We start from the raw sequence: 67,570 nt of genomic DNA on the forward strand, positions 1-67,570 counted from the left end.
GTGTGGTGCCCGTCTGTGCCGTTGTGCTTTACTTCATGTACCCGTCGGGGTGCCCAGCTGTGTGTGAGCTGTCCTTCAGCGACAGAGTTCTCCTTTGCTATAAAAATGGGGCCAGTACAGATTTGCTTTAACTGCTTTGAAAGCCTCCCATTAAAGATCCGTCGTACCTTTTCCCCTCTTCATCTTTAAAGTGCAAATCCTGCCCACTCACTCGGGCCGCATGACACTCTGCAGGTCTCCATCGCGCCACGGACAAATGCAGCGCTGGGCTTTGCTCAGATGCTTCCGAGAGACCAGCACCTCTTCACCAAGGAGCAGCTGTTTGAGCGCATGTGCATGGCCTTGGGTGGCCGTGTGTCCGAGAACATCTCCTTTAACAAAGTCACTTCTGGTGAGAAGCCAGCCCGTGCGGGTCCTGGAGTTTGCGAAGTGCTTTCACACCGTCTCCCGCGTGGGGGCGGGAGGGCGAATCTGAGGGAGGAATTTGAATAGTGGGACAGTTTCAGTCAGCGCTCTCAAGCTGTTACTTCACTGGGATGTCCAGAGAGGAAGTCGAGATGTTCCTCAGTGACACCGGGGTTCAGTGTTGACAGCTATGCTGGTGCAGAGCAGGACATGGGCCAGAGGGTGCCAGGGGAGCGAACCCACATGTGCGTCCCAGGTAGTACCTCAGAGTTAGGATACACTTGTCTCCTGGGTCCTTTGCCTGTGCTGGGCAGGGGGGCGGGCAGCGTGCCCTGACTTGGCCCTTCCAGTAAAGAAACCTTTCTTAACCCCCACCCTCCAGGGGCTCAGGACGACCTGAGGAAGGTCACACGCATTGCCTATTCCATGGTGAAGCAGTTTGGGATGGCGCCAAGCATCGGGCCCGTCTCCTTTCCCGAGGCGCAGGAGGGTCTCACAGGCATTGGACGGCGCCCCTTCAGCCAGGGCCTGCAGCAGATGATGGACCACGTGAGTCTGCACAGCTTGCTTGGCATGGGCTGCATCCATACTGTGATGGGGTTAGGGCACGGGTCTCTCTTGGGTGCTGGCGCCGTGCCCTCTGCCACACCGAGCGGAGTGTGCTGTTGTGGTGGTCTTATCGAAGGCGTTCCAATCCTGACACTCACTGAGTGTCTGCTCTTGGGTGAGGACTTGTGTGGCTTCTGGTGAAATTGTCCGTGATGTGAGACTAGGAAGGAAATAGAAGAGACCCCAGTGATACCGTGGTGCCCCGTGGTCGCTGCACCTGCAGGACACGCTGCATGCTCCACGGGAGACCGGGCCAGGGCAGGCGCATGCGTGAGGGGGCCTTGGGCCCAGAGGACAGAGCTGAGGGGCATTCCCAGGGCACGGGGTAGGGGCAGCCAAGCTCTCCCGGCCACGATGAGAGAAAAGCTGCGTTCCTGTCCCTGTGGCTCCTTTGTGAACTCTGGCACCAGGATCCGGCTACACAGGACGTGGTGAGTGTGGTCGGCCACCCTGCGCATGACCCAGCTGCTGTCTTTCATTGGCAGGAAGCGAAGCTGCTGGTGGCAAAGGCCTACAGGCACACGGAGAAGGTGCTGCAGGAAAACCTGGACAAGCTGCAGGCGGTGAGGTTCTGGGCGCCAGGCCTGTCCCTGCAGAGTCATCACTACATGGTCCTCACGGGAGTCCTCCTGGCACACAGAGCCGCAGAGAACGTATCCACTCTGTGCTCCACCCAGCTCAGCTGAAATCTCCCATTTCTCCTACCTCCTCCTCAGCTTCTTACTGTGAACCTATCAAGCCAGTCCCTTGAAGCAGGCAGAAGAACGTAGTACTAAGAATGTCAAGTTCCAGTGGTTATCAGCGTGTGGTCGGCCTCATTTACTCTTTCCCAGCTCTTGAGTTTTTCCTACAATTTTTATTTTTTAAGTAATCTCTATGCCAAACGTGGGGCTTGAACTCTCAACCCCGACATCAAGAGTTGCAGGTTCAGGGGCGCCCGGCTGGCTCCGTCGGTTACACGTCTGACTTGATTTCGGCTCAGGTCATGATCTCATGCATGCTGTGTCCTCAGGGGGTTGCTCCCCGACAAGGAGCACCTGCCTCCCCAGGGGTGTGTGTGAGCAGTGCAGGGACTGAGCCAGAATCGGCTGTTAACAAGGCCCAAGTGCCGCATGTGTGCAGGACTCAGGCTCCCTGTGCAGGAGCCGGATGTCCCGCCTCTGCCCCACTGGTGGGTTACAGGGCTGAGCAACATACCAAACCAGGTCTGTGGACGAAGCGGCCGCACCCGTCAGGGGTGCTCAGGACTGCGTTCCTTGTGTCCGAGACTGAGCCGTCAGGACGGGCTGCTGGTGCAGCGCGCGCACACAGTTCACTCAGCATGTTCTCCACGACCACACCTAGAGAGGCTGAGGCTCCCTTCCCACACCAGCACCCCTCTTCCCACAGTCCAGCCTCCCCTTGCTCCCCCACATGCAGACACACACACCTTATTTGGTAAAGGAAGTTGAAGTTGCCCCCGAAAACAGACTTGGAAGGGAAGCAGAAAAATTAATGAGGCTGGCAGCTGGGAGACCATCTCCAAGGTCGAGACAGGGAGGGATTCTTTACTTGAGCTGGCTGCTTACGCTGCTTCCCTGGGAAAGTGGCCTGCCCGGGGCGTCCCGCTCCCAGACACCCCCTCTCTCCTGGGTGCTCTCCTCTCAAAAGGCCCTTGTGTGTCCTTGTCTGGGGCTCACACACTGCCCTGTTTGTTCCCTCAGCTGGCGAATGCCCTGCTGGAGAAGGAAGTGATACACTACGAGGATATCGAGGCCCTCATCGGTCCGCCACCTCACGGGCCCAAGAAGATGATCGCTCCTCAGAGGTGGAGTGACGCGGAGAGGGAGAAGCAAGACGTGGGGGAGGAGGAGGCACCTCAGCAGCCCCCACTTTGAGGGGAGGAGCCATCTTAGCCCAAGTAGTTAGTCCTCCTTGATTGTGCCTCGGGATGTGGCGTTCCTGCTGGACGCGGGAAGGGAACGCCTTACTCAGACCCACTGAGACTTGTACCTCCTCGCAGCCCTCACTGGTCTCTGAAAGGCTTCTGAGATCTCTTTACTGACTTCCCTCCCTGTGAGTAGTAAACGTCCCTGCAGACGATTTAGCTGTTTGTAGATCATTTTCCCCGTGGGGAAGGTTATCCGTGCTGGGTGCAGGTGCGCGTGTGGATCTCAAGCTCTCAGGGTGGTGACGCTGTCGTTTTGTGGGTGCTGGGTAGATCCAGGGGCAGCGCAGCATGCGGGCCCCGAGGAGCTTGTTCCGTCCTGCCTGGGGCGTGTGCGGGGGCTGTGTCTTCAGTTCCTCTGACTTCGTGGGAGTGCTGACGGCATCTGCGGCGAAAGGCCCCCCTGAGCTGCCTGCTGCCGTCCTCCCTCGCTGGGCCCTGTCCCTGTGCTCACGCACCCACGGGGTCAGCGCCGGGGACAGCACTGGGCTCTAGAGCAGGAAAACACTGCCACCTGCTGCTGTATGGATGCGAGCATGACAGCCTCTCTTCACGGGTCTGGCCTCCGCGTGCTGGTGGGGAGGGGACAGACATCCTGAGACCTGCTGCGGTACTTTCTAGTCAAATTATGTGCGTGGAAAGTCCGTCTTTGCACCACACGACCAGCTGTAACCCGACAAAGGGTCATGTGTTTCGGTTTGTGATTTCAGCCACATGATAACCGGTTGAAGAGCCCCTTTTGTAGGAATCTGGGGTAGAGGCCCTAGGACACCCCCTCACTACAGCAAGTGGGGTGCACTTGGCTCCTTGTCCCCAGGGGTGTGCAGCACGCACTCAGGTGCTTGCACCTGCTGCTCTCATAGCTTCTGCCTTCCCTGCAGTGGCACTTCCTGACAGAATGGGGTGTTCTGCTGCCCGTCCCACAGCCAATGGCAGCATGTGGGCAGGTACAGGTCACACCTGAGGGAGGGCAGCTCCGACAGGGCACTCGTGCATTGACCCTAGTTCCCCAAATTTGTTTCCAAAGATGGGGATGTGTTTAGGAGGGCTCTGGTCTCTGTGCCCAGGCCGGCACCCTCGGTACCCTAACGGTGGATGTGGTCAAGCTCATCCCCCCTGTACTTGACCATTAAAGTGGCCTTTGCCGTGTGCCCGAAGATACTTACGAATTGAATGTAAATGGCATGGAAAGTGGCCCCCTCACCCCAGTGGAGACCAGTGCAGCCTGTCTCCCTAGCACTCACAGGTGTGAGCAGGCTCACAGCCACGCCGGGAGGGAATCTCTGTGCTGACTGGTAGAAGCCAGGTGTTTGCAAACTTTGGTCCTCCAACTGGTCCTAAGTGATGTCACCTCCAGGTCATCAGATATCTGGTACTCAAGAAGAGTGCCAGAAGTTCTACTCCCCCCGCTACATCCTCATGGACTGAGCCTGCCTCTCACCTCCCATAAGGAGCCTTCTCCAACTGCACGTGGGTCCCTGAGCAGCCAGACCACACTGGGCAGCCTGTGTGCTCAACGCTCGAGCTGCAGCCCTGACCCTCTGCCCTCCCCCCAGCACAGCTGGTATAACACGGCCTGGCTGTAGCTTCTGGAACACACTGAGAAAGACACATTTTTGTTTGTTTGTTAGTAATCTCTATACCCCAACGTGGGGCTCAAACTCACAACCTGGAGATCAAAAGTCACATTCTCTTCTGACTGAGCCAGCCAGGCACCCCGAGAAAGACAAACGACCTGGAGATCAAAAGTCACATGCTCTTCCGACTGAGCCAGCCCGGCGCCCCGAGAAAGACAAATGCTTTTTAAGTAAACACGTATATTTAATGCAGTCATCCTCAGAAGACAGGAAAGTACTAAGAGAAATTAACATATGTTCTTAAATTATATAAACTGCCCTCCACTGTAATGTATACTCATCAACAAACGCTTATGATTGTTTTGTTATGCTCATTCAAAGCTTATTTTTTGTTTTGGTATAAATGATACACACATTCGTTTCAGGTGCACGATATAACGATGCAACGTTCATGCGTATTGCAGAATGATCACAATGAGCCTAGTTAACATAGGTCATCATGCAGGTATTTTCTACGGTGAGAACTTCTAAGATCGTACTCTAAGCAACTTTTAAATAAAACATTTATGATTATGATTCTAATGTTCTCCCTGTCGCCTTTCACTGACCTCGAGCGCTCCTGCAGGTTAGGGGACTGAGTTAGCCTGCAGCTGATCTTTGTGTAGGCCACGATTCCGGACGGCTGTGATGCTGGAGGCGTAGGGGTTCTGTGATTAAGCAGCAAACATCATCCTGTCCTTTAGCTGTTGTCGGGCTACGGCTTTTCCTAACTCAACGTATTTATATGCCGTATTTATACGACACAGCATGCTAACTTTTGCATGGTGTTTTGGGATATATCTTTTAGCCCCCCAAAACACGATAACATCACTTTGCTGCTATGATATTCATTTAAGAACTCAAGGTGTATGTCTGAGAGGGCTCCACACACTACTATTGACTGTTTAAGTGGGATTTCTTTGAAGCCAACACCCGCAGCACCAGCGGCAGGACACCAGTCAGGTAGGTACAGGTACTGAATGAGCAGGCTCCGCTGTGAGGAACGGGCTCAGTCTTGCATGGCAATTCTGGGAAACTGTCCCGAGCTCCTCCCACACCTTCAGGGGTGTCCACCCAGGAATCGCTGGCCACCTTGAGTGCAGTTCCCAGGGGCATTAGCGAGCTCTTTCAGTGGCCCTTGCAGGCCAAAGTTGGGGACAAAAGCCTGGAGCAGAGCCGTGGCTGTGGAAATCTGTGCCTAGGACGGGGCCTGTCCCTATAGCTACTGATTTCTAAAATGCTTGAGCCAGCCAAGTCTTTGTATCAGAAGGACTCCTGCTTAACGGTTGATAAAGTTCACTCTTCTTTCCCAACGAGAAAGCCGAGCCTGTCCCCAGCAGGATTTCACATCAGCACCAGTTTCACCTCACTATTCTGCGCACTTTCCAAAGGAAGTGGGTGTGTGGAGTATTCAAGCATGGGATGCTGAAATCTGCATCTGGCATGGTGTGTGTGCTGGAGACCAAGATCTTTGAATTACAACTTCACTTTCTTACCGCTAACTTGATTCTGAGCAGTGTTTCTATTTTCAGACCTCTGTCCCCCGACCAGTGACCGATGGCCACATCTTAACTATGAGCGGCTGGAGCTCAGGTGGCAGATGGAACTGCATGAGTCCGGGAGTCTGTCCAGAAAGAAACTGGGGGTAGGGATAGGAATGTGTTTGAGATTAGTAAGAGCAATGATCCACTGAAAGGGGTCTGAGAAAGAAATGGGAGGTGCAGGCTACCATTTGATAGACTGTATTCAAAGGAATATGGCATGGGCCAAGGCAAGTGTTTATTCAACAAGGGTTTTCTCCAGCATCACTCTGCTGCAGTTGCGCTGCCACAATAGAGTGTGGGGTCAAGCTCCGGTGCCACTCGAAAAAAGTGAAATCAGATGGGGGAGAGTCCCTCTCAAGGTTTCCGTGAGGACTGAATGAGGGACCACCCGCTCTCTTCCGTGCTCCTCTCCTGTACCGCCTTTGCCACAGCGGATCCTAGCACGTCACACGGAAGCAGAGCTGTGTGTGGTTATCTTGTGCTGGGCGCCGTGCTCTGTTCTGTGGCCTGAACACAGCCAGTCGTCCCGCTTCACAGAAGGGAAAGTTAAATAACGTGCCCAGCGCCTCGAAACTAGTACAAACGTGGAACCCAAGCCAACTCCACAGCCACCTTCTTAGTGACTGGTCACTGACCCTCCAGTTTAGCCCATCTGCGCTCATGAAAGTGGCAGCGACCAAAGAGACTTTAAACCTCACCTTCACTTCACGGACACATACCGCTTCCAAGGTTGTGAGAGGCGCTTTCGCTCACTGCGTCGCATTTGCTAACAACTGTTGCTGGCGCGCCGGGGTGGCTCAGTCGTTAAGCGACTGCCTTCGGCTCGGGTCATGGTCCTGGAGTCCCGGGATCGAGCCCCGCATCGGCTCCCTGCTCAGCGGGGAGCCTGCTTCTCCCTCTGACCCTCTTCCCTCTCGTGCTCTCTCTCTCTCATTCTCTCTCAAATAAATAAATAAATCTTAAAAAAAAAAAAAAAAAGGCAGGGCCAGGGTGGGAGCCCTGCACGTAGGCGCAGTGCGTCTGAAGACTGCACGGGCCCCTGGCTTACACGCGCCCCGTGCCCCCGGCCACACCCTGCGGCCCCTCGGGGCATCCCAGCGCGGTCTTTCCAGCACCCAAGCGCGCCTCAGCAAAAGTCCTCTCCAGCAGCCTCTTTACTCGGGGACGCACACAAGTCTGCAGCGGCTCGTTCGGCGTCAGGAAGCTCTGGGAACGTTGTCTTACTAGAAAGAGGCCCGCTGCTTGGGGCGAGAGCGGGAAAGGAGGTTCCCGGGACGTACAGGCGCTGTCCTAGCTCGCCCTGGAAGGGGAGACGCGCGCGCACAGGCCACGGGGTGCGCCCGGCCGCCCGGCCTCGTCTTCTGACGCTCGTCCCCGCAGGCGGCCGTCTGCGGCCGCCCGACGCCGGGAAGGGAGCTGAGCCCTGCAAGGAGAGGCGGGCGCGCCGCGTGAAGACGCGCGGGAGGGACGTACGACAGAAGTGTGCCCCCCAGAAACAGCTCAGCAAGGGTCAGCTCGGAGCAGGAAAGCAGCCCAAGGGGCGCCCGGCGGCTCCGGCGGTGGAGCGCCTGCCTTCGCCTCGGGCCCGTGTCAGGGTCCTGGGATCGAGCCCCGGCCCCGGCCCAGCGGGGAGTCGGCCTCTCCCTCTCCCCGCGCCCGTCCCCGCGCGCGCTCTTCAAATAATAATTGGGTTTTTTTAAAGAGAGAAGTACAAATGTTCGAAAAAGACGGAGGCACAAAGACCGGAACGGGCCGCGACGTTCTAGGGCTGGGGCACGTACCGAGTCCCGTGACGCGCGGACGCGGGGAAGATGGCACTTAAAGCGCCGCTCTCTCCTCCGGCCTGGCCGCCCCTCTTGCAGAGCCGCGGAGCCCCTCGGCGGCCCGCCCCGGGCCCAGCACGGCTCCGCTTCCGGAGCGCCGCGCGCGGGAGACGCCATGTTCGCCCAGGGCCGGGGGGGGGGGGGCCGCGCGCGCGTCACTTCCGCGGCTCCCGGCTCTGATTGGCCGGAGAGCGTCGGCGCTTCTGATTAGCTGGGCCCAGCAGCATCCCAGGGTGCCTGGCGGCGCCGGGCCTCTTCCGCTGGCCGTGCTCCCCGGGAGGAGGTGAGTGTGCCGCGTCCGCGGGCCGTTGGCGGCGGCGGCGGGCCGCATCCGCGGCCATCCGCGGCCATCCGCGGCCATCGGCGTGGGGCTGCTCCGGGCGCGGCTGCAGAGGGGCTCCGGGACCGCGCCGCAGACGGGAGAGGGCCGTGGCCCGGGCCCTGACTCGCTCCCCGCGCCCGCAGGCCCGTCGGCAGCAGCCATGGCGCCCAGCCGGAATGGCATGATCCTGAAGCCCCACTTCCACAAGGACTGGCAGCGGCGCGTGGCCACGTGGTTCAACCAGCCGGCGCGGAAGATCCGCAGGTGAGCCGCGGGGCGCGGGGCGTCCGGGGCGGGGGCGCCCGCGGGGCGCGGGGCGTCCGGGGCGGGGGCGTCCGGGGCGGGGGTGAGCGAGCCGACCGCCCTGTGTGCGCAGACGCAAGGCCCGGCAGGCCAAGGCCCGCCGCCTCGCCCCGCGCCCCGCGTCCGGGCCCGTCCGGCCCCTCGTGCGCTGCCCCACGGTGAGGTACCACACCAGAGTGCGAGCCGGCAGGGGCTTCAGCCTGGAGGAGCTCCGGGTGAGTGGGGGCGCCGGCGCGCGGGGGGCTCGGGGGGCGCGCGGTCCGTGATGACGGTCTCCGGAATCGCTGTACTCCGTGATGAAAGTACGCTCGAACCCTTTTCCATCTGACGGCTGAGCGCCCGGCGGCCGCGCGGCGCCGCGGGGGCCCCGGGGGCTGCATCCGTGTGTGTGTCGGGGCAGGTGGCCGGCATCCACAAGAAGGTGGCCCGGACCATCGGGATCTCGGTGGACCCGAGACGGCGGAACAAGTCCACGGAGTCCCTGCAGGCCAACGTGCAGCGGCTGAAGGAGTACCGCTCCAAGCTCATCCTCTTCCCCAGGAAGCCGTCGGCGCCCAAGAAGGGCGACAGCTCTGTGAGTGCCCCCGCCGCGCGGGGAGGGGGAGGGGGCGGAGGGGGAGGAGGCCGAGGAGGCCGAGGAGGCCGAGGAGGCCGAGGAGGCCCCCGGGGCGGGGGGGAGGAGGCTGCTCGGCTGCGAGCTAGGTTTCTGGAGTTTGAAGCCGAAAGCCTTCTGTCTTCTGACGCGCGCTGGCTTCCTAGGAGTTGGCGTGCTGCTGGCCTCACACGCCGCAGCCTGCATCGGGGTTCACACGTGGTGGGTCCGGCCTGTGCTTCCGCGGTCAGCCGATGGGACAGGGACCCAGGCCCGCCACCTGTGCGCAGCAGTAGGCGGGGACATCTGGCAAGAAGGGGGGCTGTAAGTTTGCAGCCCTTGGGTGTGCGACCTGAGCCCAGGTGACTTCCTTCTTCAAACAGGCGGAAGAACTCAAGGTGGCTACCCAGCTGACGGGGCCAGTCATGCCCATCCGGAATGTAAGTGGGGGTGTCTGGAGGACCAACCCGTGAACGCTTTGGGGTGGGGCTTGGGTTGAAGGGTGGCAGTGAGGTCTCTCTCAAGTTTTATAGGTTTGCAAAAAAGAGCTCTTGACTCAGGGAGGAACTTATCCTGCATTCTTAGCAGATGGGCCCCTTGAGGAGGGAGGGCCTTGTCCTCATCTTTGGGGACTCGCTTGTCACAGACACTTCCCACTATTTGGAAAGTCCAGGTCACTCCCTGGACACGGTGGTGGTCGCACAAACGACTGGGCCCTTGAGGGCCGTCTGGCAGGAGAGGTAGGCCCAGCACTGCACACATCTGAGGTGGTTGCTCCTGTGTGTTTGGGGTGACATTCCAGGTCATGTCGTTCTAGCCTTTCCTTCCTGGCCTCAGTGTGGCCTTGCAGCAGTGGGTGGGCAGACCTAGCCTGCTGCCTCCTCCTGCAAGGTTTCTGCTGACGTTAGATCCTAGGCAAGGGTTTGACGCACCCTGTGCCCCGGTTCAGGTCTACAAGAAGGAGAAAGCCAGAGTCCTCACAGAGGAGGAGAAGAGCTTCAAGGCCTTCGCCAGTCTTCGCATGGCCCGTGCCAATGCCCGGCTGTTCGGCATCCGGGCTAAAAGGGCCAAGGAAGCTGCAGAACAGGACGTTGAAAAGAAAAAATAAAGTGCAGTTAACAACTCAGTGATGCCTGTGGTGTCCGTGTGATCGTGGTCTTCTCGGGTTGGGGGCGAGAACTTGGGGGCCTGCGACCTGGCCGGAGGGACGGTATATTTAGGACTGTTGACTGCACGACTCGAGTACCTCTCTGGTGGAGGTGTTGCAGAGAGTAATTGTTAGACCAGAGTAGTTTGCAATTCCCTGAGCAATTCGGGGTTTGGGGCCAGATCTTCCTGGGCTTGTCTGCACTTGTGCATGCAGGCTCTGGTGTGGATGGCTGGGGTTGGGCTGCCCAGAACCCGTTTTCAGGCTACTGTGCCTGTGTGGCAGCTAGACAGCCAGGGCAGCCTGAGTGTCCATGCCAGAGGAAGGCTGGAGGCTGGACCCCGTGTGGCAGTCAGGCACCCGTGTTCTTTTGAAACCACCGCGTGGTTTCTGCAAGTGAGAGGTTGAGGTGGGTCCGTTTTGGGGGCTGTAAGGTGTGGATGTCCCAGCTCTGCTGGCGTAGATCTTCACTAACCGTGAATGCCAACAGCTATGCCGCTGGTGTCCTGCACCGGTTCCTGTTTGGAACCAAATCCCTAGTAGGTTTTCGTCTATAAACAGATGATTTGGAAGGCTGTTTGCTTTTTTTCACATGTGAAATGCTACTTACGAGGTACTGATTTCCATGCTCCTTTTCTGCATTTGGAAGTTGTGGAGGGACTAGGACCTTAGCTTCGTCCCTCACAATCCCGGGCAGAGGGAATGAGACGGGCTGCCTCTGGATGGCCTGGTGGCCAGGGTTCCCTCTGGTTTGTGCTGAGAAACCTGTAAGGAGCTGGGCTCAAGCTGCCCAGTGGCAGGTGGCCCTTCCCTGGTGCCAGACCCCTGGCTGTGGTCTTCACGGGTTGGGGAGCCCAGGCCTCCAGGTCAGTGCAGGCCAGGGGCCCCTGTGCTCTAGCCTTGGGGGTGAGGGGAAGAAACATTCACGTCCCCTTAGGCGTTGCTTCACTTCCAGTCACATGCCCTGTCCCCCTTCTGGCGTTGTGCCACCAGAGTGAAGGGCCTTCCCAGATGCAAGAAGCGCCTGGAACAGGTCAGGCACCTGCTGGTGAGTATGCTGGAGAAAGGCCTGGGGAGGGGCCCGGGCAGTAGGACCCTGTCCGCTGGGCTGTCAGCACTTCTCACCTTGTCCAGTGGTGGCGGCAGCTCTGTTGGGTCACCTTGACTCGGCCGCTTCCCCGAGTCCCGCTCCCTCCCTCAGCTCAGTGCCATGGGTGTTTGGTAAGCTAGACGTGCCATCTGGTGAAGCCGGGCAGGAAGTAAGCTTCATCCTGTGTACCTGGGGCCCGTGAGCCAACAGGAGGTTCAAGGGGGCTTTGGAAGGCGCCAGGGCCCAACCGCTGGATCCACCCTAGACTCCCTGATCTCAGGCTGTGAGGAATGACACCTCCCTACAGTCCAGAGTGCTCTCGGCTGGGACTGACCCAGGGACCCTTAGGTGAGTCTGGTACGGGGCATGATTGTGGGTGGGGAGCTCAGCTGGTCCGAGCTGTGGTGCCGTCAGGGAAGCAGCGAGCCCCAGCCCGGCCTGTCCTGAGGCTGAGGAAGTCTCCCTGCGAGGTGCTGCTGACCAGCGTCCAAACCCCAAATTATGCTGGTTCCCTGGTGGAGCCCTGGGTCATGACCAAGACCTTGTAACTAGGGAGACAGACTGAGCGTGAACTCACACTTGGTAGGAATGCAGGTGCTGCACGGGGGCTGGAGAACTGTACCCTCTGTGTCTGTGTGTCTGCTCCAAGGCAGCACTCGCCACCGCCAGGGTGAGAGGGTCCTTCGTCCACGGGCCATTACCTGGCCCCGGGGTAGCAGGATTCTGCTACCTGGAGAATTTCCCCTTGAGTGTGGGCAGAACTGTGCCTGGGAGGGGGCTCCTGACCCCACCATGTGTCTGGCGGGGCCAGCCTTGAGGGAGCAGCCGCTGGGGAGCCACAAAGCAACGAGGAAACGGCCTCCATCCTTTCTGGGTGAGGAACTGAATTCCACCAACCAAGGCCTCCCCTGAGATGCCCCTGAGCAGGGGACCCAGCTGTGGTGGGCCTTCACCTGTGTGTGTGGTTAATTCGAAAACCAACGGGCACTGTTTCCTTTAACCCTTTCTGCCCCTGGGTGCAACTCCCGTCAGTGGGCGTGGGCTCCTTACGTGGCCATCGCCCCTCCGAGAAGTGGGTGGGGGTCCGGACGGTCATCTGTGGGTGGTAGGTGCATTTTGGTGTCGGATTCCCAAAGTGGGTGCAGGGGTGTTGCTAGCAATGCCCATGGCAGCCAGCAGGGGTTTGCCGGCTGGAGCCGCCCACAAGGTGGCCCACAGGGCACGTTCACCTCTCTGCCTGTTTACAGATCACGCTTGCTCTGATAGGAGTTGCAAATATTTTCTCTCAATTTATTGTTAATTTTTCTTCTTTCTAATGTGACATGAGGGTTTTTCTGTAATCTTCCCAAGCTGTCTTTCTCCTTTTTTCATTACCTTGAAGTTACTGTACGGTATTTTTCACTCTGGAGAGAAGATAAACAGTGGGTGCCACCTTCCAGGATGAGTTGCATTTTGAATCTATATCCTATAGTTGCTTTGTTAAAATATCTACAATTATATCTTTAAAAGGAAGAATTAAAATGTTTTTAACACTAATTTCCACTTGCTTGAAACTTGTGATTTAGAGGAAAACTTCAGTTGTTTTTGATTACTTAGCCTTTTTCCCACTTGACTCAACTCCGTTTGAGCCAGAGAGTAGAAGAGGGTGCGGGAGCCTGCAGAGGGCTGGGGGCTCTTTACTTCTTTTCTCACGTCTCACGTGTTCGGTTTTTCATTTGTAGGTAGTTGTACCCATCAGGTTTTCTCTTATGGTTTCTGGGTGTTCACTTATTTATTTATTGTTTCTTTTTTTAAGTTACAGAAGAAAAGTATGCTCTTTGTTAAAAAAAAAAGTGCAGAAGAGAGGAAAGCATAAAAAGTGTCCCTTTTCTACCTCCGCCCTCCAAGCCCTTAGAATGACTTGTGCCTCTGCCCACAGTGGTTTATGTAAAGTTACGTTGTTGTAGAAACACCTGGGCCTTGGGGCCCCTGGGCGGGGCTGCTAATGACTCATTTTGGCTCAGGTCGTGATCTCGGGGTCGTGAGACCGAGCCCTGCATCAGGCTTGGGATTCTCTCCCTCTCCTGCCCCTCCCGCTTGTGCTCTTGCTCTCTTTCTAAAATGAGTAAACAGATCTTTAAGGAAGAAACAAAACATCTGGGCCTTTAGTTTTTGGTTTTGTTTTGTTGGGGGGGGGCTTTTGTTTTTATGAAAAATGGGGGGTACTTGGATGGTTCAGTCAGAAGAGTATGTGACTCTTGATATCGGGGTCGTGGGTTCAAGCCCCACGTGGGGGGTGGAGATGACCTAAATAATCAATCAGAAGCACACGGAATCCCACTGTGTGTTGTACTGTATTGTGCCTGCCCACCCAGGTCTCCCTCACTTCTCTCCCATGTCTACAGGGACCCCGTGAAGGGATGGGTGACATTTGGTTTCAACAGGGGGAACACTGGAATGCCGCTGTTCTCGTTTTTAAGATTTTTATTTTATTTGAGAGAGAGGACATGGGCAGTGGGGTGGGTGGGGTGGGGGGAGCAGAAGCAGAGGGAGAAGCAGACCCACCACCGAGCAGGGAGCCTGACGCGGGGCTCCATCCAGGGGTCCTGAGATCACGACCTGAGCTGAAGGCAGACGCTTAGCTGACTGAGCCGCCCAGCGCCTCTGGAATGCTGCTGTTTTAACTTGTATTTTTTGTTTGTGAAGCTGAGCCTCTCTTCTCATATTTGCTGGCAAATTGTCTTTTTTTGTGGTTTGTCACATCCTTTGTCCATTTTTCTATTGTGATGTCTGTCATTTTCTTGAATTGTAGCAGCTCTTTGCATATTAAGAAAATTTGCCTTCTGTCATATGTTGACAGATTTTTTTTCTGGTTTATTCTTTTCCTTTTGAGGCTTGCTTGTATCTTTTTTTTTTTTTTTAAGTAATCTCTAGACCCAGCATGGGGCTCGAACTCATGACCTTGTGATCGAGTCAGATGCTCTACCTACTGAGACTCCCTGAGGGTTGCTTGTGCCCTGAGGGTCTGGGCTGGAGAGAGGATGGGGTGCTGTCGTTTAGGAGACAGTGTGGTGTAGTAGGAAGACCACAGCTCAGCCTCCGTAGTGGACGTGGGTTATTCTCTTTGGCTCCTTCGGCGTCAGAATTCACATTGGGAGTTTGTTTCTGAGTCTTGTGAGAAGCAGAACTCGCCTCTTTTGTAGGAGCTGGAGGCACTGTTCCCTGCCCCACCTCCTCACAGCACCCTGGCCACGTGGCCAGGCTCCCTGTGCCCTGTTCCAGGCTGGGTCTCATCCCTGGTGATGCATGCAGCCTCAACATCCTCACCATGGGCTTGGGAGTCACCCCCACCAGTTTGGGGGGTTTCCCAGTGTTTGGTCCTTTGTGACTCCCTCAGCCAGAATCGGTACTCTCTTGCTTAGCACGAGACCAGACATACCGAGCTTGCTGAACCAGTGTGGCTCTGGGCCTCCCGGGCACTGACCGTCTGGGGGACTCCCCTTCAACAAGCACCGAGTGCCAGCCGAGCACTAGGAACCACGGGAGGGGGCCCCAAAAAGTAAGCAGAGCCCGATGATGGGGCAGACAGATGGGCGGGTGGGCCTGGGGAAGTAGAAAGTGGTATGGAAGCAGTTCTGTAAGGATAACGGATGAGGGGAGAAGAGACATTCATTCAAGTATTTATTTAGCACCTACTGTGTGCCAGGCTGGTCCCAGGGTGCAGGGCAAGCAGGAAACGGCAGAACAAACTATATCCATCTTTGCCTTCCCAGGGTTTTCATTCTGAAGGGTTTCCAGACCCAGGCTCTAGCGGACCTCCTTTCCCCTCACTGTAGTGTCCTGGGCACATGTCTGCCTCACAGGTCACGGGAGGGGACATCAATAATGACAATAAGGGGGCGCCTGGGTGGCCCAGTCGGTGAAGCGTCTGCCTTCGGCTCAGGTCATGATCCCGGGGTCCTGGAATCGAGCCCCACACTGGGCTCCCTGCTGGGGGGGGGGGGCTGGAGCCTGTTTCTCCCTCTGCCCCTGCTCTCTCTCAATATCGAAAAAAAGGGGCAGGCTCAGAGTCCCCTGCCAGCAGGGGCTGGCAGCTCCTCTTTCTCCCCATGGGGTCCTGGGACGGGATAGAGCAGGGGGTGCAGAATACACATTGAGCACCTACTGCGCACTAGGCCCTGGGGGTGCCCTCAGGGTGGAGCTGAATGAGCCCTCACAGGTAAACGGGGACCCGGAACTGGAACACAGCAGATTCGAAGGCCTGGGCATGGGGAACGGCTGACCGGGGCAGCCGTGCAGGCCCGGGGCTGCCCGCGAGGACCAGCTACCTGTGGCCAGGCCACAGGAGGACTGTCTGGTGGCCTGGGGCCTGGAGAAGGGCCATCGGCACAGGAAGAGAGGCCTGGCCTTCCGGAGTCTTCTCCGGCCCCCCCTCCCCGGGAGGGGCTCCGAGTGTGGCCCCCACTTCTGCGTCCACCTTCTCAGGGCTGCGCCTCCAGAACACTGAGGGCCAGGGCTTGCGGCCGGGGAGCCGTGTGGGGCAGGGCGAAGAGGTGTGTGAGACCTGGCTCCCCTGCCCCAGCTGCGGGGCCCCAGCCGGGCACCCTCCTTTTCCCACCTGTTCCCACAGTGGCAGGGGCCAGAGTGCTGGGGGCCGGATGGAAGGCAGCATCGCGGCTGGTCAGCTCCTGCCAGGGAGGGGAAGGGGGGTGCTTTCGGGGGAGCACCAGGCAAAAGTGGGTCAGTGATGAAAGGGACAGGGTACGGCGGCAGTGTCAAAGCTCCGTGCAGGCCGCTGGCACCGAGAATATCATCAAAAGCCCCCGGATGAGTCAGGCGGGAAGAAAAGCACGTCCATCCACTGGAGACGCCAGCCCTGGGGACCCTGCTCCTGCCTGCCGCCCTGACCCACACGCTGCCACCCCCGGGCCCCTGCAGACAGCTGTGTCCTCATGGTCGCCCTGCTCCTGCTCCGGCCCCACGGGCCCCGCCAGCTGGCATCCACGCCCTGGTGCAATGCCGCCGCAGGCCTGTGCGTTGGGCCCAGCGGCTTCTACTCGAAGAGAGCAGAAGTGAGCATCAGGCCGAGGTTAGGGTATAGACCTTAGGTCGCCATGGCTCCTTGTGGGTTTTCTCTCTCCCGACCTCCTCCCTACCCCCCAGATCACCTGCCCTGACGAAGCAGGCTTCTGGAGTCCCCAGGGTCAGCCCTGAGCACCTCTCCCTAACCCAGGAGAGGGACAGCTGGTTGTGGACAGCATCTGGACTGTGGCCCTGGGCAGAGGTCCTGGCCGCTTTGTCTCACTCACGGGGGGCTCTGAGGACTCAGCTGAAGGCAAAGGGGCTCAGGTGGCCAAGTGCTCCGTGCCCTCACAGTTGGCTGTGACTTTTTGGGGGTGGGGGAACAGCAAAGCCCCTGAGACACACTGGGAGGCCAGGGTGGGCCAAGGAACGGTTCAGCACTGTGTTCTGAGGGGAGTCACAGGGTCCAAGTAGAATCCTAGCTCTGTCCCTGCTATGTGACCTCAGGCAAGGCATCACACTCTCTGAGCCAGGGTCTTGTTGATAACACAGATGACATCACCTGCGTGGCAGGGACTCAGGGCAGGAGGGGATGGCAACCAGGGACTGAATGTGGGAAGGCACCAAGGTCAGGGACACAGTTCCCTTGGAGGAGAAGGGGTCTTGTCAGGGCTCCTCATGTCCGACCGTGTTTGTGTTCAGGGATGTCTGCCTGTGCGTCCACGTCGTGTGAGTGTCTGTGTGTGCATGTGTGATCTGTGTGTGCTGTAGGCAGGTTTGTGGGGTGAGGTGAGACCCGCCTCAGTCCCAGCTCTGCGACGCTGTGCTGACAGGTGGCCATGGGTCCGAGGCCCAGCAGGACCGCGGACCTCTGTGTTGTCCCAGCCACGGTGGCCCTTCTGGGTGCAGTGGTCTGATTTCTCAAGTAAGATCAATGCCACATCCTGTAGGAAAACAATCTGATCGAGAAGGTTTCAGATGTTCTGAGATAAAATAGCATTTCTTGGGAGGAAAGAAACGAAGGAAGAGGGTAGGTTTGCAACCAGCTTATAAAAAGAAGCACCCAGCCAGACATGAGCCTCGCTCCCTTTCTGAAAATCCTGTTGGTTCCCGCACTGCACCCCTGCTGCTGCAGTGTCCACACGCCTTCCCCAACAACCGCCTGGCTTGCCACAGGAGGAGCAGGGCCAGGGGGGAGGCGTGCGGCCGGCCGCCTCTCCCCGCCTCTCAGTCCCGCACTCACACGCCGCCCCGGGGGTGACTCCGCTCTCACCCCCACTTTCCAGGTTGGGAGACAGAGGCGCTGAGTGGTTCTGGAGTGTGCTCGAGGCCAGTGCTGTGGGGCGAGGGCCCAGGAGCCCAGGGAGGGACGTGGAATTGGCTGGTAGGAACCACCGCGTCTTGAAACGCTGGTCGTCCAAAGTGAGGATGCTTCCTTGTTGCTCTAAAAATCCACGATTTGGAAGCATCAAAAGAGCCAAATGGGAGTGAGTCAAACAAATTAGGAATGGTTGTTTCGATCAGCTGGTCCCTCCGGTGACCTGGGCTGGCGGGAGCTGGGTTAGCCAGGTGCAGGGGTGAGGCGGTGGGAGCGGGGTGACATCACACTGATGCAGCCGACCAGGGCTTGGCAAACATTTTCTCAAAGGAACAGCTAGTAAGTATTTAGGCTTTGTCACAGCTACCGAGCTCTCCTCTTGTCAGCCACGGACAGTCTGTGAACCTCTGTTCCAGTTAAACTTTATTTATACAACAGGCGGCCGCCGGATTTGGCGCCTGGGGGGCTGAAGCTCCTGGGGCCCTGCTGTGGGCCTATTTGGATTGAGGGAGAATGTCAGTCTGTTCGGGCTACTAGTCACCCAGCAGACATGGATTTCTCACAGTCCAGGAGGCTGGAAGCCTAGGGTCAAGGTGCCTCGTCTGCTTGTGGTCTCCTTGGGTGGAAGGTGCAAGGGCCTGTGGGCACTAAGTCCTCAGAAGGCCTCCCTCCTCACTCCAGAGCATTGGGGGGTTAGGGTTTCAACACAGGGATTTGGGGTAGAGACACAAATATTCAGTCTGTGGCATGGAAGAAGGCCACACACTGTTGTTAATAACAAGAAAGAAACCGGTTACACAACAGAAATAGTTTGCCCAATGAGCTCACTCAGCAAATATGTCCTGAGCATGTGCGGGGTGCCAGCCACAGCCCTGGCCCCAAGGACCCAGCTGTGACAGGGGGCAGGCCAGGCCCTCACACTGGACCGTCTGATGAGCCAGGTGTGGCAAGGACTCAGATGCCGGAGGGAAATTTGAGAAGTAACACAGATTTGCATGGAAAAAAGGCTGGAGGGACACACAACAAAATGTCAGTTGTGTCTAAGCCTGGGTGCTGGAGCTCCCCCCTTCCCTGCCTTCCCAGCCCTCCCTTGTCCCCGGGGCCCTTGGGGGCTGGTGGGTGAGCAGGGATTCCTACCACCTGACTCTGGGGACTTAGGAAGGCCACACTGGCCCAGGCATCACAGACCAGGGTTACAAGCAATCTGGCTTTTTCTTCTGTGGTTTCTTCCTATTAGGGCCGAGGCCCTGGGTCTGGAGCCGAGGCCCTGGGTCACCCTGGGGAGGCAGCCACATCCTGTGAGTCTGTGGCTGGAGACCCAGTGGGTCCATTAAAATCTCTGGACCTCAGACCCTTGGACTCCCAAGCTCTGAATTCTCTTTCCTCTCTCCCCGTAGTGGAAATGTCACCTCTTACTGGCTGAGGTGCTGCGTGTGTGAGGACTGCACCCATGCGGACAGCTGAGTGCCCCCGGGCAGGTTCCTGAACTTTGGGGTGTCCCTTTCCTTATGCGTGAAATGGGGCTGTTGTGAGCATCACGTGGCTTCACACCACTGCGGTCGGCATGGAGCATGCGCAGCGGGTGGACAGGTGCCACAGCCGTCCACGTCTGGCAGATATTTGTGTCGGCTGCAGAGGTCAGGGTTAGTTGAGCCTGGGGGAGCCAGTCCTCAGTGGAAATCCCCCGAGGCCTGGCAGACCAAGGAGCCAGGCAGGGAACCCCCTGAGCCTTGTGGGAGATGCGAGGCCTGCCTGCGTGGGGCTGGGTGGCCCACCTGAGCCCAGCCCCTTGCCGGTATTTTGCAGTCTGATCCCCATGGAGGTTCAGAGAGGCCAAGGAGCCTCTCCCAGGGCGCAGCTGGGGCAGGTATGCTGGAGAAGCTAGATCTGGGAGGCCTGGGGCCTGTTAAGCCCAAGATTCACCACCACGAGCCCACAGGCATGGCTGGTAGGCTAGACACTGACACCCCCCCCCCCAGCTCTGGGAAAGATGCGGGGGCTAGAAGGCCCAGAGGGGCTCCAGGCTGGTCTCCACAGAGTAGCTAGGCCTAACAGCTGGTTTCCACAGCTTCTGAGGAGTGACACGGAGGCTGGATGAGGCAGAGTAAGCGGGCACCGAGTGGCCTCGAATCCCTCTGTGTCTCACTGCCCCTTGCCTCTTTATCCAGGTGCCTGGGAAGCGAGCCCACGTGCTGGAGTCCAACTGCCTCAGCCAAGCTGCCAGGACTTTCCTTGTTTCTGAAAACGGGGCTCAGGGTCTCTGACTTCTGGGTGCGCCGGGGGTGCAATCCCGCCCTCTTACCACCAGGGGTGCTGTCCACGTACAGGGTCTGCGGGCGGAGGCTGCCGCTAAGACCTCTCTCTGCCTGACCCGACCCAGGAGCATACTTGTCCTGACCCCCAGAATCTTCTTCTGCAGCCCTGGAGGCCAAGACTGAACCCTGGTCGGCCCGAGGGCACAGACCCTGGCACACCAGAGATCCAGTCTCTGCTGCCCTGACCCTTGGGCCCCCCTTCCCCTTAAACCCTCTTCTTGTCCCCCTCCCCCTACGGCTCTTGGCCAGGTCTGTGCCCTATTTTTAGGCAAACATTGGCAAAGAGAACGGCCAGGAGGTGGCTTCTGCCTCTGTTAGCACCTCCTCTTCCGCTCGGCTCCCACTGGCAGGTGGTCTAGGGCCTGGGGAGAATCTGGGGTCCCCTGTGGAGCCCGGTCCCATCTGGCTGCCGGGGTTAGGTGTGGCAGGGCCCTCAGGCACTGCCAGGTCGGACTCTGACACCCAGGACAGTCAGGGACTATCCCTGCTCCTGGACTGCAAGTTCATCCCTCCCAGGGTAGGGGTGCCTGGCCCACAATTAGGTGCCCCTGAAATGCTTGTTGGCAGGTGCTGCTTCACCAAATGCCCCCTCCAGATGGGGTCCAAGAGAAGTGGGGAGGAACACGGGGATTTGGTGCTAAACCGGGGGTCCAGTTGCCACCCCCCAACTCGCCAAAGGGCCTGGCAGCTCTAGATGCCCACTCCAAGGCCCCCAGGGCAGCCCAGGGAGGACACTGTCCTAGGGGGCCGGGGTCTCTGCACAGTGTGGGAAGGCGCTGCCTGGCCTTACCCCAAACCTCTCGACCCCGCTTCCCCGGGGGAGGATTTGAACCCTGCCAAACCCCGGCAACCCGGAGGGGCGAGGGTCAAAGCCACACTGAGAACCGGCTCGCCCCTCCCACAGAGCGCTCCTTGCCCGCGCCCCTCCCGCGCCCCGCCCCTCCATGGCTCCCCCTCCTCTGCCCGCCCCCCCTCGACCCAGGCTTCGCCCCCTTCCACTGTCCCCTCCTCTGTCCCCCCTCCCCGGCCACCCTTCTGCAGTCCCCGCGTGGTGGCGGCCGCGGGAGCCACGTGTGTCCGCGCCTGGCGGGCGTGCAGGCAAGCGTGGCCACGCCTGGCCCGGCCATCATTCCCGACGCGGCGGCGGCGCCGACTGGGCAGCGGCCCCTTCGTGCGCCCAGCCGAGGCCCCGAGCGCCGGCGCCGGGAGCATGAGCGCGGGCTCGGAGCGCGGGGCGGCAGCGCCCGCCGGAGTGGTGCCCGCGCCCCGCGCCTCCAAGGTGGAGCTGCGGCTTAGCTGCCGGCACCTGCTGGACCGCGACCCGCTCACCAAGTCCGACCCCAGCGTGGTGCTGCTGCTGCAGTCCCAGAGCCAGTGGGTGCAGGTAGGCGCCAGGGCGGGCGCGACCCCCGGTGCAGGTGCTGAGTGGGGACCGGGGGCCTGGGGCTGGGGACTGAGGTGGGCAGCGTGCAGGGCAGGGTCAGGGCTGGGGTTACCAGGTCGAGAGAATCCGCACCCACAAGTTGGGGGGGATGCTGGACTGGAGGCCACAGAGAGGAGCCCCAGGTAGAGAGAGGGAGCACCAGCGTGGGGGGCGCGACCAGGGTCCCACGTGGGGGTTTAGGTGCCGGAGTGAGGTACCCCGGCTTGAGGGTGCCGGCAGGGGGCTTGACTAAGGGGCACAGAAGAGAGTGGGGGGTGCAGGAGAGAGTGGTGCGCCCATTGGGGGATGCAGGGTTGGCCTGGGCTCATGGGTCCCCCCCCCCCGGCCTGGGGGGGCCACCGCTCCGCCAGGTCCTCATCTGTCAGACAGAGGCACCCAGACCTCAGATCCTGGAGCGGGGAGCAGGGAGGGCCAGGCAGGGCTGCGGGGTTAAGGGGAGCAGCTGACTGAAGCTGGGGCATTGGCAAGCTAGAGATTTGGTCTCTGACCCACCTGGAGGGCTCCCAGCCTGTCGCCTGCTCTTCTCTTGTGGCAGACTCTACCGTGAGTCTCCAGAAACCCTGGGGTGACCGGGTCAGCCCAGCACTTGTGGCCAGGTTGAGACAGCTGAGGTCTGGTTTGTACACTCCATGGACCTGTTTCTCCCTTTGATACTCTCGGGCCCTGGGGGTCGCTGGGGTGCCTGGGCAGCTGGCTGCCCCTTGTCCCCTCCGGCCCAGCCCTCCCTGTGGGCCAGTCACGGCAATAGCTCTGCATTGTGCAAAGCACTCTCTCGGTCACTGTTCCCTGTGAGATGTGTGCTTCACCTGGAAATGTTGAGAAACGCCGGGCATGGGCAGGTGAGGTTGGGAGTTGAAGCCACAGTGGAATTGAGGGGTCCCTCCCCAGGCTCCAGCACACCCCCTGACTGTGGTGACAGTGCAGGGGGACCTGGGCGGGGCGGTGGGGCCGTGGGGAGGGTGGATGAGGGGGAGACCCTGGTGTTCACCGCCGGGGGCCTGGGTGGGGGAGGCAGATAGGCTGGGCCCCGACCTGCGAGGGGCACACAGTCCTGGAGGCTCCAGTGGCCAGCTTCCACAGACCAGCTCTGCTCCCCCATGCGGTGTGCCCTTGTGCTGTTTCTTGTCATCTCTTGACCGCCAGGCTCCTGTGGGTCATTGACCTAGGAGGCAAAGGTGCCACTGCAGCTCAGTGTCTTTGTGGTGCTGGGAACATTGGGAAGATCTGTGAGGAGGGCTCGCTTGGCCTGAGCACATGTGCAGATGTCCCTGGGGGGGCCACACAGACCCTCCGTCTGAGGGTGCGGGAGTTTGTGTACCCTGGAGGGTGGCAAACCTACTTCCCCAGGCTGGATTGTGCTTTAGGGGTGTAGGGGGGCCTAAGTTGGAGGAGAGAGCTGAACCCAGGGGGATCTGTAACCCCTGCCCCAGTCTCCCTGCCTGCCCAGCTGGGCAGAGAGCTCCACTTTGGGTTTGCCCAGCCCAGGATTCTGACCCAGCTGTGTCCCTGACTTGGACTGCTTTTGCACGGGATCCTTTCCCTCTCCGAGTCTCAGTTTCCCCAACTGTGATGGGGATAGAGTGGGCTGTGGTGGGCAGGAGATGAGAAGCTGCAGAGAAGCTGTGGTCTACGGCTGGCCAGGGCTGGGGCCTTTCTTTCAGGGAGGGAGGTGCCCAGGGCCCCTGGCAGCTGCGCAGCAGCTGAAATCCTGAGGAATGGAGTGCAGGTTGTCCGGGGGAGGGGACGTGGGGGCTCTTCCCAGGGCCTGGCCTGGACACGAGTCCTCCAGGAGCACGTGAGGGCAGGTAAGGGGACTCTGCGGGCCAGAGCTGGGGGCCCAGGGCCCGGGGAGTGCCTGGGTGGACGCGGCTCTCCCGCGGGGTCTGCTCAGCCTGGGCTGCTTGCAGGTGGACAGAACTGAGGTGGTCAGGAGCAGCCTGCACCCCGTGTTCTCCAAGGTCTTCACGCTCGACTACTACTTTGAGGAGGTACAGAAGCTGCGCTTCGAGGTCTATGACACGCACGGACCCAGCAGCCTTAGCTGTCAGGACGATGACTTCCTTGGAGGCATGGAGTGCACCTTGGGGCAGGTGGGCACCCCGTCCCCTCAGGAGGAGAGGCCCAGGTGGGGAAGCGCCCCTGGGCCAATGCTGGTGGGAGGCGGTGGTGATGTGGGGACAGCCCGATCGAAAGGGGACTGTGGTACCTCAGAGCTCCCCCTGGGATGAGCGTCCCACTCTGCCTGCCTCCATGGTGACTTCTCCTAAAAATTCTTTATTAGTTAGCTTTAAAAGTATGTAATTTGAACTGGGTGATGCACTCCTCTAATTCGACATTTGCAAAGTGTGAAAGGCGTGGCATGGAACGTCTACCTCCTGCCTGTCCCCGGGCTCTGTGCTCTCACATGAGGACGTGAGTGTGTATTTTTCTCTCCGTGTATGTATTTTAACAACACAAACTACATACACCGTTCTGCAACTTGCTCTTTTCACTGTCATGACATGAGAAAGCCCTTCCATGTCAGCACATAAGTGTCCTTGTTTCTCCCTGTGGCAGACGGACCAGCCCGTTGAGGGCTGCGGTCACCGGAGGGACACTGTTTGCGGTCCTCGGATGACGTCCGGTCCAGTAGCTCTTCTCTTAGCCGCGCAGTCAGGGTTAGGATACTTCCTTCTTGGCTGGTGAGGGGAGGTGCTTCTTAGTCATTGACGTATAATTTACGCACAGCAATAGGTGCAGACCTTAAGGGTCGATGCCGATGAGTTTAGGTACCTGTACACCTGATCATCGCCCGGCTCACACAGGACACTTCATCACCCCCACTGACCCCCTCCTCTCCAGCGAACTCCTGCTAGCTTTGCCTGCTCTAGAATTTCCTGTTCACGAATCACACAGTGTGTTCTCATTTGTGTCCGGTTTCTTTTACCCAACATGCTGTCTGCATGACTCATCCCCATTGCTGTCTGGTTCGGAGCTGGTTTAGGGTGGATCCCTCTGCCAACCCCATTTGACAGCACTGAGATTAAGGAGGGGCACGGCAGCAGCGCAGGATCCCCCCGGTGGCTTCCCCCCCTGCTCGTCTCAAGCATAGAAGAGAATAGTGCACACCACGGACACACGTGTGGACACACAGGTGTTGACATGTATGCACGGACATACGTGTATGCACGGGCACAGGTCCACGGGTGAGGGTACAGATGCATTCTTGGATACACAGGAACAGGTGTGGGCGCAAGCATGTCTAGGCTGACACGGCCCGCTCTCAGCTGACTCGCCAGGGCCCCACGGCCATCAGGGCAGCTGCAGGCGGAGCTTGAGGTCCCGACACCGGCGGCGAATCCCAGTCGCAGGACCTGGAGCAAGTCGCTGACCTCTGCCTGAACCTCCAAGCCTCAGCCACCTCAGGGGGTGGTTGGGGGACCGAGAGAAGAAAGCGCTTATCGACCTTAACCGGTTCACAAATGAGCTATAGCCCCAGCAGTGGAGCCTACGAGTGGGAGCACCTGGGGAGGCTCGGGACATGGCCCCCCGGCATCCCTTAGCCTGTGTTGACCTCCCCACGTGCAGCAAACGGTCTCTGGGGAGCCAGGGAAGGCTCTAGAGGGGGAGGGCAGCCTAGGGTCACTCCAAGAGGCTCTCAACCTCATTTCATAGCTAAGGGGATGGAGGCTTGTGAGCTGTCAGCTAGGCAGCGCCGCGTGAGTGTGTGGGTTGGGAGTATCTGAGCGGACTCAGCTCACTGTGCCGTAGTCAGTCCAGCTCCAGGAGCCGGTGGACGGTGAGGCCAGGTAAGTGCTAATGAGCGTCCAGGTCACCGTCACCACGGCGACAGCTGGTCTTGGTTGGCTGGCAATGGGTGGGGTCCCTACGATGTCGTGGAGCCTTTGGTAGCTGTGAGGGGCTGCCCTCACTGAACCCTTCTACAGACCAGGGCCCCCACCCACCTGAGTGCTGTACACAGCTTCCTGGGTCAACTCACGGGCCCCAGTTAGGGGTTTGTAGCCGAATGGGGGAAGCATCCACGCCGGGCCAGGCGAGGGGGAGGCCCAGGTGGGCAGGAGTAGGGAGGAGCCCACAGGGAGGGCGCAGCACCAAGGATGTCCATGGGGCAGCATCGTCTGCACAAATGTACAGGAGGGTGCAGAGCTGGCTTGGTGTCTCCATTCTTGCTCTCAAGCCCTCTGCCACCTTCAGGGCAGCCTGGGAGTCCAGGGTAGCACCCAGGAACCCTCGGCCTCATGCCGGCCAGCGGGGTTTAAAGCACCTTGCTGCCTAGGGGCCGGAGCCGGACACGGAGGAATTGGGGCTGGGTGGGGCTGGGTGTGTAATCCATCTGGTGTGTGGGGTGCTGTTTCTGCTTCCTCCTCTCCCGACACATGGACAAGAGGGCCCCTGACTGAGCCAGAGGCCACGGCCGCACAGAGAGACGCCCGTCAGGTGGACTAGCATCTCCAGAGCGGGCTGTGGGTTGGTCACTGCCGGGCCCCGAGGCTGTGGGGCCCTGGGTCGTAGGTTTGGCAGAGCCAGGCTCCCCAGGGGGACTGAGGGCAGGGTCCCCAGGGGACAGGAGCTGACCCCTCCCTGACTGTTCTGACTTCCAGATCGTGGCCCAGAAGAAGATGACCCGCTCTCTGCTGCTCAAGTTCGGCAGGAATGCGGGCAAGTCCACCATCACGGTGAGGCTGCCCGCCTTCCCGCCCAGCCCCTGCACTGGCAGACCCCACCCCTTCCTCAACCAGCTCTGAGGGGCGAGGCCCGAGGCTGCCTTCGGAGGGGGGCGGGGGTGGCCCTAGTGCCTCCCCTGGGCCTGGCCTGCGGAGCTCCGAGCCGTGGCTTCCCCTCCCAGGTGATCGCTGAGGACATCTCTGGGAACAATGGCTACGTAGAGCTCTCCTTCAGGGCCCGGAAGCTGGACGACAAGGTGCACGGCGGGCACCCGCATGGGGCCCCACAAGCACAGCCCACCCCCAGCGCTGCCCTCCCCCGTCAGAGCCTTCCAGGGAAGCGAGCGCGGTGTTGAGTGAAAGGCGCTTGGAGCCCCGTGGGGCCCCCAGGAGGCTGCTCCTGTCCCCGTGTCAGTCACTGGCTCTTGGCTGTGTTCTGGGCTCTGGGCCCCTTCCTGAAACCTCTGTTCAATCTCGTGGCCCCGTTTAACAATCGGGGCACGTGCTCGGGGAGGCTGCCGTCCAGACAGTGGAGGGATTGCTCTGAGCCCGGTTCTGTCGGCTCTCACACGGGGTGTGGGAGCACACAGAGAGGGGGGTCGGACCTGCTGGAGGGTGTGTCCTGCTGCCCTCCCTGGCCAGGCAAGACGGGAGCCTGGGGAGGAGGGGGGGGCCAGCAGCTGGGGCTAGCCGAGCAAGAGCAGACATGGCCGGAGAGCCACAGGAAGGGTACTGGGGAGCCAGGGAAGGCTCTAGAGGGGGAGGGCAGCCTAGGGTCACTCCAAGAGGCTCTCACCCTCATTTCATAGCTGAGGGGATGGAGGCTCCATGGGGTGAACAGCGCTGCTGGGAAGCCGCAGAGCGGGGCCGGTAAGCACAGCCTCCGCCCTCCCCCAGGACCTCTTCAGCAAGTCGGACCCCTTCCTGGAGCTCTACCGGGTCAACGATGATCAGAGCGAGCAGCTGGTGTACCGGACAGAGGTGAGGGCTCCCTGCCTAGCACCTGACGTCTGCTGCAGTGCTCTGGGGACCAGAATGAGAGCACAGGGAAAGGAGCCAGCCCCGTCACTCCCCCGTCCTCCCAGCGCACATCTCCTTCAACAGGGAGCCGGCCGACCAGGCGGCCAGGCCAGGCGCGTCTGCCACTAGAACCCACAACTGTGTTTTGTCGTCCCTGCCTGCAGGTGAAATGGCATTTCAGTTAGAGCACTGAGACATCGTCTCCCCTTGAGATAAATTAATCTGAGTAAGAAAAGGAGCCTATTTAAAGAACAGGGTTCCAGGTGGCCCGGGAATGTGGCGGAAGCTCTGGAGGTGGCTCCCGGGGGAACCTGAGCCAGCCCCCCCCCCCCCCCCCCCCGGTGGTGAAGAACAACCTCAGCCCCGTGTGGGAGCCTTTCAAGGTGTCCTTGAGCAATCTGTGCAGCTGTGAGGAGACGCGGCCTCTGAAGGTGGGGCAGGACGGGCCGGGAGCAGGTGTGGGGAGCCTGCTGCAGGGGTGGGGTCCCACAGGGGCAGATGGGCTGAGGGGGCCTGGGCTCCCCAGTGCCTCGTCTGGGATTATGACTCCCGCGGAAAGCACGACTTCATCGGGGAATTCTCCACCACCTTTGAGGAGATGCAGAAAGCTTTCGGGGAGGACCAGGTGAGCTGGGCCCGTCCCTCCCCACTGCCTGAACACAGGGTGGAAAGTGGGTGAAAGCTGGGTTCTGACCCATCTGCACAGGGTTCTCTGGAAGGAGCCACAGGAGGTAGGTAGAGCGCTGGCGTTGAGCCGAGCCAGCTCCAGAAACTTCCAGAAACTGTTATTACTGGTAAAACCCAGAGAAGACTGATGACCATGCTGCCAGGTGGCCAGACCAAAGACATCAGTTGTCTCGTTACAGTTGGAAAAATGCTGTTCAGGGCTGGGGTTTTGAGGTCTCCCTGCTCCCTTGAGGTGGGTGTTGGGCACTGGCCCTCGGGGGGTGGGGGTCTCTGCCTACCCTTGTCCCCCAGGCCCAGTGGGACTGCGTGAATGCCAAATACAAGCAGAAGAAGCGTCATTACAAGAACTCTGGGGTGGTCATCCTGGCAGACCTGAAGGTGAGCTGCGGCACCTGCCTCACCCACAGTGGGTTGGGGGCCGGCTCCCGCCTAAACTCTGCAGAGAGCCAACAGGGCAGGGGCATGCCCCTCCCTGCGAGTCTCCCCACTGTCAGATGGACCCTCAAAGGCCCCCAATCCCAGAGCCCTGGGGGTCCCCAGTCCTTGGGGGAGGGAAGTGGGAGGAATGGAGGGCAGGAGGGGTCAGAGAGGGAAGTGGGGGGGGGCAGCTGGGGGTCAGGCCGCTCCAGGCAGCTCCCCTCAGGGAGGGCAGGTCCCCGGGGGCTCCAGCCTCCGTGCCTGGGCGTGGCATGTCCTGGGTGGGCCCTACCGACACCCCTGCCTGGAAGTTCTACAGGGTCCACTCGTTCCTGGACTACATCATGGGCGGCTGTCAGATCCACTTCACGGTGAGCGCCTGGGACCCCCGCTCCCCACCCCACCCCACAGAGCCCCTCCACCCCCGCAGAGCCTGGGCAGCCTCCCCACCCAGACAGGGGGACCGAGGTGCATACATGTGTGTAGTAAGGCCCCTCTGCGGGGTCTGCAGGGTCCACACACCCCCTGCCCAGCTCTGGGCTCTTCCTGTGCATAGAGGGTCCCCCATCCGGAAGGGATGGAGCCAGAACTCTGCCTCATAACAGAAGCAGTGTCAGAAAGACGAGGAGAGAACAGAGTGACACTTGTCACCGCCAGGGACAACACCAGAAGCCCCAAGACCAAGCTGCTGTGGCCTGGCCTGGAGCCGGGGCCTGGAGAGCCCATGTGTCGCCTCGTTGCTCATTTCAAGGATGCATGGGTTCCTGTCTGTCCCCTGAGCAGCAGCAGGAGGGGCCCGAGGGAAGTGTCCCGGCAGGGGCGGCACGTGGGGATCCACCCCAGGGCTTGAACTCTCAGACCCTGCCCAGGCAGGCTGGCAGCAGAGGCGAGTCTTGGCCTTGGGTCCCCTCCCATGGCCCTGCCCCAGGCCCAGTGACAGGCTGGTGGCACCGGGAGAGGGAGGGGCTTGTTCCTTCCTGAGGATGCAGGCTCCATCCCGTTGTGCTGGTTAGCGCTGGTCAGGGCTTGCTGCGCTCGGCCTCCACCCCAGCACAGAGCTGGGCCCTCAGATGGCCCTGGGGACTGCTCTAGTTTGCACCCCTTGCCAAGCAGCTCCCCACAGCTCATTCCCCTTACCTCTCAAATGGGGGTTCTGGGTGTTTAGTCCAGCCCAGGTGGGAGAGGGGCCCCCAGCTCATGAGCCGGGGTCTCTGCAGGTGGCCATCGACTTCACGGCCTCCAATGGTGACCCCCGGAACAGCTGCTCACTGCACTACATCAACCCCTTCCAGCCCAATGAGTACCTGCAGGCTCTGGTGGCCGTGGGGGAGATCTGCCAGGACTATGACAGGTGCGGCCCCTGCCCCCGGCCTCCCTGCACCCCCCCCCCCCCCCCGGCTCCCTCCCAGCCTCCCTGCCTCCCTAGCCTCCCTGCCTCCCCCCTCTCCCTGCCCCGGGGCTCCCTGGCTCCCTGCCTTTCTGGCTCCCTGGCTCCCTGCCCCCAGCCTCCCTGCCTTCCTGCCCCTGGCCTCCCTGCCTCCCTGCCTCCCCGCCTCCCCAGCCTCCCTGCCTCCCCACCTCCCCAGCCTCCCTGCCTCCCCTGACTTCCTGCCCCTGGCCTCCCTGCCTCCCTGCCTCCCTGCCTCCCTGCCTCCCCTGCCTCCCCGGCCTCCCTGCCCCCAGCCTCCCTGGCCTTCCTGCTCCTGGCCTCCCTGCCTCCCTGGCTCCAGCTCAGGTTTGGGCCCAGGGGTGGGCATCATGGCTGTATCCACTGGCCCAAGGAAGGCTGGCAGTGCCCGGGGCCATGGTGGGTGGGGCTTACTCCACGGGCCAGCCCCAGGTGTCCCTGTGTGGCTGATCCGCACGGGCAGCCCAGTCCCCTGAGATGGGGCTGGCCCTCACTCACATGGCCCCTTCACCCTTCATGCAAACATGGGGGGTGGCCCAATTTATAGACCAGTAAACTGAGGCCACAGAAGGGTAGACCCCTCTGTCAGGGGGTGGGTGGCAGAGAGCAGGAGGCCAATGCTTCCCAGGGCCAGGCTGTGGTCCCAGGGGTGGAGGGATTGTCTCTGCCCCTGCCTGGAGGCTGGGTGTCTTCCTCACTGCTCAGTGCCTCAATGTCCCCCGTGTGGTTCGCAGCAGGGCCGGGCACCCAAGAAAGTGTCAGCCTGGGCCTGGTCACACAGGGGTAGAATAGAGCCCGGCTGTCCTGGTTCTGGTAGATATCTCCCCAAAGTACCCCCACCCCCAGGGAAATCAGGGACCCCTGTGTGATGGGGCCGCCTCTCTTCCAGCGACAAGAGATTTTCTGCTTTGGGGTTTGGAGCCCGAATTCCTCCCAAGTATGAGGTAGGAGAACCTGAGGACCGGGACCCCCCCCCCCCGCACCTGCTGGGGCCTCCGGGGCCGGGCTGCTTGTCCCCAGCAGAGGCCGTCCTGGGTCCTGGGACCCCTCAGCGGCTGCCTCTCGCTGGTGGGAACGCAGAGACCCTGCACTTCCAGCCAGAGAGGCTGACCTTGGTCACCTAGCACCAGTGACCCTCTGGGGGAACTGAAGAAAACTCTGTGTGCCTGTCAGGAGAAGGGGAATGAGTCTGGAAACTTCCAGTAGCAAATAGCTGAAGAACATGGTGGCAGGAGGGATTTATTGGTTTAATGCATCTCAGACCCCCGGGCTGCAGGGGCCTGAAGGACTAGTCTGCCTGCCCTCTCTCCCAGGTGACTCCCTCCATGAGGCTCTGTCCACATGGGGGCCCCAGGAGCTGCAAACCTACCTCTCCTGGGAGGTGGGGGGTGGGGGTCCTGGAGGGGTAGCCCAGCCGACAGTCCCTCTGTGCCCACCCAGGTGTCCCATGACTTTGCCATCAACTTCAACCCTGAGGACGATGAGTGTGAAGGTAGGGGCCTGAGGCAGGCCTGGGTGGGGATGCCCCCGGGCCGGGCTCACCCTCCCTCGCCCACAGGAATCCAGGGTGTGGTGGAGGCCTACCAGAACTGCCTGCCCAGGGTCCAGCTCTACGGCCCCACCAACGTGGCCCCCATCATTTCCAAGGTGGCCCGCATGGCCGCGGCCGAGGAACACACTGGGGAGGCCTCCGTAGGTACCCGGGGCAGGAAGGCAAGGTGGGGCCTGGGTGCATGAGAAGGTGGTGCGTGCCGTTGGGGGACCAGGTAGGGGCTGCAGTGTGTGAGGGGGGCATGGAGGTCAGGGAGGCACAGGGCTGGGGGTACTGGGGGATGCAGGAGGGCCTCAGAGCACCCCTAGAGGCACAGGTATAACTCTCACCCGGTGGGGTCACACCCCCTGGAGGCTGATTTGCCCAGTCCCTTCCCCACAGGCTGTCTGTTTGTTGTTCTGCTGTGCGCATATTATTTTGTTTGTGTGTCTTTTTATTTTTCACAAATAATATTGTGCTGAAAGTTGCATTCTGCTTTACTTTTTTTTTTTTTTTTAGATTTTGTTTATTTATGAGAGGGAGAGAGAGAGCGTGCGTGTGGGGGGGTGGTCAGAGGGAGAAGCAGGCTCCCCGCTGAGCAGGGAGCCCGATGCGGGACTCGATCCCAGGACCCCGGGACCGTGACCTGAGCCGAAAGCAGATGCTTCCCCGACCGAGCCCCCCAGCCCCCCCGATTTCCTTTTTCAACATGTTTGTAGATCTGTTTGTGCTGCTGTATGCACTGCTGGTCTGTTGCTTTACCTTTTTATTCTGTAAAAGACATCACATTTGCAGAAGAGCGCTCCATCCCCCACCTGAGGTCGCTGACTTTTTCCGAGTTTCCTCCCTCCCCCTCCTCCCCTCCCCCTTTCCTCTTCCCTCCCGTATGATCCTGAAGCAAGTCCCAGACACATAACTTTGTCTGTAAATACCAGTATAAACCTCTCGAAGAGAGGAAGGAGAGCCACAGTGCCATGACCACACCTAAAGCGCGACAGTAACTCCCTCGGTATTGAAATACCAGTATCTAAATATGAAATGTCTCAGTAGCACACGTGTGTCACTGGACGGTTCATGTCCCGTCCCGGTGGCTTCTGTGGCAGAACGGGGGTGAAATGGCCCCAGTGTGATTGTGGACGTGTTCTCCGCCTTCCCTTGCTGATGGAGGGGGAGTCCTCAGGGTCTCCTGGTCTCGATGCTGACTGTGCCCCCACATTCTTGTCTCCTGATTTGGCTTCCCAGGAGGTGGTGGGAGTGTCCCCAGGAGGCACACATATCTGCCTCTGTCCTCCTTGGCGCTCAGAGCCTCCGGCTCTGTTAAGATGCTTCACAGGGGTTTCTGTGGGCTGCTAGATGGCTTCCCGTGGAACAGTAGCTGTGTTGATACGGTGGGGAGGTGCTCGGCGTAACCTGGGACCCGCTTCTCAGGGCTCACCACCTGATCTTCCGTTGCCCGTCCGTCTCTTTTGTCTTGAGGGAAAGCGGTGTTACTCCCTCCCAAGTCACACATGGCTTCCTGGGGCCGGACCACAGTCACCCACACCCCAGTGCTGGGAGGCCCCGTGCTCACGGCAACGGAACTCGGTGTTTGAGACCTAGTCTAGGGTCGGGAGGAAGGCGTGCAGGCTTTCCTGAGGAGGGGCCGTGTCCATGAGGCTGAGAGCTGGGTCCAGCCAGGGGTCCTCAGACGGCCCAGCACACGGTCACTCCTTCCAGGGGTCTGGGGCTCAGCGGGGGGAGGAGGGCAGGGGGACTCTTGGCAAAGGTGACCCTGTTGGTGATGCCCGTTGGTCTCTCCCTCACGTGGTGTCACAGTGTTGGTGCCCACTGGCCCAGGGTCTTATTTTTTCTCCTTTATGTTTTTTCTTGTCCAGATTTTTCGTACTCATTTTTAGTAGTTCTGTTTTGGGGGATTTTTGTGTTTGTTTTGTTTTTTAAAGATTTTAAGTAATCTCTACACCCAATGTGGGGCTTGAACTCACAACCCTGAGATCAAGAGTTGCGTGCCTGAACCAGCCAGCTGCCCTGTTTTTTGTTTGTTTGTTTGTTTGTTTGTTTGTTTTGTTTTTTGAGAGAGAGAAAATGTGGTGGTGGGGGAGGGGCAGAGGGAGAGAAAAAATCTCCAGCAGACTCCACGCCCAGCACAGAGCCTGACATGGGGCTGCTCGATCTCACAACCCTGAGATCATGATCTGAGCCAAAATCAAGAGTTAGATGCTTAACTGACTGAACCACTCAGGTGCCACAACCCCTGTTTATTTTGTTTTTTAACAAGGGAAATGGACTTTTATTTGAAACAAGTCCCAGTCTGTCTTTGTGCTGATGTGCTGAGCACCTGGCCAGGCTGGGCCAGAGGGTGTCCTCTCTAAATTGTTCCTTGGATCTCAGGGTCCCTTCAGGGTGTGGGAGGCCCTGTCCACCGACAGTCCACAGGACCCTCCTTCTCAGGCCTCGGCGGACGTGGGTTCGGACCCAGGCTCCACCAGCCTCAGCCCCTCCACCTGTACGATGCAGAGGCGGGATGGGTTGGGAGATGGGTGGATGCATCCAGCCACAGTAAATGAGCTCATGATGTCTTGTGGTTGTGATGAACTACACTTCAGCAACAATTTCAGAAAAGCCTGAACACCCCCAGCTCGGGATGCCTGCAGTGGCTCCCAGGCTGTCTGGGGGAAGGGAGCTGCATGGGGGACTTGCGGTTGCCTGGGGGGGTAGAAGCGGCCTTCAGGGGTCCCCAGACAACCCCCAAGGGCCTGAGGAAGGGGCGGGGGACCCGTGCCCACTCTTTCCCTGTGCCCCCAGCAATACTACATTCTGCTGGTCCTGACCGATGGCGTAGTGACCGACATGGCCGATACACGGGAGGCCATCGTGCGTGCCTCCCACCTGCCCATGTCCATCATCATCGTGGGGGTGGGCAACGCTGACTTCACGGATATGCAGACCCTGGACGGGGACGACGGCATCCTGCGCTCCCCGCGGGGCGAGCCGGCTCTCCGAGACATAGTGCAGTTCGTGCCCTTCCGGGAGCTCAAGAGCGTGAGTGCATGCAAGGGGGGGGGGGGCGGGGGTCCAGGGCCTTCCCCGCAGGCTCCCAGGCAGGAGCAGGACTTGAACTGCTTTCAAGCACCTAGAAACCTTCCTATTTTGAAAATATTGAGCCTACACACGGGAGAGAAGGCAGCACGGTGGGCTCCCCAGGCATTTTCAGACCCTTTGTGAGACACAGGAAGGAAATTCATGACTAGTGGACATTCACAGGGCTTTATGGGGGGCGCCCACCCCCGCCTGCCTCACACCTGCCCTGTGTGCCTGGGGGAGGGGCGGGGCCATGTGGGTGCAGGTGCCATTCAGACCGGAGCCCCATTTAGCAGCTGGCCACTGCAGCCTCGTGTTCTCAGGTCTGCGTTCCGCACCAAGGCTCCCCTGGCCGCCAGGACAGAGTCCTCCTCTACGAGAGGGTGGGGGCCACAGCGCCAGAGGAATGAGGCTGGGGTGTGATCGGCTGGGTGGCCAGAGGGTCGGGAGGGCCCCCAGCTGTAACCACGCTGTCCCCGCTCTGAAGGCGTCCCCGGCAGCGCTGGCCAAGTGCGTGCTGGCCGAGGTACCCAGGCAGCTGGTGGAGTTCTACAGCTACAAGGAGCTACCTCCGAGGGGCGGCGACACCCACGCCCAAGGGGCTGGGTGGCCGGGAGTGCGGCCAGCCTCTGTCTCCAGCACCGTCGGGGTCCCTTAGGCCCCCCGCCTTCCAGAGCCCTCCTGTGCCCACCCCGCCTCGCCCCTGTCGTCCTGTGCGCCTGCTGCCTGGGCCAGCCTCTGGGTCCCCCAAGGCTGAAGGATGAACAAATCCAGGCCTGGGGATCCCTGAAACAGGAGCTGAAGGTGTGGGGCACTGGTGGTAGCCCCCCATGCCTGGCCCTGCCCCCGCCAGGCCGGTGTAGAATGGTGGGGGCATGGACTCCTGAGAGAGCAGGAGGCCGGGCAGCTCAGCCCTAAATGAAGGGAAGTTTAGGGATTGGGGGATTTCTGCTTTGCACCCGATCTTCACTGAGGAGGGGCCTGCAGGCTGCCTTCCAGTTGTGGAAAAAACCCCAAGATGCCCCCAGGCCCCTGACGCACAGTCAAGATTCCTCTTTGCTCCCTGCCTTCCTTCCTGCTCACTGCTCATTCCCACCTCCGCACCCGGGTCTATGGGGTCTGCAGGTGGGGGCTGAGCATAATAAAGTGTCATCCTGTCCTTGAAGCAGTTTGTGCCTTTACTGCCCCCACCCTCTGGAGGGGTGGACAGGCAAGTCGGGCCCCCTCCCATCCCCCACACTGGGTCAGGGAGTCTGCTAGACTCAGGCCCTCGGGGTTCTTCCTGGACTGAAAGGAAGGGCCCTTTCAAGAATGCAAGGGTGTCAGAGGCAATACTCCACCCTAGGAAGGGCCAGAGGGTGCAGCGGCTGCCCCCATACCCTGAGTGGCCTCTCCTTGGCCTTCAGTGATCCACTGCTCCAAATCTGCATCAGCCAGGCTCAGGTGGGGAGAGGCTGTCTGGCAGGGACCCAGGGGCCTTTAACTAGCAACTCAGCTTTATAAGGACCTACCATGCTACATGCTGTCAGGGGAGGGAGCACCACCTGCCAAAGCCTCCCAGCCCTGTGGGGGTGGGTTTCTGATTGAGATTTCCCCTGAAATATCTTGTCTGGGAAAAACAAACTGTCCTGACCCTGAATCTAGGCCCTCCCATCCACTCGCTCATCCATCCACCGGTCCATCTGTCCATCCAACCATCCATCCATCCATCCGTCCATCCACCCCGCCCCCCACTCTGGAGGTCTATTTTTAGCTCCTGATTCATCTCCTGTTAGGCAAGGATAATGGGCATTGCCATGGTAACCTAACTACTGCTGAATTCTGGAAGAGCCAATGTTGGTCTCTTTGGGGATGGAGAGGACAAAGGAGAAACAGCCCCCTCCATCCACACTGGGAGGCATCAGGGTTCCAAGATGGGAGGCTGTGTCAGCTCTGTCCTGACCCTGCCACCAAGTCATGGATGACGGGGCCCCAATTTCAGTGGTAGAAAGCCTCAGACCATTCTGGGTTCCATTCAGGGGTGAAGCCACGGGAATTGGTCAGTTAAGATCCCAGCAGCAGCCAAAGACACAAAGAGGGCTAAGAAGAAGGGGAGGGGATTTATGCAGGGGCCCAGGGCAGCAGTGGTAGGCCTGGGAAGCAGCTCTGGGCCAGGGCAGGGCAAGGGGCCTGATGAGCAGGCAGTGGAAGAAGGGTCCCTTTTTGGAGCTGTTGCCTTAGCAAGGATGTAGCCACTCCCAGAACGTGTGAATCAGAGAGGAAGCAGAGGTGTGAGGCCCCCACCTCTACCCTCCACCCTTTCCCTCTGCCCTTTCTCCTTGGGCCAGCAGGAAGCTGGGAGCAGTCAGGCACAGCCTACAGAGGATGCTCTCCTGGATTGGAAGGAAACAGGAGGCTGTGCGCTTGGGGCCTGGCCAGTAGGCAGGCTCAGCTGGGCACATGCGGGTGTGTGGGGGGCTGCTGGGAGAGGTGGGGTAGGCACAGGGTCACCAGCTCAGCTGTCGTGATATGGCAACTGCTCCAAGTCAGAGCCCAACCTCTGCCTGGGCCTGAGCTGGCCAGCGAGACCTGGACTTTTGTTGACCTCTGGCTTTTCCTTGAGTTGCTGAGCTGGTGGCACGGGAGCCAGGAGAAACTGGTGACCACTCTGCCACCATGTGGGCTGGGACTGCCTGGAAATGAGCCGACATAAAGGAAATGGGCCAGAGAAATGGTGCTGGGAAGTGCCTAGTTCTGAGCCCTGAGCTAAGACTGGACAGCTAAGGGAGCCGAAAATTCCCTCTCTACCCAGACCAACTGGTGGTGGGTTTCCATCACTTGCCACCCAAAGAGTCTGGCCTGGAGGGATGGCAAATACTCCCATTTCACAGATAAGAAAAGCGAGGCTCAGAACAGTTAAATCACTTGCCCGGAGTCACACAACTGGCCAGTGGCTGAAGCGGGACCCACTGGCCCCATGCAATTCCAGGCTTTATGTCTTTCGCTACAACACTTTCCATCAAGGGATATGATCTGTCTGGCTCCAGGCTCCAGACAGGCTTCCAGGGAGCCAGAAATCCACCAGCTGTCACAGTGACCTGCAGAGCCTCACTCTCGCTCATACAGCACAGGGCTCAGGGTTTCTCAGCAATCAGAACCAGAAAGTGTGGACTGGGGCCTCCCTGGCAGGAGCCACCCTGGGATTGACTCACTTCAGAAATTGCCCCCAGCACGGTTTGGAGTGGCCCCCTTGTCAGAGGATGGATTTGGGATTTGCAGACAGCGAATGTCCTTTCAGTGGTCAGCTGCGTAAGCCCTGGTCCAGAGTGAGACTGGACACCTGGCTCCAGCTTCCAGTAACTGCGTGACCTTGGACAAGTCTCCTCCTGGTCTGCCACCTGGGAGTATGACAACTTTAAGTCATGGCCCCACTTCCTTGGCAACCTCCTTCTCCTAGACCCGGGGAAGGCTTAGGGTCCTATGGGACCTCCTAACGCTTGGTCATGAAAAATGCTACTCCACTGCTTTGCTCACTTAAGACTCTGGCTCTTGGGACCCAGTGGCCAAGCTGCAAAGAAACCGAAGCTGTCCATGCAGCCAAGGCCCCAGCTGGCTGGCCAGGTGCGTGTGACACCACGAGAGGGGTCCTCCAGCCTGGCTGAGACCCTGACTGCATCCTCAGGAGAGGGCCTGAGTCAGATTCCCCCAGCTGATCCTCTCCGGAATCCTGCCCCACAGAAATGGTATGAATTCCTCCAGGTTTGCTGTCGTTCTAAGCCACCAAGTTTTGGTATAATTTGTTATGCCGCAGGTAACTGATACACCCTCTTCAGAGGGGTCTTGTGAGGACTAAATGGGTGGTGCCAAGGGCCTGGCACAAAATACGGTTGGGTAAATAAATACCAGTTTTGCAAAGGAGCATGGCTTCTCTTTCTTGTCCTGAGGGAGGGCTGTGCCAAAGCTCCGCCTATTGTTAACTTGCCTCCGGCCCTGCTGGCCATCCACCGCCCTCCCCAGAGCCCAGGCTGGGTCTCCAAGGCACGGACTCTGGGTCAGGGTCCCTCACCCGAGGGTCTGCCCTCCCAGGCTCAGAGTCAGCCGCGCTGGGGGGAGGAACAGGGGCAGCTGGGCATCGAGGCTGTTCGTTGCAGACAGGCAACTGTGACTAAGTACTCATAATTGGTGCGGGGGCGGGAGCAGGGCTGTCAGACGCGAGCACAGGGGGGCCGTGGGCGAGACCGGCTTCCGTGTCCCCCAACCGTCGCCCCCTCCCCCTGCCACTGCACTGATGTCTGCCCCTGAGCAAGGGCACCTGGGACCCTTGCCTGGCACGGACCCTCTTCCTCCCATTAAGGTCCACAGCGGCCGCGGAACCCTGTGCACGGAGGACTCCAGTGTCCCGGGTCCTCACCCCGCTTGGCTCCAGCTGCGCTGCACTGAGTGCAAACCCCCAAACTCCCCCAACCTACCCCCCAAGGTCGGCCTCTTGTGAGCACCATTTCCCAGAAGGGGAAGGAGCTCAGAGAAATTAAGCCACTTGGCCCAGTAAGCACAGCTGGAGGTGGGGGGCGGGGGTGCGTGTCCTGAGCGGGGCCTTGCAGCCCGGTTCTGAGGACTCAAAGCCCAGAGCCAGAGCCACGAGGCCTCAGCTGGGTGCGTGTGTGCGCGTCCGCACGGGGTGGGGGTGGGGTGGGGTGGGGGGGGGGTGGGGGGCCGCGCGGCGGCACGGGGGGGGGGTGGGGTGGGGGGCCGCGCGTCCGCACGGGGGTGGGGCTGCGTAGGGGGCTGCGCGTGTGGGATATCTGTCCTCAGCTGCTTTTTGGAAGACGCTCTTTGACCTCCCGGTCACCCTCGGACAGGCCACACCAGCCTCCTCCTGTCTCTCCAGGAGCTACATGGAGCTGGCCAGACCAACCTGTGTGGGCTGATGGCCGAGTGGTGACGGCCCTGGTGCCCTGTTCACGACACTCAGGGTTGGCCAGAACATCCCTGAGAACATGAGGTATGCAAACACTAGACTAGAGACACCTTCTCCAGCCCTGGCCGGGAGGGACGGCAGCCTTACAGCCTGCCTGGGAGCAGGGCATGGGCAGAAAGGGCCCACAGGGTCAGGGCGGGGCCCCCCGTGGCCAGAGTCAACGTTCCTCAGTGCTCAATTTGGACCAAGCTGGATGGGGACTCCTGGAGCATGAGATGAGGTGTAGGGCTTTGTGGGGTCAGACACTCCCCAACGCTGAGGAGGGCTCAGGCATGGCCCTGGGGGGGGGGCACATTCGCCCTCGTTCATCCCGTGCTCGCTGAGGACTCAGCACAGCGCATGCCCAGTACCCATCTGCAAGATGGGGGGGTGGTTGCGCCTCAGAGGGGACCTGAGGTCAGCAGAGCTGGTGCGCCGGAGGTGGTCCTCCCCCTGCCCCCCCCCAGGGAAGTGGGAATTCGACTCTGCCCTGTCCCTGCTTCTTCCAGGCCTGAAAGTCTCCCCCTGCTGAATTCCCGGCTGTGTGGCTGGGCCCGGCACCCATGGTGGACCTCGGATGCCTGTGTGGGCCTCACTGGGGACCGGCTCCACAGAGGGTGCCTGGCCAGTGCCTCATGGTGACACCGGAGGCGGGAGCACCCCGGAGGCACCAGCATTAGGATAGCAGAGCCCACTGCCGGCCCTGAGCCCCAGATCTGCTACCGTAGCAGCTGGGGCCAAGGAAGAATAGAAGGGGAGGGACAGGGCTTGCCAGGAGAGAAGCAGCAGGCTTCTAGGGCCCCAGGAAGGCTGACCCGGGGAGCCCAGGCCCCGTCCTCGGTCCTGCACCTGGTAGCACAGCCACCATCTATTAAATGCCTGCTGAGAGCCATGACTGAGGGCACAGCAGGTCAGCGTGAATGCCGCTGCCGCGGGCAGCCGGCCTGATGCTGGGCCCAGGATGGCTGAACCAGGTCACGAGCTGCCTGGGCTCCTTCCAGCCTCGCCGCTGTGACCACTGCCCTGCCTCCCAGCCTGCTGCCTCCTCGGTCATGCCCACCGAGGGGAGCGTCTGGGCCATGTGACACAGATACTAGGGGTCAGCTGAGGCGTGCCCTCCCCCTTGTATGGTGACAAGGCCCCAGTTTTCAGCAGGGCACACAGTTGTCTGATAAAGGCTACGTTTCCCTTGCTGTTAGCGGCACCCACCTGACTACGTGTTAGCGAATAGTGTGAGAATGAGTGCTTTGTGTTTCAGGGCATGCTTCTCTTCCCCCTTTCCTTCCTGTTGCTTGGATTGAGACGTAATGGCTGGAAGTCAGCAGCCCTCTTGCACCACAGATGAACCTGGAAGTAGAAACCATACAGCGTAGATCAAGAAGATGGGAGGGCCTAGGTCCTGCACACAGTCCTGAAATGACCACCTGTGAATTTCTTGAAGGTGAGAGGGATATAACCTTTAATTATCCATACAACAGGGTCTAAAACACTTAGCACTTGCATCAGATAATTTCCTGGAAAATGTCTGCCATCATTGCTGTGGGTGTTATTGCAGGGAAGACCTCAGAAGGGGCCACAGGCTCAGCCTCGGTGACCCAGGAAGACTTCCTTGAGGAGGTGGCCGGATGGCCCGGTGGTCGGGGTGGCATGGCCAGGGTGGCCTGCTGGCTCTAGCCACCGGATGCAATGCTGTATTGAGCACTGAGAGTGGACACTCTCAGCGTCTCCGTGGAGAACTCCGGTTCCCCCACGGACCGCGTCCAGCTCCCAGCAGATGGGCGTTGAGCGGCCTGGGCACAGGACGGGAGGGGAGGCTGCCCAACCAGCTGGGCAGGAGGCTGGCATTGGGAACCATCCGGCCTTCCACGGGCTTGGTACCAGCCAAACACTTCGCATCCCCGCGCCACAGACGCGGGAAGGGCTGATGCCCCATTCGTTTCAGGTGAGAGGAAAGAGGCGTTGGGCTGGACCCTCCACCAGGGCGTCTGGCCTCGGGGTCTCAGGTGGGAGCTGACACCCTGCCTGGCCTCGGCTCACTCCCGAGGGCTGGTGAGTTTGCCTTCAGAAGGTGAAGCAGGGAGGCCGTGAGGCACCACTTGGGGCCAGACACCCTTCCCACAGCAGGGGCCTCGCTCGCAGTACCCCCAGGTCTCTCCTGGAGACTTGAACGTCAGAGAGAGGGGCATCTGGACCCCAGCGGGGTCTCCATCACACACTGACTGCACCTCATCTGCTGCTGGGGCCAAATGCTGACGGGTCATGGGGACACTCGCCCCCAGGCCACGCCTGGAGAAACAAGCCAACACATCACCCTCCCCTGTGAGCCAGCCTGCAGGGCAGCCAGGGAGCAGAGGCAGCTCAGAAGGCCGTCAATAGGAGAACGGAGCCATATGAGTCGTGGAAAATCCACACACTGCCACTCTAGGAACAGTTAAAGAACCCTGAGACCCTTAGTAAGACCGGGCAAAGAAGGCGGACATGAGGCAATTCCTACTGTGTGGTGCGTTTACATGAAGTTCACGCACAGAGGGTACGAGTGCTGGGAGCACCGGAATGACCATCTTGTTCTGGGCAGAGTGTGTATTTTGCATATGGAGGTTACATGTAAGGGACGAGGCGCCTCTCCCTGACGGCCACGGCCTGGCCCTGGGTGCCTGGCGGCCCCGCCCCACCCCCCCAAGGCCCTGTTGGCCGGGTCACTGGACCCGCAGAGCCTGGACAGGAGTCTAGACCTCAGCTGTCCCCTGGGAACCTGGGGGAAAAGCCAGCAGTGGGTGCATTCCTGGAGATTCCAGGATGCACTCCCACCCGAAGCTCTGTGACAGCTCCCGGAGGCCTGGGGCCCTTGTGGGGACATCCTGGCCAGTCCTGGGCCCACCCTGACGGTCGGCGGAAGACCAGGGCCATGGTAGCTCCTGTCTCTTGTGGCCCTGCATGCAGATAGCCGTGTCAGCACCAGGGGCGCACCCCTGGCGGCGTTCTGACCCCAGGTTTGTGGGGGTTGATTATAGCCTCTCGGGGCCTTAGTCCTTCATTCTGGGAGAGGCTGTGGGGCAGCAACGCGCTCTTGGCTCTGCTCCATTTCCTCCTGATGTGCACACTTGGGGTGACTCCTGCCGCCTCCCTGCACCCCAGTTCCCTGTCTGTGGGGTGAGTGTGCTGCACCTGCAGTTCCCAGGATTAATAAGATCGTGTGCGCAGAGCCCTCTGGGCCAGGAGCTGGTGTACAAGCGCCCGTCTTCCCAGCCCCACGGCTCCTCCAGGCTGATGCTATATGTCGGCCCCACAGCTTACAGGGGACAGTGTCACAGTGCCCTGTCCTGCAGAGAAGAGGCTGGGGCGAGGGGTGAGTCTCACTGGAGCCCACAGCTGACGGGGGGACGGGAGTGGCTGTCAGAGGCAAGAGGAAGCTCAGAGTAGGGTCCGCGGAACAGGCAGCCACCACTTTCATTGGCTGGGCTGGGGGTGCCACCAGCATCGAAGGCCTGGTTTGGTGGCCAAGGGGCCAGACCAGGAGGATGTAGGTTGGGTGGGCTCAGGGGGTCGGGGACAGGGTCAGTCCAGCGGAGTGAAGGCCGGAGTCACCCATCCTGGCTCTGTGGATGGTGCTGAGTTTCTTCTTCTACGCCCCTTCTAGTCCCCACGATACCTGAGAGGTAGGACAGGTGTCCTTGGGGGACGAGGAGTTTTGCAGATGAGACTAAGGTTAGAGGAGGTCGTTAGGGTGACTGGTGTCCTTGGGGGACGAGGAGAGTACCCACGCCATGGTTGGGCAGCTGAGGACCAGGATCCTCACTGACGGCTTTCAGAGGAGCACCACCCTGCTGACCGTGACCTTGGACTTGTGGCCTCCAGGACCGAGAGAGAATGCATCTGTGCTGTTTAAGGCCCCCCGTGTGTGGTGCTTCGTAGGGCAGCCTCAGGACCCTGGCGCGCATGTCCTCCACTCACCTGTAGCAATGGTACCAAGGAGGTGATGAGCTGAAGACCGGGAACCTGCCCAGACATTATGTTACATCTTCTCAAGTGTTTAAATGTAAAGATTCCATAACTGGGCTTTGGTTTGATACGCTGTTTTCTTGCACCAGACTCTCCCCACCCCACTCTGCTCCAGGGATGGACTCAGGAGCCCAGTCAACACTCCCTGGAGTACTGCCCTTGGGAAGGGGCCTGTTGTGCTCATAACGGTACGTGCTGCCGAATGGTCTCCGCAGTGAGTTACCACCAGCATCACCTCACGTAACTGCCTTCTCCGTGTGTGGGGATCAGCTCTCTCCGCGGCTTTCCAGTACACAAGACAGAATTGCTCGCCACAGCCCCCGAGGTGTACATGAGATCCCCAGAATTTCCTCACCTTATAAGTGGAAATGAGTACCGTCTGACAAGCAGCTCCCCATTTCCGGCACGCCGGCACATGGCAGCCACCATTCTGCTCTCCATCTCTGAGTTCGGCTTAGATGCCACATGTAAGTGAGATCATCCGGTGTTTATCTCTCTGTCTCTCTTATTTCACTTTGCATAAGGCCCTCAAGTTCCACTCATTTAGTAGAAAAACAGGCAAGATTTCCTTCTTTTTAAAGGCTGACTACTATTCACTTGTGTGTATATCAACAGCACACCTTCTTTACCTTATCCGTCTGCTGGTGAGCACCTTGGGCTGCTTGTACCCCATAGCTCTTGTACATAGTGCCGCTGCGAACATGGGGGTGCATGCAGCTCTTTAGTATGGTGATTTCTTTTCCTTTGAATAAATACCCAGAGGTGGGATTGCTGGATCTTATGCTATTTCTGTGTATTTCTTGAGGCCCCTCCATACTGTTTTCCAGAGTGGCTGCACCAGTTTGCACTCCCACCAACGATGCACAAGGGTCCCCTTTCTCCACATCCTCAAAATGCTCATTATTTCTACTTTTTTTAGGATGATGACCATCCTAATAGGTGTGAGATGGAAACTCAATGGTTTTGATTTGCATTTCCCTGTTGTCTGGTGATGTTGAGCATCTTTTCATGTACCTGTGGGCCTTTCATAGATCTTCTTCGGAGGAATTTCCATCCAGATCCTTTGTCCATTTTTAAATCGCATTGTTTGTTTGTTTGTTTGTTTGCCATTTAGTTGTATGAGTTCTTTATATATTTTGTACACTAACCCCTCATCAGATAGATGGTTTGCAAATATTTTTTCCCTTCTGTATGTTTTTTTTTAAGATTTTATTTATTTGTTTGACAGAGAAAGAGAGAGTTCACAAGCAAGGGGAGAGGCAGAGGGAGAGGGAGAAGCAGGCCCCCCGCTGAGCAGGGAGCCTGATGCGGGGCTCGATCCCAGGACCCTGGGATCATGACCTGAGCCGAAGGCAGACGCTTAACTGACTGAGCCACCCAGGCGCCCCTGTATGTTGTTTTTTAATTTTGTTAATTGTTTCTTTCACTGTGCAGAAGCTTTTTAGTTGGATGTGGTCCCACTGTTTATTTTTGCTTTTATTGCCTGGGCTTTTGATGTCAGATTCAAAAAATTGTTGCCAAGACTGATGTCAAGGAGATTTTCTCCTCTGTTTTCTTCTATGAATTCTTTGGTTTCAGGTCTTACATTTAAGTCTTTAATCCATTTTGAATTAATTTTTGTGAGCAGTGTTAGTTGGGTTCCAGTTTCATTCTTCTGCATGTGGCTGTCCAGTGTTCCCAAGACCATTTATGCAAGAGTCTGTCCCCATTATGCTCCCTTGTCAAACATTAATTGGCTGTATATACAGCAGTTTATTTCTGGGCTCTTAATTCTGTTGCATTCATCTTTGTGTCTGTTTTCATGCTGATACCACACAGTTTGATGACTACAGCTTTGTAGTACAGTTTGAAATCAGGACGTGTGGTGCCTCCAGCTTTGTTCTTCCTTCTCGGGGTTGCTGTGGTTATTTAGGACTTTCCTGGTTCCATATGAATTTTATTTATTTATTTTTAAGATTTTATTTATTTATTTGTCAGAGAGAGAGAGAGCACAAGCAGGGGGAATGGCAGGCAGGGGGAACGGCAGGCAGGGGGAGAAGCAGGCTCCCCACCAAGCAAGGAGCTTGATGTACTCCTTGGACCAGGACCCCGAGATCACAGCTTGAGCCGAAGGCAGACGCTTAACGACTGAGCCACCCAGGCATCCCAAATTTTATTTACTTATTTATTTTTAAAGATTTTATTTATTTATTTATTTATTTATTTATTTATTTATTTGACAGAGCACAAGCAGGGGCAGGGGGAGAGGGAGAAGCAGGCTCCCCACTGAGCAGGGAGCCCAATGTGGGACTTGATCCCAGGACCCCGAGATCATGACCCGAGCCAAAGGCAGATGCTTCATCGACTGAGCCACCCAGGGTGCAGTTCCATATGAATTTTAGGATTGCTTTTTCTATGTTTGTGAAAAATGTCTTTGGGGTCTTGATAAGAATTGCATTGAATCTGTAGATGGCTTGTGTAGGATGGACATTTGAACACTATTACTTCTTCTAAACCATGAACGTGGGATATATTTCCATTTCTCTGTGTCTTCTATTACTTTCATCAACATCTCATAGTATTCGGTGGTAACATAGCACTCAGAGATACCACCCCTAGTTCCCAGGACTTGTGAATGAAGATACTACATCACCTGCAGCAAAGAGATCCAGGTGGGCCACATCAAATCATACAAGCCCTTAAGAGAAAACTCAGTAGGAGGTGGAAGGAGCTGAGTGAGATGCGAAGCAGGAGAAGGAGTCCACACACGGTTCCTGGCTTGAACATGAAGGAGCAAGGTGACAAGGGTACTGGTGGCTTCTGGGAGTAGAAGGCTCCCGGCCAATAATCAACAAAGAAATGGGACCTCACCCCACAACCACAGGGAGCTGAACTCTGCAAATAACCTGAGTGCTCCTGGAAGTGGATTCTTCCCTAGACCCTTGATTTTCATCTGTGAAACCTGGAGTAGGTCCCATCTCCAGAACTATGACAGAATAAAGTGCTGTTTTCAGCCTCTACAGGTGTGCTCATTTGTGATGGCAGCTATAGAAAATGAATGCAAATATCTTCACAATCATTTTGATTTTTTTTAAAGTAGGCTCCACACCCAGCACAGAGCCTAAAGCAGGGCTTGAACTCACAGCCCTAAGATTAAGACGTGAGCTGAGATCAAGAGTCCAACACTTAACTGAGTCACCCAGGCACCCCCACAATCATTTTGATTCTTAATTCCTATGAATTTATTACCTATTCAAAACAAAAAATAATCAAACACAAAAATCAAAATTAAAGAAGGAATCCCTGTTCAAGGCTGGTAGACCCCCATGGGCTGCCACTCTGGGACCTAGCCTAGCACTGGGATCTCCGTTCACTAGCTGGGACCACTTGGGCAAATCACTCAGCCTGCTCCATGGTGACTTCATCCTCTGGTGGGAGCGGGCCACTCCTCCAGGGGCCTTGCAGGTTATGCAAACGTTAAGAAGATGATGGGGCTGTCATGCTTACAGCAGGGCCCAGGATGCAATGTATACTCTGTTGGCTACAGAAGAAAGTAAAATCAAATAAAGTATGGCCAGTAGTATCTGGGGACTAATAATAACTCGTCACCTTATGTCTTCAGCTCTGAGGGCCCCTGAACGTTCTTCAGTTGGGTTATGGGAGGTTCTGGTTCTTTCTAGCAACCCTGGACCCACCATTGACTGGGAGGGCATCTTCCACTCCCCAGAACAGAGCCCAGCCAGCCAGATCGGGGAGGCTTTTGCTGGCAGTGAGCCGAACACACATTGGCTTCCAGCCTGGATGAAGGGGGCAGGGCTATTTTACAATTAATATACTAATTTAGTATTAAATAAAATATTAACGGGGACAGTAACAGTTTTAGATCAATATTTGCTCTGAACACTTTGAAGAGGCTATTCCATTGTCCCTGGATTCCATTGTTGTGGTTGAGAAGTCTGCTGTCAGTCTAATTGTTCCTTCACAAACATGTCTCTGGATCTGTGGGTTTGTGTCTTGCATCTCCCTGGGACATTCTCAGGGATTATATCTTCAAAATTTTGCCTTTCTTCTATTCTATTATTTTCTTCTGGGATTCCTATTAAGTGGATGTTAGACCTCAATCTAGCCTTTAATTTTCCTCCTTTTTAAAAAAAATTTTTATTTATTTATTGGAGAGAGAGCATGAGCAGGGAGGACAGGCAGAGGCAGAGAGAAGCAGACTCCCCGCTGACCAGGGAGCCTGATGCAGGACTCAATCCCAGGACCCTGAGATCATGACCTGAGCTGAAGGCAGACACTTAACCGACTGAGCCACCCAGGCACCCTGGCCTTTGATTTTCTTAACTTCCTCATAATTTAGTTCTCTTTTGATGTCCATAGCTATTGCTCATAACAACCCATATTATTTATGTCTCATGTTTGAGGGTCTTGGATGGGCTCACTCACATACATCCATCACTGGGCACTTAGGTTGCTTCCATATTGTAGTTATTGTGAATAATGCTGCTATGAATATAGATGTACAAATATCTCTTTGAGACCCTGCTTTAAAGCCTTTTGGGTATATACCCAGAGTGGAATTTCTGGGTCATGTGGTAGTTCTATTTTTAATTTTTTGAGGAGCTTCCATAGTTTTTCACAGCAGCTACACCATTTTACCTTCCTACCAATAGTGCACAGGATTCCAATTTCTCCACATCCTCACCAACATTTGTTGTTTCCTGCTTTTTTGATAGTAGCCATCCTAATGGGTATGAGGTGGTGTCTTACTGTGGTTGTGATGTGCGTTTCCCTAATGACTACTGATATTGAATATCTTTTCATGTGCTTATTGGCCATTTGTATACTTTATTTGGAGAAATGTCTATTCAGGTCCTTTGCCCGTTTTTGAATCAGGTTGCTTTTTTTTTTACATTTTTGTTGTTATTGTTGATTCTTAGGGGTTCTCTCTATATGCTGGATATTAATCTCTTATCAGATATGTGATTTGCAAATATTTTCTCCTCTTCTGGGGGTTGCCTTTTTTACCCTGTTGTTAGTCTCTTTAATGCCCAACATTTTTAAATTTTCATGAGTCCAGTTTTTCTATTTATGCCTGTGTCTGTGGTGTCATATCCAGAAATCATTGCCAAATATAATGTTGTGAAGCTTGCCCTATGTTTTTTTCTAAGAGTTTTATAGTCTTAGGTTTTGTATTTAGGTCTTCAATCCACTTTGAGTTAATCTTTGTATATGGTGTTTGGAAAGGATCCAATTCCATTCTCTTGCATGTGACTGTTTAATCTTCCCAGCACCATTTGTTGAAAAGACTGTCCTTTCCCCCAATGAATGGTCTTGGCACCTTTGACCAAGTCATTTGGCCACACGTGTGAGGATTTATTTCAGGGTTCTCAATTCTATTCCCTTGGCCTATGCGTCTGTCTTTATAGGTAAGTTTTGAAGTCAAGAGGTGTGTTTTTTCTCCTTTCTCAAGATTGTTTTGGCTATTTGGGTCCCTCATGATTCCATATGAATTTTAGGATGAATTTTTCTATTCTGCAAAAAAAAAAAAAAACTGTCATTGGGATCTTGGTAGGGATTGCACTGAATCTGTATATCACTTTGGGTAGGGCAGTGCTCACGTTGAACAAATTACGTCTTGCAATCCATGAGTGTGGGATGAATTTCCAGTGATTTATGTCTTTTTAAAATTTTTTTCAGCAATGTTTTGTAGTTTTCATTGTACAACACTTTCACCACCTTGATTAAGTGAATTCGTAAGTATTTTTTTATGCTATTGTAAATAAAATTATTTTTGTAATTTCCTTTTTAGATTTTTCCTTGTTAGTCCATAGAAATACGACTGATTTTTGTGCATTGATGTTGTTTCCTACTACTTTGGTGAATTCATTTATTAGTTCTAACAGCCAGAAATACATTTTCTCAACTTCCACTTGCCAGATCCAAGGGTTAAATTTTATCCCGTGTCCTCAATTACTGCAAAGTGGAGTGCAGTGGATCCATTCTCCTGCTTGTCAAAATGCTTTCCTCATACGTGTCCAGCTCCCTGACTTCCCCTGACTCTTCCCTGGTGTTCTGGCTTTCTGCCTCTCTCTGTCTGCCTACCTCTCCTCTGCCCACTTCTCTGGCATTGGAATCTTTGACTCTCTTTAGCTTTCTGGCACCGTGCCCTTGGCAACACCTGTACTGTGATCTATGGTCAGAAAAGCCCCTCTCATGTTGCTGCCTGGTCCTTTGCTAAGTGCTGTGCATACTATCTCAAATAGTCCATTCCTCAAACCCTGGGAAGAATATGTTCTTGGCGCTATTTTCCAGAGAGGAAACTGACTCAGTAAGGTTAAAGTTCTTGTCCAGGCTCTCATAGCTTGTAAATGTTGAAGCTGAGGTTTGAACCCAGGCCTGGGTGACTCACAAGCTGTTTTCACAATCATTCTGGTTTACTGCCTCTGAGCTCCAGCTCAGATGGCCTCATTTCTCACTGTGCCCATCCGACTGCCTAATGGATGCATGTGTGTAGGCACTTCAAACTGATCTCCCAATCTGGTCCATAACAAAAATGATACAATACTTTGGGTTTTGCCTTCTACCCAGTCTTCAAAATTGTGAATATTCAAGTCTTTTGATGTCTTTCACTGCACCCTCCCTCTTGTTTCTGAGACCACCTAGAGAGTTGCCCCAGGGCTGTCTCTGCACCTCACCATTGCCAAGTCACCCCCTGGCCCCTCACTCATCTCCCACTGCTGGTCTCTCCTCAAACTGCTCAGGCCTGCTCTCCAATTTCAGGCTTATTTTTTGAAAAAAATAAATTCCGCCATTAAAAAAAAAAAGAAATACATGTTCTCTTCAGATCCAGTAGACATGCAGACGTGCACACACATGGACACACACAGACACCTGCAAACACTCACCTCACACGTCACATGGGGACTGCCGAGTGGGCTTGAGTCTAATTTTTTTTCCCCAAAACTAGTTATGGCCTGTTTCACTAATAATCCACCACTGGGCCTCAAAACCACAATTTAAAAAAAAAAAAAAAAAAAAGTCTGTCTTAAGATACCCGGGGATATCACAGAGAGGTTTGTAGGTGTAAAACGATTGTGACTATGCCTGTTGGTAGGCATGGCCTGATCACGGAGGCGCAGCGACAGCATGAACTGCGTCCAGCGGTACCAAAGATCGGGGTTTACAGCGCGCCCTATCTCAGTGTAGAGAGGGAAAGCCCTCGGAGACCAAGCATTAAGTGAAAAACAGACCAGCAAGACCACCAAAGTGATCCCACTGTATAAAAAAGGAAGGACGTGCCCGTGGGACCCCAGAGGAATGTTCTGGAATCATGCACAAGGGAGTCTGGGGCTTTACGTCCTCCTGTACTGTCTGCATATTTTAACTACCCGCGTATTAATCTTGTAATTACAACACGGAAAAAGGAGGAAAGGCGCATGCTCCGCCCGTTGCTCTGACGCCCCCTAGTGGAGCAGAGGAGCCCGACGCCGCTCTCCGCGCTCCTTCCGGCACCCCAAGGGCGAGGGCTCCGCGGGCCGGGGGCTGCCGCTCCACAGAGAAAGCTGATGGACGCGAGGAGGGTCCAGCTCTGTGACAGCCAAGTCCCATGGTCAGGGAGGCTGGGTCTCAGCCCACCAGGCCTCGGTGCCCAGCAGCGCGGGGGTCCCCTCGGTGGGCCCCCAGGGGCAGGGCCTGCGTGGTACCGAGTGTGGTGTGGCCCGGGCCTGCCTCCTCCTGACTCGCGCAGCGCGCTGGAGGGGCTTGGAGCCTTAGAGTCTCCTTCCTGGACTCCCTGTGTGCAAATGGCCCCGGGGCTGTATGAGCTCCCTGTTGCTGCTGTAACAAATGACCACACGTTGATGGGCTCAGAACAACACAGCTTCGTTATCTTGCAGCTCTGGAGGTCAGAGGTCCTAAAATCAAGGTGTCATCTGGGATGCAGTCCTTCTGCAGGTTCTGGGGGAGAATCTGTTTCCTGCCTCTTCTGTAGCTTCTCGAGGCTCTGCATCCCTGGCCCGCGGCCCCTCCCCCACCTTCATGACCAGCAGCATCTTCACGTGTCCCTCTCACATCTGCTTCCATGGCCACATCTCTGACTCTGACCCCCCTACCTCCTTCTTATAGAAACCCTGTGATAGGGCGCCTCGGTGGCTCAAATGGTTAAGTGTCTGCCTTCGGCTCAGGTCATGACCCCAGGGTCCTGGGATGGAGACCCGCATTGGGCTCCCTGCTCCGAGGGAAGCCTGCTTCTCCCTCTGCTTCTCTCTCTCTCTCTCCCTTTCTCTCCCTCTGTCTCTCATGAATAAATAAATAAAATCTTTAAAAAAAAAAAAAAGAAAAAGAAACCCTGTGATAACATGGGGCCTCCCCAGATAACCCGGGATCACCTCTCATCTCAGAGTCCTTAATCATGGCTGCAAAGTGTGAGGTAACAAATCCACGGGCCTTAGGCTGTGGACCATTCCCCCAGCTGCAGAGAGGAGAGGGGAGAGAGGCTGGGGATGGGCTGCTCTGCGAGAGCAGGGTCAGAAGCACCCTCAAGAGCCCAGGGGTGCCCACGGCAAGAATGCCGTTGGTTCCTGAGCAGAGGCAGAAGGTGGGGCTGACCTGGAAGCAGGGGGACTCTCAGACCAGTGTCTCCCTCCAAAGTTTGCTGACTTCCTTTTCAGAGGAGCAGTTTCCCTTTCATGAGCTGGGGCGGTAAAGAGCCCCCATGAGGCCGCAGTGGGTGTGGGGGGCCCCTGCAGTGGACGTCCTCACAGCTGTCCTGGCTGGGGCCGGCTGGGTGCCCAGGCTCCTTCCCAGCCTTTGGGCAGTGCTGTCAGCTTCCATCTGCAGACAGGGAGGCTGTGGCTGGAGTCAAGGCCAGCTCCATGCTTCTTTGTGCCCACCCATCAGGATTCTGGGAAGCCTCAGAAAAGGGGGATAACCTGCCAGCACCTCGCTCCAAAATTCTGTGCTGTGGTTTGGTTAACATCTGAACAAGCTGTGAGGTGCCAGGGACACCAGCCGCACGCCTACAACTCAGGCAGGCCTTGGGTGGAAGACGGAAGCTTGGTCTGAGACAGGAGCTTCACCTGGTGTGGGGCTCAGCTGTGCCATCCCGTGAGGTCTCGGGCAATAGCCCCTTCGGGCAGATGCTGTTAGTCCCACCATTTCAAAGGTAGAGCTGGAGGCAGAAAGCAGATAACTGCTACCCCGATCCTTGAGGCCACCCCAGGAGGAACAGGCAGCAGGCAAGGAGAGAGCCGACCGGCTAAGGATATAGCATGTGCCAAGGTCCTGAGGCAGGGGGAGGAAGTCTATTCAAGGACCTAAGAACAGGCCAGTAGGGGTGGTGGCTCTGGGATGAGGGCCATCCCTCTATAGTCTGTGGTGGGGTCTGAATTACAAGGGACATGGGTCAGTGCCCCCAGAGGGCAAGAGGGTCTCTTCTGCCTAGGCCAAGAAGGAGAAGTGGGGCTTTAAATGTTGACATTTGGGGCGCCAGGCTGACTCAGTCAGTAGAGCATCCAGCTCTTGATCTCAGAGTCATAAGTTCAAGCCCCGTGTTGGGCATGGAGCCTACTGAAAAAAAATATTTACACTCAACATTGAACACATCCCAAACACAAGACAATGTAATGGAGCCAATCAAAAGCATTTCAGGAGATTTATTGACACGGGCCACCAGGGGAGTGATCAGTCAGAAGACCCTGCTGAAAGGGGTGAGGTGACCCATAGTTTTATGTGATGACCCCACAAACATCTCATCATAGCGGTCAGGTGTTGGGGAGTGTGAACAGTGCCCCTTGGGCAGCCTCCACCATTGGTCCCACCTCCGTATCCCCACACCCTCTGTAACTCCAGGGAGGAGGACAGACCCCGGACACCCCCTGCAACAGTCTGAGCCCCCCACTCAATCCTCCTCATTCTGCCTGGCTGCCCATCCCTAGAAAACTTAGCTTACCCACCAGGCTGGCCCAGAAAAGCCCCAGCTGGAAACTTCTTGGCTTGAAGGTGGGTAGGTGGGATTGGGCTGGATTTGGGGTCAGATGATGGAGACGGGGTACAGGGGGGCCTCCCAACACCCCTCCCCTTGCTCCCTGGGGGCAGACTCTGCTCTAGAGGAGGGGAAGGGACCGACCCCACTGGGTGAAATGAGAATGTTGCTCTTTCTTAAGGATGACTAACTTGATAGTCCATCTGGAACCGCTTCTAAGCAAGGACAAGATGTGGTCATTTCAGCAATGATTGGGTATGATTGATTTCATAGCACTGCTTTCGTGTTACAAGAACACTGCCTGATCAGCCACTGGTGATGATCCAGCACTGTGGTGCGGGAGGCAGGCTGGTGGGGTCTGCTTCCCTTGGTGGTCTCAACAGAGGATGGTGGCCATGTGTGCACTGTGTTAAAACCACAATTTTTTTTTTTTTTTTAGAGAGAGAGTGAGAAAGAGAGCGTGTGAGTGAGCGTGTGTGTGTGTGTGGGGGGGTAAGGGCAGAGGGAGAGAATCTTAAGTAGGCTCCATGACCAGCACAACCTTGGGATCATGACCTGAGCCGTAATCAAGAGTCAGATGTTTAACTGAGCCATCCAGGTGCCCCTAACACCATGATTTTTATATCATTTAAAAAATGTGGTTGTTGTAAATAGTGAGTATGGTAATATCCTCACATGGTACAAAGAAACCAGTTTTAGGGGCACCTGGCTGCCTCATTTGGTAGAGCGTGTGACTCTTGATCTTGAGGTTGTGAGTTCAATCCCCATGTTGGGTGTAGAGTTCAATCAATCAATCAAACAATAAATAGCTTTAAAAAATTAAACACAAATCCGTTTTAGCAAGCTGTATACCTGGGGACGTTGGCCTCTGGTAACCACCGTCACCGTGTGTTGGGTGCTCCAGCGGGACTCCGTTAGGCAGGCTCCAACAATTACATGTGTCTTCTTTGCCTCATTTGTGCAAAGCTGTTTGCGTGAACAACATCTGGGAGGTTTTTGCACATCAGCATGTAGAGAGTTTCCACATTCATTTCATAGGGTATAGAACACCTGTGTTTTGTTTTGCTTTTTAACCATTCTCCTCCAGGTGGACCCTAGCTGTCTCCGCTCTTGTGCTGTTAAAATATGATGGGTTATTTCCAAAGGGAATGCAGGAAGTCAGTACCCCCTTCCATGTGCATGATGCTCTTCCCTCACACCAGGGCTGGTGTGTGATGTGGTTTGACCAATAGGATGTGGCAGGCGTGAGGCTATGTGGTTCTAGCAGGTTCAGCCCCTGGCCTGTAGGGGCCTGCATTGTCCTGCTGGAAGGAAGCCCAGCCTAGGCCTTGGTCACCAGCCACCCAGCTAAGGCTCCGGTTGCAAGAGCGAAGGTGTGTGGCACCTTTGGTGCCACACCAGCCAAGCCCCAGAAGGCAGCCCCAGAAATGGCCCAGCTGACACCCTGGGAGCAGAAGGAGTGCTGGCCTGGGCCCAGCTGATGCACAGACTCACGAGGAATAGACTGGAACTTTGGGGTGGTCTGTTAAATAACAAACAGACTCACGAGGAATACACTGGAACTTCCCGGTGGTCTGTTAAATAATAATGTGGCAGTGACTCTGGTGCACACCATCTTGTATCTGGTGTGTGTGTAAGATCCTCAGCATAAATTGCCCAACATGGGGCTGCTCCTTCAACGGGCAAGTGCAACTTTGATTTCAATTAACTTTTGGATTGTTGTCAATCATTTTGTTGGAAGAATGATATCCTGGTGTGATTTGCCTTTCCCTCATTCTGTGTGAGGTTGAGCATTTTACTGATGTTCAAGGGATTTTTTTTTCCTGTCATCTTTGGTTCATGTCCTTTGCCCATTTTTCTGTTGGACTGCTTCCTTTTTATTTTTTTAAGATTTTATTTATTTATTTATTGGAGAAACAGAGAGTGAGCACAAGCAGGGGGAGGGGCAGGCAGAGGGAGAAGCAGGCTCCCCACTGAGCAGGGAGCCCCATGCAGGACTCGATCCCAGGACCCTGGGATCATGACCTGAGCCAAAGGCAGACGCTCAACGACTGAGCCACCCAGGCGCCCTAAATGTGTAATTTTTAATAACATATTTTAGTCACACACTTAACATAAAACATGGATCATCTAACAGCTTTAGGCCAACAAGTAGGGGGAGTGTGTCTGAATTTCAATGTTTTAGTTTCCACGTTCTCTGGTTTCTAGCACTGTCCTAAGGAATGAAACTGTTAGAACAGCTTGTTTCTTTACCAAAGCAGATACCAGTTGGAGCTCTTAGATCAGAGAATATTCAAACCAGAAGAAATGTCACTCTTTTTTTCCTCTGGGCCTTTTGAGAAATTAGAGCTAAATTATAAATGATTCAAGGTTCCTGGTTAGCAGGTTTTCGGCATTACTGTCTTGAGAAGCAAACAAGATTTCCTCAACACTGGGAGTGAGAGTGTGGAGCTGGGGGGCACTTTTATTAGGCGCAGGGACCTGAGCAGTTCAGAGTTTTCTTACCCTCATTTGCCCTGCTTTTTGCCAACTATTATGATAAATGAGTTTGGGGGGCCCTTCCTGCTTTTTGTAAATTTCTACTTCCCTGACTGCTGAGCCCCACTCACCCCTCCCTCCCTCTCATGCTCCCCGTTCAATGCCATCATTCTGCACAGACCCAAGTGGGGGTCAGGCCCCCCCACACACACACCCCGCCCCCGTTCTTTTCCCTGGTACAATAGTTACCACGGATGAAAATCCACCCTGCACACGTTAGTGTCTGTGTTTATCTTTGACATGTGCTTGGCTGGCAGGCTCTGCCATCTGCCTGTTTACCCAGGATTTAGTGCAGCTGTTTCCATTTTAAGTGGGGTTGGAGGCAGGAAACGCAACCAATATACATTCTCATTTCTCTTGAACGGCCCCTCCTTCGGTGACAAAGCCAGGAAAACCCCAGCCCACCCCACATGCTGGGCAGTTAGGGAGCCCGGGGCTGCTCACCACCCTCACTTACAAAGGAAGAGGGAGAGCAGCAGGTGTGTCCATCAGCTCAGTCTGGAGGATTCTGGAGAAGCAGATATGCTCAGGAAGAATTACTGGGGACAGAGGGTCAAATTTGGTCCCAATGTCCTGGGAACAAAATGAAAAGAAACAAACAAAATGTTCCCCAGAGCAAGCATAGAGGGGAGGCAAAGGTTCTCTCCTGGGAGATCTGTCCGGGCAGCCCGGCTCTTTGCTCCTGGAGAGAGAAGCCCCTCATCGTCACCCTGTACCCCTCATGACCTCCTGGCCCAGGTTTTTGACCCCTCTTCTGGCTGCAGCCTGAGTCTTGAGAGCCCACTTGGAGAGCCTCCGGTTCTTTCACCAACCCACACCTCCTCCAGGCCTCAGGGCCCCTCAAAGCATTGACATTCTAGCGCCCCCAAACACATCTGTCCCCACTGATAATGAATTTCTGGAGGTAGATGTTCTCAGGGTCACTGCTGCCGTTGGGTATCAGGTGTCGGAGTGGCTCAGAGCCCCCCCCAGGCCAACCAACTCCTCTCCATTTCCCCGCAGATAGTGGGTCACCCGGTGGGTGACGATGAGTCTGCAGACTTGGTTTTGACTGGAGGAGGGTGGATCCGTCCCCAGATCTGCCCAGGTGTCTCCTTGCCACAACATGGTGATGGTTCTGGCCCCGGGCATGGGCTCCTCCCCGGGGGTGGGGGGGTGGGGAACAGTTACTGGCCTGTGTGAGACCCTTCTTTCCCTCTGCCTACCCCCACTCCCCCTTCCCCACATTCAGAGAGGCAGGGCTGGAACAGGGCATTTTTCCCTTCCTGGGGAGAGGCCTGGGAGGGCGGGCAGGTGGCTGGGGGTGGGGCCTGCACAGCTGAGCTGGGGAGGGGCTGGCCCAGGCCAGGAGAGCAACTGGCTGGGACACGTCTGCCCGTTGCCGAGGCCGTGGTGAGTAGGCTGGGGGTCAGTGGGGTACTGCCGCCCAAGGAGGTGCTGTCCGGAAGGGAGGTGGCCAGACAGCTCTCCTGCCCCTGGACCCTGGGTTCAGCAGGGAACAGCCGGGAGACGAAGAACCTTGGAAACAGACGGTTTCTAGAAGGTGGGAGAGCTGTGGTCAGCCCCCAGCATCTGGAGACGGCAAACAGCTTCTTCCCTACACCCATCTTTGAGTCAGAAGCCCCTGTGCATTGTTCTTAGGACGAAGTCCAGACCTGCCCAGGCTGGCAAGGCCCCTGCTGGCCTCTGCAGCCTGACCTCTCCCACATCTCCTTCTGCCTCCCATGCTCCTGCCTTGCTATCTGCCCTTCAGGATTCAGCTGACTGGCTCCTTCCTCCAGGAAGCCTTCCTGCTTGGAGTTCCACCTGCCGGAGAGCAGGGTCCCTGCCCTGCCCCCTGCTGTCTCTCCACCAGGTGGAAAGCGTTTGTTGAGTGAATGAACATCTAAGCAGCCCACATGGAGGGGCCCGTTTTTTGGCAGGATGACAAGGGTTGTTTTGTTCTCTCAGAAAGCTCAGAATGTTCTGCCCTCAAGGGGCAAAACCCGATCTTCTTGTAACCAGAACTCACAAAATAGAGTCAAAGTCTACTCAAGGCATATTCTTTGTATCTAATGCACAGACTTTCCCTCAACTTTATCTTGCCTTTGGAAGTGAGGAGATACTCCGGAGCATAAAGCGCATGGGTCACCAGCTTGAAGCTGAGGACTCAGGGTGGGTCAGCTCAGCAGCTGCCGCCCCCACCCCCAGGCTCTGAGCCCCCCACCCAGGCCCCTGACTGGCTGGTCGCTGGCTCCTCCTCCACCTGCCTCCCTCCTAAAGACTGAGCGAGGTCAGCAACCACCCAGAAGAACAGTGTGCTTCCAGCCTCCCTTTGTGTTCTGCTTGGCAATGAGCGTCTCAGAGTTAATTTTACACCAACTGAGCCCTGAAATCACGTTTAAAGACGATCACTTTAGAGGGAGCCTGTATTACTTTTCCTTTTCTCATTCAGCCGTCACTGTCACAGACGCCGGGAGGGGACACACTTTAATTCCCTGTGCTCACAGTAGGAGCCAGGGTCTGGAGCTAGGGGACGTGAGGGGAAGGTGAGTGTGAGCTGGGACAGGCTGGGACCAGCTGGGGGTGGGGGGGACCCTGCCTGGTGCCTGGGGAGCTTGGAAGTGGCCTCATTTATATACCATAGAGCTGTTCTCCGCGGGGAGAGGCCAACGTAATGCACGGGGTCTTCCCCTGAGGTTCAGAATTTTCCCTGACCTGCGTCCAGCCCCAGGGAGGCACGTGGTGGTTTGATGTCATGGGCAGGAGGAGACATCTGGTGCCCCTGGACATGCGAATGTCTTTCAGGCCTGCCCCTCTCTGGGCCCCAGTGTCCCATCTAGAGAAGGGCCGACTCACCCACGGGTGCTGATGGATCAGAATGGCGCATCAAGCTGGGGCGCCCAGTGGGAAACAGAGGCTGCAGGGTGGTTCCCAGAAGCCACAGAGGGTGGCCTCAGACAGGCCCCCAGGGGACAGGGCAGGAAGGGGAGGTCCAGATACCCTTCTCCCCTCATGCTGGCCTTAGTGCTGTCAAAAACATGAAAGTGGCAGTGGGTGACATGCAGCTCTGGAACCCTGTGGTCTGGGCAGTCCGTGCCTCGGTTTCCAGAGTTGGGAAAGGGGGTAGCAGGACCTGAGCAGCCCTCCTGGTTCCCCAGTGTCTGCAGGGCACTGCCCCCATGGGAGGTCACCTCCTGGACCACACCCGCAGGAGCCCAGCTGGCCAGCAGAGGGCAGGCGGGTGGCCAGGAGGGACGGCAGGGCCACCTGCTGTCAGGGCTTGTGCCCGAGGGAAACTGGCCGCCCCTAGGGGGACCGACCCTGAGCCCCTGGCCTGGACCCTGAGTGTCCACCAGCCTCAGGTCAAGCTTAGGGCTTTTGGCCCGTTTCACAAACAGAGGTCCCCACAGACAGTGCTCAAGAGTCCTCAGCATGTTCATGTGACTCTTCTTCAGTGTACAGTGTCGCCCTGCTGGGCACTGTTGTCCCCATTCTACTGTCCTGGGACAAGGCCAGCCCTGGCAGGAGGCCCCTCGCCGCCCTGCTCCTCTCTAGCTCAGTGACCGGCAGATGAGGCAGGCAACCCTCCTGCCCCCTATACTTGTCCTGTCTCCCTTCTCCCATGGACTCCTGACCCTGCTGGGAGTCTGACCCACAGGTGGGGGGCGGGGCTGGCATCTGAAGCCAACAGTGTGTTGGGGGGGGGGGGAATCTCACCTACGCCTCATGAACAGAAGGCTCAGGGCTAGGTTGGGGCAGAATCAGAGGGGACCCTAGGCCCCCTGGGTCACTGTGCAGAGAGTAAGAGGCCTGCTTGACCCCTCAGTGGCTTTCTTTTTCTGTTTTAATTAATTTGATTTTTCCATTTTAATGCACATGCTAAAAATTTCAAACAGTACAAAAAGCAATAACATTAAAAGTAGACATTTCTGTCCCTCCCCTATACCTGGCTCTTCTTCTGAAGGTCAGTGACAACAACAGATCCAGGGCTCCTGCCCTGTCCCTAATGAGGGTCTTGCCGGAGGGGCTCCTGGCTGGTGTCAGTGCCCCAGGGCAGGCGCAGAGGGGAAGTTCTGCTCGGTGGTCTTTGTGCCCCCAGAGCAGTGCCATGCTGAATGTGGGACTGGGGGATGGTCCTCCAGGCCAGGGCCTGCATCTGGCTGCCTCCCCGAAGCCCTGGTCTTCCTCCACCTTCCCTGGAGCAGGGCCCTGATGCAGCCCTTCTTCTGGGTGCCCCCTCCCCCGCTCTGTCACTGTTTACTGGGCAGCCCTGCCCTCAGTCTGGACCCCTGTCTCTGTCAGAGCCCCCTCCTCACTCCAGGTGCCCTTTAGCTCTGAGATGGAGAGCCAACAGCTGAGCCCCGTGCTCAGCCCCGCATCACTGAGCCATGTTCCTCCAGGTGTGGTGTGAACGGCAGCGCCTGACCAGGGGCTGCTTCTACTCAGAGACGGGTGACTGAGGCCCAGGAGGGTCCCACAGCTGCGGTGGAGGCTATGCCCCCCACCTTGTCCCCACCCCAGGCTGCTGGCCCAGCTGTGTTGTGTGTCCCTTGCCCTGTGGGGTCGGGACAGCTTGCTGCCGGCCAGAGAGAGTACCCCCCACGGTATGTGCCCCCAGCCCAGCCTCAGAATTCTGAATCCCCTTGGTAAAGCTGTCTCCCAGCTAGCCCGGTCCCCACACAGACCTTCCTGATTTCGAAAGTCCCCATGGCTCTGCCAGACGACATTCCTGTCCGTGATTGTTTTCGATCCTCTAATAGCTGGAATGTGGGGGAAATCACCCGCCCCCCATGACACACATGGGAACCAGGGCCCCAGCGTATGGGCCAGGCTAGCGCCAAGCCCATTCCTGTATCTGAGACAGGGCATGTCCTAAGCCTGGGCACAGAAGGTCCTTCTGGACCCCAGGGAATGAGGGCAGTGGGCAGAGCCTAGGGGACTGGGAGAAAATGCCTGGGTGGGCATCCCTGGTGCTTGGGTGACAGGCTGCCTGGGGGCCGATGAGCTCTCTGTGAGCCCCCAGCCCCTAGGCCCCTCATCCCTGGCTCTCGATTCCACCCTCCCACCTGATGTCAATAGCCTACCTGAGAGCACCCCCACATTACCCTGTGGGGGACCCGCGTCCTTGTGGCTTCCTGCCTGCCCCCAGGCGCTGAGGCCCAGCTTGCGGGGCAGGGGAATCCCGGGCCCCAGGGGACAGCTGAAAGCACAAGCCTGACTGAGGCAGAAACTACAGACAGCTGCCATGTGTAAGACATTAAGCCCCTGGGTCTTGCCCTCCGTGGCTGTGGTGCATTGCAGAGGCCCCGGGGGGAACTTGTTTTTAAAGAGGTGGCTTTTTATGTGAGAGGGAAGCTGACTGGAGGACTCAGGGGCGGGACGAACTTGAGAAACACAGAAACACCCCCCCAGCCCTCACGAGCTGGGAGCAGCAGCCAAGAGGCAGACAGTGCGCCCCATCCCGTGCATGGTGAGTCTTGGGGAGCCTGGGAACTGGGCCTGGGGCCAGGGCTCTCAGGCGCTAGGAGGCCTGTGTCCTCCCCACCCCTGGAGAGCGGCCTGATGAGGCTGCATGTATGAGTGGGCACCTGCTGTATGCCCAGCGAGCCTCTGAGCTTGACCCAGCGGGAGACAGACAAGTTCAGGGGTATCTAACAGAGGAGTGTGCTGTGAGGGGGGGGAAAGGAAGGGCCCAGCAGGCTGGGTTCTGGGCTCCTTGGGTAATGGATGGACGCCAGGCAGAGGGGTAAGAAGGTCGCTTCTGGGGGCGCCTGGGGGGTGCAGTCGGTTAAGTGTCTGACCCTTGATTTCGGCTCAGGTCGTGATCTCAGGGTCCTGGGATCAAGCCCCACGTCGGGTTCCGTGCTCAGCAGAGAGTCGGCTTGAGGATTCTGTCTCCCTCCCCCTCTGCCCCTCTCCCTGCTCGCTCTCCCTCTCTCTCTCTCAAAAAAAGAAAGAAAAAAGTTCACTCCTGGGGTTGGGGAGGTGGTGAGACCAGACGACAAGGCTGGAACCCTCCCTTCCCAGCTGACCTCATAGGAGGCTCTTGGGGACGTCCCTGGGGGAGGGGACCCTGCTGTGTGGACAGTGGGTCACGACACTCAGAGCAGTGGAGGGAGCCAGCAGGGTCCTGTGGTCTCCCCGGGGGAGTAGAGGGCAGGGCAGGACCAGGAGGGCTGTGGGGAAGCCACCAGCCTGCAGACAACCCACCTATGTGGGTACCGGGGAGCGAGGCTTTAGGGGGTAGAGGCCAGTGTGCTGGCCTCCTGGCTGGGCCTGGAAGGTTGAGGGGCTTGAAGACACTCCAGAGCCAAGGTAGCCTGGGAGAAAGGCTGGAGCTGGCCCTGCACCCTGAGTCCTCCCAGGGACATATCACCGTGCCCCTCCAACCTCTCTCCAAGCCCACGGGAGGCCACGCTCCATCAGTGGTCACGGGGGCTGAGGGCTATGCTGCAGGCACTGAGGTGGGGGTGGGGGCCAGGTGGCCCACAATGACACCAAGACCACCGTGCACTAGGCATGCGTGTGACAGGGTGTGAGGTCACCTGGGTGTGCCTATGTCTGAGGGGGTGTGTGTGTGCTTAGGAATGTGTGTCTCTGTATGTGCACACATCTGATAGCTGAGTGTATGTGTGCTTATCACATGTGGAAAGCATGCATGTGTGTGTCCCTCAGTATGTACATATGTCTGCATGCATGGGTGTGGGATGTGTCCAAGCATTCTTGTCTGTCATGTCCACGTGCACATCTGCAGTGGGTCATGGGCAGGTGTGTCTGCGCGTGTCCACTTTTGCAGATGCAGGATGTCTAGATGTGGACGTGGATGGGGTCTGCACATGTCTGCTATGGGTGGTGTTTATGGGGGCGGGGGCTTGTTTGCATGCGTGTGAGGTGTGTGTGTGTGTCTGTCACTGTGTCACTCTGTTTTGTGCGTGTGTGGGGTGTGAACGTAGGTATGTGGTAGGGTGTGTTTGCGTGTTTGTGTGTGTGTGTCTGTATGTGCTTGTTCATGCTCCAGAGCATGTGTGTCATGAAGGAGGGTGAGTCATGGATCTTGGGGCCTCCATTCTGCTGTGAACTCTCTCCCTGGGCTGGTTGGAGTGCAGGAGAAGCTGGTGGGAGGTCCCACGTCATGATGCAGTCTGGGTGGAATAATCCTTTGTGAGCTTCAGCTGATAATTCATGCCCCGGCGCTTCTGTGAGGGGCCGATGACCCAGGGCCCTCTGGTGGCCCCCTGGCTGCCTGTGCAGCGGGTTTATATGGAGGTTCTGCCCGCCGGTGGGGTGCGACACCTCCCCGGACAGGAGAGCTATAACTTTGTGTGCCTTCTCCCTCTGGCTCTGGCTGAGACTCAGTAGCACTGTTCCGTTTCCATGTGTTTATTTTCCTGTGTTCCTTCTGCTTATGGCAAGTGATGCTGACTTCTCAACTAATAACACTTTTCCCTTTATTTAAATAAAAAGTGGGACAATTTGAAGCAAACTGCTGAGCGGCTCCCCGGAAAGCAGGGCTTGAGGCAAGGACTGGGTGGTGGCTGCTTCTATGGGAAGTGGCCATGGGGGCAGGAGGAGGGAAGTGTCTGAGAGGGGCCTCATCAGGGTGGCCTCACGATTCCTCCCAGGGGTGAGCTGGGAAGAGCATTGTGCCCAGCTTCCTTCCATACCACTGGCTGAGGACCACCCACACCAGCCCCAGGTGAGACCAAGATGTGAGGTGGGCAGAGGAGGCTTCCCTTGACCAAAAGGAAGCAGCTGTGGGGCAGAGATAAGGTGGCAGTTGTGAGTGGAACGCAGAGTAGCTACCTGTGAGGTTAGGATTATTCAACCCCATTTCACAGACTAGAAAACCAAAGTCACTGTTCACAGTAAAATGGCCAGTGTGTCAGTTCTCTACTGCTGTGTAACAAATGATCTCACAACTTAGCTGGTGCACGTGGTCATGTTTGCACCTTCTTTCCTGTGGCCTGGGACTCCAACAGGGGCCAGGGGGCCAGCTGGTGTCTGGCCCCCGGGATCTGGGCCTCAGCGGGAAGACTCGCAGGTGGTGCTGTGATCACCTGAAGACTCGTATCTACCTGTCAGCTGGGACTGCGCCAGGGCTGTTGGCAAGAACAGCTAGGCCAGGTTTCCAGAGGAGGGCTCCAGGAGACAGAGCCAGGGAGGGGCACAGAAGTCATGCCTGCCACCTTCTATCAGCCGGGAGGTGGAGGCTGTCACCTCTCAACGAGCGGTCAGCGTCACACTGTAAGGGTAGCCTGTGGGCTGGGAGGCTTTGCTGCAGCCACCGCGGGGAAGTGCAATCTTCCACAGCATGGAGCTTGAAGCCAGGGCGGTCTGATTCTGCAGCGTGTGCTCTCCACCTCCTCACCTCTCTCCTCATACTGAGTCATTAAAAAGGAAGGGCCTGGGCCGGGCCGGCCCCTGGCTTTCCCCGAACCACTACGACACGAGGATGTGGAAGATGGGTACTGTGCAACCACAGCAAGTGGAGGAAACTGGAATGAAAAGCAAACCCCACGAGCAGTCTTCCTAAGTGCCGCACCCACATCCTCCAGGTGATAGTGGAAGACAGGACAAGCATCGGGTAAGAAGAAGAGAATCCAAAAGAGCTCAATCAGAGAGAGAGAGTGCTCAAGTGGAAGGCCGGGGGAGGGGGGCGCTGAGCAAGGAGCCCGACGCGGGACTCCATCCCAGGACCCTGGGATCGTGACGTGAGCCGAAGGCAGAAACTTGACTGAGCCACCCAGGCGCCCACCACTGACCAGTTATGAGGACAACATAAAGACACGTGCAAACACTCAAGGACTCAGACATTTACTTCCCTCATACCCACTGCTAAGGAATGATTTAAGGACCAGCTCTAACAAAATAAGAACAAAAACCAAAAAAAGAGGCAGGCTTATAGTGGAGGAAGGTTGAGAATATGATAATAACACCCAGTGGAAGAAAAAAAAGGCAATCAGAAACTCCAGAGTGAACAATAAAACCATATGGAGCAAACAGGTTTAAGTGTGAGTTGAGAGTCTTGATCCACTGGACATGGTTCTGGGAGGTTAGCGCTGTTAGCACTTCCAACACGACCACAGTGACTTCTATTTTGCACAGAAACTGAGGCTGAGAAATCTGACCAACTCGTACGAGCAGTCTGACCCCAAGCTCACTCAGCCTCGCTGCCTTGTCCCCCACAAATTATGAGCCAAACAAAGGAATGATGTAAAATGGAATCCCCGGTGCGGACTTGAGCCTCTGCCCGGAGGGCTTGCACTCAGGCTCAGAGCCAGCTCACACTCGGTGTAATGCTCGGAACGCTTATGACATTTGAACAAGGGCACATGGGGCCTCCCACGTGTTGCTGATCCCAGTGGTCTTGAGCCCTCTCCTTTGAGTAGCACCCAAGGAAGTATGGTCACACAGCTCAACTCCTGGAAACACTGTCCTCTGTCCTGAGCAGCCAGTGTTAGGAACCAGAGTGTGAACATCCCTGAGGCTAGTGTGGGTGGAACTGTGTTGGAGCTGGGCTCAGAAAGAAAAGTCAGAATACTGGCCCAGTCTTCACTTAAAAGTTTATATTTTATCCATGTATTTTTTTCGCACAAACTTTTGATTTTTAGAAATATTGCACTAAACTACCATTTACTTTGAGGACTGAAGTTTTGGTGGCCCCCTCCACTTTGGAATTTGCACCTGAAGCCAGTGCCTTCCACTGCTGTGCTTCCTGAGTACCTGGGGGAACCAGGGAGTCTCCTCGAGAGAACCAAACCCTGTGAGTGGAAATAGGAAGTTGAGGTACAATGTGCAAAGCTGGAAATAAAGTTAGAGCCACGTAGCCCATCATTCAGGGGTAATGGGAGTACACCTCCCACAGTGGAGTTGGGTGAGGGTATAGTGAGACTTTTTCTGCTGGGCTTTTTAAAAAAATTATTATTATAATTTTATTCTTTTAAAAGATTTTATTTGAGAGAGAGAGAGAGAGAGAGCACAGGGGGAGGGGCAGAGGGAGCAGCAGACTCCCCACTGAGCAGGGAGCCTGATGCACTGCTCAACTGAGATCAGGACCTGAGTCGAAGACAGACACTTCACCGACTGAGCCACTCAGGCACCCCAAGAATTTAATTTTTTTAAAGATTTTGTTTGTCAGAGAGAGAGAGTGCACGCACAAGCAGAGGGAGGGTCAGAGGGAGAAGCAGGCTCCCCACTGAGCAGGGAACCCCATGTGGGACTTGATCCCAGGACCCTGAGATCATGACCTGAGCCGAAGGCAGACGCTTAACCAACTGAGCCACCCAGGTGCCCCCCCAAGAATTTAATTTTTTAAAAAAATAGTTAAAGCCAAGGAATTCTGAATTTGAAAATTGGAGAGAAGGTCAAAATCAAGGGTCAGGCAGGTTTCAAAGGACAAACCCCTGGGCCACGTGGGGGCGGATGAAAGGATGGAGAACCCGAGGACCCAGCGAGACCGTGTACAAACAAAGGGGTCAGGCCTGTGGCATCGTGGTGGTGGTGCCGGATGGTGGACACGGAGGGTCAGGCTCATTACCCGTGTGAAGTCACAAGGGTGCCACCGTGCCTGGGGAACGGCCCAAGAAAGTAAGACAAGCGAGAAATAAATTCAAATAAATATCTGTCAAGAGAGGAGAAAATAAGGAACTTCCTGAGTGTCAGAGATAGGGAATTGAAATAACCTGAAAATTTTGGCAAAAGCAAGGAACAGGGGAGAGCCTGGAGGTAGGACAAGAAGGGGTGGACCGGCCTGAATGATCATCTTTAAAGACAAACATGCTCAGAGGAGATTAAGAAATAAAATGCAATTATGTGCTCTTAGGATCCAACTCTGAAATAAGAAAAAAAGTTAGAAATAAAGAGAGAAAAATAGGGGGTAGACACATGTTCATAAAGCAGAGAATGGATTCCAAGAGAGGCTGGCAGAGGCGGGGAGCTCTCAGGGGGGAAGGGGGTCCACGGGCCCCAGCAGACCGAGCCCCACCCACGAAGCAGCGTCCAGGTCCCGAGGAGACGGGTCATGGAGGTTGGAGGTGAGTGGACACCGTGTCTGTGGCAGGACACGGAAGAGGGCAGGCAGACGCGTGCGTCTCCTCCGCAGAGACTCCTGGTTCCAACCAGCCCTGGGCTTCCTCACAGCGCCCCTGACGCCGTGGTCGGGCCCAGAGTGAGGGCCTGGACTCTGTTCCTCACCCGGCAAGGCAGGTCTTCTCTGCACAGGGTTGGGTGAGGGTCAAACCCCCGGCCTGGTCCCAAGGACACCCTGTTGGGGTGCGGGTCCTGGCGGAGAAAGTCCTTGATGGGGACTGGGGCCAGTGACACTGAGGACATCCCTCCCACCGGTCCTCTCAGGATGTGTGAGTGGTGGGGGGAGGGAGAGGGCGGGAGGAGCCGGAGTGGAGGAGGGCTGTTACCCTCGGCACGGCGCCCACGTGGGCCTTCCCGCCAGCAAACCCCACAGGGAGAAGGCACAGGACACTCAGCTAATGGTGGCCGGGCCAGGGCTGGGGCACAGCCTCCCTTCCCAGGCGGACGGCAGGGCCTGTCCTTGGAGGTGGGGTGAGGACACAGGGGGACTCTGCAGGGCAGGTCTGCTTGAGGATCCAATGCCCTCCAGGGGCAGAGGCGTCAGGGAACCTGGGGAGGGCATGGGGTCTGCGTGCCCCCTCCCACCCTGCCGAGAAGGCCCTAAGGACCCAGAGTGGGCTGGGGTCTCCCTGCCTCACCCACACCTCTCGCCAGCCTTCCTGGTCTGGCTCCCTCCCGGCCCTGCTGCCCCCTAGAACCCTGGACGCTGGCCCAGCCCTAGGACCAGGATCCTCCTGTCTCAGCAGTGACTGGGCATCGGGAGCCCTGAGGGGGCAGCCGGGCTGAGAAATGCTGACACTCC

The 67,570-nt window shown here is 57.2% G+C and overlaps 4 protein-coding genes, 1 long non-coding RNA gene and 1 other non-coding gene across 15 annotated transcripts in view; 5 read left to right on the top strand and 1 right to left on the bottom strand.

Annotated features, from left to right (window-relative positions):
- SPG7 (SPG7 matrix AAA peptidase subunit, paraplegin) overlaps positions 1-5,094 on the top strand; it is a 29,838-nt gene extending 24,744 nt beyond the window's left edge. For 2 of the 3 annotated variants that reach the window (XM_025860500.2, XM_025860503.2), the window contains 4 exons: positions 235-391; positions 788-954; positions 1,500-1,577; positions 2,718-5,094. In XM_025860500.2, coding sequence (XP_025716285.1) covers positions 235-391; positions 788-954; positions 1,500-1,577; positions 2,718-2,891 — 576 coding nt within the window. In that variant the 3' untranslated portion in view covers positions 2,892-5,094. The remainder of the gene's footprint in view (positions 1-234; positions 392-787; positions 955-1,499; positions 1,578-2,717) is intronic. The other variant, XM_025860502.2, reaches the window with a different exon arrangement.
- LOC141370821 (uncharacterized) overlaps positions 1-8,253 on the bottom strand; it is a 9,149-nt gene extending 896 nt beyond the window's left edge. Inside the window, exons 1-2 of the long non-coding RNA XR_012375226.1 lie at positions 7,883-8,253; positions 1-1,174 (exon numbers count right to left, since the gene is read on the bottom strand). The exon at positions 1-1,174 is cut by the window's left edge and continues 896 nt beyond it. This is a non-coding gene — a long non-coding RNA (uncharacterized lncRNA). The remainder of the gene's footprint in view (positions 1,175-7,882) is intronic.
- Positions 8,254-8,261: 8 nt separating this feature from the next.
- Positions 8,262-10,267, top strand: RPL13 (ribosomal protein L13). Its single transcript, XM_025860504.2, has 5 exons — positions 8,262-8,510; positions 8,623-8,764; positions 8,950-9,123; positions 9,525-9,581; positions 10,091-10,267. The coding sequence occupies exons 1-5, from the start codon at positions 8,407-8,409 to the stop codon at positions 10,247-10,249; spliced, it is 636 nt and encodes a 211-aa protein (XP_025716289.1). The 5' UTR covers positions 8,262-8,406; the 3' UTR covers positions 10,250-10,267.
- On the top strand, positions 8,813-8,893 carry LOC112814843 (small nucleolar RNA MBII-202). The gene has a single exon (XR_003205883.1). It is a non-coding gene; the product is annotated as a small nucleolar RNA MBII-202 (small nucleolar RNA).
- Positions 10,268-21,137: 10,870 nt separating the features above from the next.
- On the top strand, positions 21,138-35,417 carry CPNE7 (copine 7). 4 transcript variants are annotated; one of them, XM_073882428.1, is made up of 15 exons: positions 21,139-21,396; positions 23,364-23,546; positions 26,058-26,132; positions 26,303-26,377; positions 27,018-27,100; positions 27,481-27,571; positions 27,667-27,765; positions 28,119-28,205; positions 28,556-28,615; positions 29,462-29,595; positions 30,542-30,596; positions 31,093-31,144; positions 31,211-31,344; positions 33,986-34,222; positions 34,749-35,417. In XM_073882428.1, the coding sequence occupies exons 1-15, from the start codon at positions 21,223-21,225 to the stop codon at positions 34,917-34,919; spliced, it is 1,710 nt and encodes a 569-aa protein (XP_073738529.1). In that variant the 5' UTR covers positions 21,139-21,222; the 3' UTR covers positions 34,920-35,417. The 4 variants fall into 4 exon arrangements, with proteins under 4 accessions (XP_073738530.1, XP_073738532.1, XP_073738529.1 ...); XM_073882429.1 differs by lacking the exon at positions 26,303-26,377 and having other exon boundaries at positions 21,138-21,396; XM_073882430.1 differs by lacking the exon at positions 23,364-23,546.
- Positions 35,418-57,073: 21,656 nt separating this feature from the next.
- The window catches only part of DPEP1 (dipeptidase 1), an 18,007-nt gene continuing 7,510 nt past the window's right edge, over positions 57,074-67,570 (top strand). The window contains exon 1 of one of the 5 annotated variants that reach the window (XM_025860494.2): positions 57,074-57,090. Coding sequence is in view for 2 of the 5 variants with exons in the window: in XM_073882469.1 (XP_073738570.1) it covers positions 61,148-61,150 (3 nt within the window). In the remaining 3 variants the exon portion in view is untranslated. Of the gene's footprint in view, positions 57,091-58,169; positions 58,233-61,055; positions 61,151-64,245; positions 64,265-67,570 lie in introns of those variants that run through there. The other 4 variants (XM_073882468.1, XM_073882469.1, XM_025860493.2 and 1 more) reach the window with 4 other exon arrangements.

This window comes from Callorhinus ursinus, unplaced genomic scaffold, assembly GCF_003265705.2.
Source record: "Callorhinus ursinus isolate GAN/ISIS: 27379988/994484 unplaced genomic scaffold, GSC_fseal_2.0 scaffold46, whole genome shotgun sequence".
Lineage (NCBI taxonomy): Eukaryota > Metazoa > Chordata > Mammalia > Carnivora > Otariidae > Callorhinus > Callorhinus ursinus.

Coding starts and splice junctions, on each gene's coding strand:
- RPL13 (XM_025860504.2), top strand. CDS start 8,407: ATGGCGCCCAGCCGGAATGGCATGATCCTGAAGCCCCACTTCCACAAG. Junction 8,511..8,622: donor CCGGCGCGGAAGATCCGCAG/GTGAGCCGCGGG, acceptor CTGTGTGCGCAG/ACGCAAGGCCCGGCAGGCCA. Junction 9,582..10,090: donor CAGTCATGCCCATCCGGAAT/GTAAGTGGGGGT, acceptor GCCCCGGTTCAG/GTCTACAAGAAGGAGAAAGC.
- CPNE7 (XM_073882428.1), top strand. CDS start 21,223: ATGAGCGCGGGCTCGGAGCGCGGGGCGGCAGCGCCCGCCGGAGTGGTG. Junction 26,133..26,302: donor CGGGCAAGTCCACCATCACG/GTGAGGCTGCCC, acceptor TTCCCCTCCCAG/GTGATCGCTGAGGACATCTC. Junction 27,572..27,666: donor AGGAGACGCGGCCTCTGAAG/GTGGGGCAGGAC, acceptor TGGGCTCCCCAG/TGCCTCGTCTGGGATTATGA.